The sequence below is a fragment of the Ostrea edulis genome, chromosome 6 (genome assembly GCF_947568905.1).
Source record: "Ostrea edulis chromosome 6, xbOstEdul1.1, whole genome shotgun sequence".
Lineage (NCBI taxonomy): Eukaryota > Metazoa > Mollusca > Bivalvia > Ostreida > Ostreidae > Ostrea > Ostrea edulis.
The window spans coordinates 50,290,303-50,362,391 of NC_079169.1; the positions used below are offsets into that span (position 1 = coordinate 50,290,303).

The 72,089-nt window shown below is 34.8% G+C and overlaps 3 protein-coding genes and 1 long non-coding RNA gene across 5 annotated transcripts; 3 read left to right on the forward strand and 1 right to left on the reverse strand.

Annotated features, from left to right (window-relative positions):
- The first annotated feature begins 8,896 nt into the window (after positions 1-8,896).
- LOC125683784 (uncharacterized) lies at positions 8,897-12,610 on the forward strand. Its single transcript, XM_048925245.2, has 3 exons — positions 8,897-9,665; positions 9,767-9,895; positions 10,778-12,610. The coding sequence occupies exons 1-3, from the start codon at positions 8,912-8,914 to the stop codon at positions 11,170-11,172; spliced, it is 1,278 nt and encodes a 425-aa protein (XP_048781202.2). The 5' UTR covers positions 8,897-8,911; the 3' UTR covers positions 11,173-12,610.
- A 6,740-nt stretch (positions 12,611-19,350) lies between these two features.
- On the forward strand, positions 19,351-22,022 carry LOC130046832 (uncharacterized). Its single transcript, XR_008795844.1, has 2 exons — positions 19,351-19,894; positions 20,803-22,022. It is a non-coding gene; the product is annotated as an uncharacterized LOC130046832 (long non-coding RNA).
- Positions 22,023-22,351: 329 nt separating this feature from the next.
- Positions 22,352-51,791, reverse strand: LOC125683785 (von Willebrand factor D and EGF domain-containing protein-like). 2 transcript variants are annotated; one of them, XM_056139845.1, is made up of 13 exons: positions 51,643-51,791; positions 44,954-45,175; positions 43,848-44,012; positions 41,051-41,065; positions 40,651-40,901; positions 38,090-38,179; positions 37,414-37,767; positions 32,441-32,526; positions 31,747-31,819; positions 26,732-26,920; positions 26,410-26,621; positions 22,632-22,850; positions 22,352-22,479 (listed from the first exon to the last, which is right to left on the reverse strand). In XM_056139845.1, the coding sequence occupies exons 1-13, from the start codon at positions 51,788-51,790 to the stop codon at positions 22,443-22,445; spliced, it is 2,061 nt and encodes a 686-aa protein (XP_055995820.1). In that variant the 5' UTR covers position 51,791; the 3' UTR covers positions 22,352-22,442. The 2 variants fall into 2 exon arrangements, 1 of the variants encoding a protein (XP_055995820.1); XR_008795843.1 differs by lacking the exon at positions 22,352-22,479 and adding an exon at positions 23,852-26,063 and having other exon boundaries at positions 22,723-22,850.
- Positions 51,792-64,056: 12,265 nt separating this feature from the next.
- Positions 64,057-67,174, forward strand: LOC125683783 (uncharacterized). The gene is made up of 3 exons (XM_048925244.2): positions 64,057-64,835; positions 64,961-65,089; positions 66,065-67,174. The coding sequence occupies exons 1-3, from the start codon at positions 64,082-64,084 to the stop codon at positions 66,460-66,462; spliced, it is 1,281 nt and encodes a 426-aa protein (XP_048781201.2). The 5' UTR covers positions 64,057-64,081; the 3' UTR covers positions 66,463-67,174.
- Positions 67,175-72,089: the final 4,915 nt, after the last annotated feature.

A 72,089-nucleotide genomic window follows, 5' to 3' on the forward strand; every position in this document is an offset into this window, starting at 1 on the left:
TACATTCCTCTGAGTCTTCACGTTCTATTTCAAACCGTGAATCTGGTTCAAGGTCAACTGGGTGTACTTTATAAGCAGGTCGATTGCCAACGTTAATCCGCTCTAAAGGCCAGTATTACGCTTCATTAGAATTTCGGAAAGAGAATATAGGAAAATGAAGAAGAAACCCAAGACTAGAACTTGTTTCAAAAAGAGAGAATAATTTGTTTACGTCAGAACACTGTCCAGGCGATGGATAACCATGTAGTTTACGTAAATACCATATACATGTACATGTACATATGTACGGTGTGAGAGGGAAAAGATCCTCATTATTTGGAGGGAAGGGGTCACTGTATCTATAGCCTGTGTCGTTGTTACATAGAACTCTTAAGGTACTACATGTATGCCACCCCAAGAGAGATAACTTGTGCATTTGTAATGATTATGAATTACATCATACCTATGTGCACTTTTACTGTTAAAAAAGTTATTGTAAAGGAACTTAAAAGAAGTTTATTTTTTCATCGTAAATGAACTTTTAAAATTGTAATATTCTTAAAGATTTTTTTGTAATCTTTATGAAAAATGAAAAAAGTTTGACCCTGTATTTTGAACCCAACCTTGCTTTATAGGATCACGACATAGTCACAAGATAGAATATCATGGTGTGCAATGTGAGGTCTTGCCATAAGGAATTTATATACAAAATATGAAATTTCAGAAGATATTGCCTAGATCAACTTTTCTTAAAAGTAGGTCAAAGATCAAAGTCGCAAGAATAACAACTTTGTTACAGGGGTTTTTCTCCTTCTACATGTAGGTACCTGATCTCACCTCTTGTATGTCCAAGGGTCCGTGTTCGCTCTCCTCTTAAAGACCCAATTTTAAGTTAACACCCCAATGGGTAAGTCACCTGTCATTCAACAATAGATCTCAGGTGGAGTGACAACTGCAGAGACTGTGGTCTGGAGGGACCCCATAGAAGTGGTTTGATAGCAATTACAGTCAATCAGTACAGGCATTCTTTAGATATTGAGGAAGTCCAATATATCTGAGTTTTGATAGCATTGACCTGTCCACAACTGCTATTTTCTCATAATTAAATTTTTAACAATGCAATTTTGATATAATTGTATTCTTTTCTCTTTTATATACATGTATTATAAATTAAACAATAAGAAATCAAACAATACTTTGCACATTAATTTCTAAAACTTGTAACTTACTGAAATAATCTATATGATCAATTTATGATAGCTCTTTATTTATTTATTTTTTATTAATTCAACCAATCAATGAGAGTAAGAGCGAGAGAGAGAAAAAAAAGGGGTGATGGTTGTAGATTGTGTCTTAGCTCCCGTTATCTAGAGATACAACCATTGTATAAACACTATCACCACAACTTCTCTTTATAGAATAGTCAATAATGACATTGTCAATTTTGCAAATTCGTTGACTATTGATCTTGAAAAAATTCATCAGTGGTCTAGTAAATGGGCAGTTGAATTTAACCCAATCAAAACAGTCAATATGGATTTTAGTAGGAAGAATATTTCTCATCCTAAGGTAAAATTTGGTCAGCATGGGCCATTTATTCAAAATGTTGAAACTTATACTCACTTGGGAATAATATTCCAGAAAGATGGAAGTTGGAAAAAACATGTCAACGATTAAATGTCTTAAGAATGTTAAAGTATCAACTTAAAAGGGATTCATTGATAAAAATTTATTTTTCTCGTGTTCGGCTCATGTTTGAATACTCAAATGTTGTTTGCGACAATTGTACAGAGAGAGATGCTAATTTACTCGAAGATGTTCAAGTTGCAGCAGCACGAATAATTACAGGTTTAAGGGAAATTCATCAAGATCGATACTTTATAACGAACTTGGATGGGATATCTTAGTAATAAGAAGGAAAATACATAAACTTGTGCTATTCTACAAGATAGTTCATGGATTGACTCCCCCCCCCCCCCCCCCCCCCCCTCAATATTTGCAGGACTTACTTTGGCCATGTACTTACTTTGGCCATGTATTTTACCTCCTAACTCTTATTCATTAAGAAACCAGGATACTCTAAAATTTAACATGCCAATAGCGAGAACAACTTCGTATATGAATAGCTTTATCCCTTCGACTATAAAATTATGGAATGACCTACCCTTGAGTATTCGAAGTCTTCCAACACTAATATCTTTCAAGCGTGCCATCAAAAGTATATATTGCATCAAACCTAAAAATTATTTTAACTATGGCAATCGAAAAGCAAATATACTGCACTGTCAATTGCGAAATAAAGCTAGTAATCTTAATGCTGATTTATTTAAGCACTTTCTTAGGGAAAATCCTAATTGTGACTTGTGTCAAAATAGTCCTGAAACCACACTTCACTTTTTTCTGAAGTGTCCAAAATATTGTACACAAAGGCAAATACTGATACAAAGTTTTAAGGCCTTTTTTTATTGAGTTGGTTTACAGATCCGCCGCACTGATTTTTTGGGATGTTGGAAAAAAATAAAATGGTTTTTCACTCCTTTTTATATTTCCAACACTATAATTTTTCCTTTTCACACTCTCCCAAAAAAAACCAACCAAAAAAAAAACCAAAAAAAAAAAAAAAAAAAAAAGGAAGAAAGAAAGAAAAGAAAATAGATTCCGCTGGACTGGATATTTGGACAGACGCCTCCGTCGATCGTTGAAATCTCGGGACAGTCCATAATATTAATGTGTCATGTGTGGAATATCAGTTAACTTCAGCCGGTACTAACAATTATTTTGCACCTTAGTAACAATGCTTTTTGCTTCCAATAAGTTATATGTTTATGAAACTAAATTCTAATTGGCATTAGTTATGCATTGCATACCATTTAGATATGTAAATCCCAAAATAAAAACAAACACTTGTTTTCAGATGGCATCCACGACGTACGTTGGGTTGCACTAATCACCTAAACAAGTATAACCCTACCTGACCTTACCTAGTTAGAATAATCTAACTGTGTCTCGGGACAGGCCCTCACCACATTAAATCGGGTCCGTAGGACATTGTCATTTTAACGATAGAACATTCTATCTAGACCTTACCATGCATACATTTTGCCGAGGATACACTTTTAAATTCTTATTAATGAATTTTAAAGAAATATTTATTTATAACTTTACTTGACTTCATAAATAAGACTTTAAAACTTAAAAGTAAATTTTTAGACAAAATACACATGTATAAGCTAGATAAGGTCAGTCAGGATTTTAGTACTTCCGGTGATTAGTGCGTCCCTGTATACGTCATGGATGCAATCGGAACTCCTCGAATGTCTCGCGCACTCAACATAGATCTATGTCGAGTGCGCGAGACATTCGAGGAGTTCCGATTGGTCATGGATGCCATCTTTTGAATGGAAAAACGATGTGGTTCTTTTAGTTTGGGATTTACATAACTAAACAGTAAACAATGGACATTTGATAATGATAGAAAGTTAATTTAATAAACAAATAACATTTTTGAAGGAAACAGCATTGTTGCCATGGTGCACAATAGTCGCTATATACCATCGTCTTAAGTTGACAGTGAAGAGAATATTGAAGTTGACATTGTCCTCAAATCAAGTTCATTTTTATTACTTAACATTTTGTCATTTGAACTTTTTTTTACCTCCTCCGAACGGATTTGAAAATTTTGAAATCCGTAAACCAATTTTAAAAACAAATTGGCCTAATGATCTACAATTACCTTTATCTTTAGAACTTATATTTTGTATGGTGACAATAATCTCAGTTATAACCAAATTGTTACAATTTTCAAAATTGTAAATGAATTTGTCTTGTCTACAAATAGATTTGTTTAATTTCTTAAAATCTTTCATTTTCAGACCACAGAACCAACTTGCTCTCTCTCTCTCTCTCTCTCTCTCTCTCTCTCTCTGCAAAAAAAAATATAAAAAAAATGTGGACTTTTGTGTGTACAAACGTACGCCTGGCTACGCGCCTGCCTTCACGTATTTGTCAGTCATACATCAAGCTGTAAATTATCATAGAAATGGAAACTGTTAAACATATCAATGTATTTTAAAATATTATATTGCTTCATTATCATTATATGATAACTATATCTGTATGACCTTGATCATGTATTTGTATGGAGAGGGCGCTTATATAGGCAACGCCTGTTGTTCAATCCCAATTGATAAAATATTGTTTAAATTATAACAACTCTGCAGATGCCCCTGAGACAGGTCCTGTGTACATATCAAAAGTATACATAACATCCTGATCTTTTGGCCAGGTAAATAACAATGCCCATAGATGATCTCCGCCCACATCCAGTGGCCCGTGAAGAAACCGTACGGTATTATTTTTGGGTCATATATTTCAATTTTTGTTGTTGATAGCGATGATAAACCATTTAATTTGTCAAATTACTTTATATTATTGAGTACAAATGGATAATCTTCATTTCTCACACATTATCCTCATTTGCAATTGACCATGGAGTGAACATCTTCGCTGGGTTTTTGTTGTTGTTGTTTTTTTTTTTGTAAACATATGTTCCCTCCCGTGAAACAAGAAAAAATGTTGGTATGAGTTTGCTAAATGACAATTTATGATACCTGCAAAATGGAATTTGAGTTTCACGGTGGGGGGGGGGGGTTAAAAATATTTTACTTTTTCCATTGATTCCTATAGCGAAATAAGCGATTTTAACCCAACTTGTAGAAATATTTCACTTTGTTTTGCCAAATAAATCAAATTTTATGAAAATTCATATAAATATCTATATTGACCAAAAGGTAGGCGGCAAAACAAGACTACTGTAATAGCTCCTGGTTCTCTGATAACAGGGTTGGTAACAGTTCCTGGTTCTCTGATAACAGGGTTGGTAACAGTTCCTGGTTCTCTGATAACAGGGTTGGTAACAGTTCCTGGTTCTTTGATAACAGGGTTGGTAACAGTTCCTGGTTCTCTGATAACAGGGTTGGTAACAGTTCCTAGTTCTCTGATAACAGGGTTGGTAACAGTTCCTGGTTCTTTGATAACAGGGTTGGTAACAGTTCCTGGTTCTCTGATAACAGGGTTGGTAACAGTTCCTGGTTCTCTGATAACAGGGTTGGTGTTTGAAATAGACTTCTCCCTCTTTTTGCAAATGGGCTAATTTATGTCATCACACCGCCCAGTTGTACCATTTACTTCAACAGACGGATCTGAGTGTGAAAAAAGGGCAAAATTATTTTTGATATAAGAATGTATTTAAGGGTTGGTACTCGGTACGCGACTCGAGTGCGCGATCAGCTGAACGGGTTCTCCGAATTTGACGAGGTATCTTACCTTGCTGAAACTACATACATTAAATTCGTTTACATGGGAGGTTGCTTTAGAACGGAAATTACAAAAATGCACTGTAGTGACCTTGCAATTGTCTTTTGTGGTGTCCTGCATGTTCCGATTAGGAGCTATGTCAATACGATGCCGTGATATACTTCCTCTTACAGGCACGTAGCATCGTCTTTTCAACAACATAAAAATGGAGGGGGGGGGGTTAAAATTATTGACAAGGAAATAAAAATGGAGGAGGCTGTCCGAACTTCAAGTCCTAATTCGTGAAAGGAGAGGAGTGTTCATCAATTAAAACTGCCTCAACCTGATGAATAACAAGATTAGTATAATAGTGCAACGTTTTACACGCCATAGCACAGGGGCTAAGCCCGTTTTGGGCCCGAACCCTGTGATATCATAAATAATGATTGATAAAATGAAACATCGTAGTGACTTATGAGAAAGAAAATTCAAATTCTCGATGAATCTTCTCGTGTTTATTTTGACACCATTCATTTTGCAAATCATTTTATGCGTTGGAAGATGTGCATTTTACTGGTATAACGTAATTGTATCTTAATCAAATGGTAGCATATTTACATAGTACAGTGTATCTATGTATGATTGCGCAATATGTCCCGTCTACCAATGCGCCCGAGTGTTGATAATTACATTTTCCTGCGGTTCGCTAGTAAAAGCGGGAAAAGTATGTATTCACGTTATAGTAGTGTATTTTGGTATAGTTGTATTGGTCCATTAATTACCAATAGCGGGTAGTTTACTGTCACAGGGAGTAAGCGAGTTTGTTAGGCTGGTCACTTTCTAGCCAGCGTTCATGCAGATAGGACAAATTTGCTATTTTCAGTTTTTACCTAGCATTTTGCATATTTTTTCAGTATGTTTCTCTTATTATACTTCTTAGTTTGTGAAACAACATAATGTCACAATCTGGGGGGGGGGGGGGGGGGGGGGCAAAGTCGGGGAAAAGTATGGTACCAACAGGCGCTTGTTTAATATCTTTATTAAAACTTACTGTGCAAGATATTAAGCAAGCGTCTGTTGGTATATTCATCCACAAAATCCACCGTTTTAGAATACATGTACATGATAATGCATTAGTATGAGGTATCAATATGAAATGGTGGATTCTGAGGATGACTTCCTGTTTTCTCTGTAATTTCTGCTTCCCTTGTTCATAATTTACAAAATGCTGACCTCATAACATTGCATAAAATATTTTCCGTTTTGTTCCGTCTTCCGTTCCGCGTTTTAGCAACACCCCAGGTTGGCAAATTTTATTGGGGCTAAAATTGATGGGTTGATGTCTTTTCCTCAAACATATATTTCTTTTTATTGAATCTTGAATATGTTTTTAAAATGAAATAATAATTGCATAGATCTTAACAAAAACCCGACCAGTCTTCAATAAAATTTGATGAATTAATGAAATTATAAGTAAATCCAGGCTTTCGTTTGAATCTTCTCGTGTTTCTTATAGCAGATTCATATTGCATAGATCGTTTTATTCTTTGGAAGATGTTCTGACAATGGTAAATGTAATATGAATTTAAAAACATTCATTTACTATTCTCGTTACATTTAATTTCTATTTTATATATATAATTTAAAACGTCGAGAGCTTGTGTTTTGTAAGCAGTGTGGTTTTATGCCAATGGTTACATGTACGTAATACTTCCTGTCTTCACATGTGTCCGATCCGAGTTTTGAAATACACGAGTTTTACGAGGAATTATCAGTTCGAAGCAGCATGGTTTCTTTGCAAATTCGACCTGAAACTTGGTCAAATTGAAGACGCACCCCCCCCCCCTTCCCCATCATACTAAGACTTGTTACTTATTCTTTCATTTATTTTTCATTTATTGTAAAGTCAAACTTTTTTAGAAATGCAATAAAAATTGCATGGATCCAAGCAAAAACTCAACCTTCGATGAATCAATGAATTCACTTGTGAAAAATAATGATAAAAAAAAAAAAAAAAAAAAAATTTACATACTTCACTTTGCGAATTATTTCATTTAGAATCTAATAAAATGTTAGATTTCGTGTCCGTGACCGACTTCATTTGTTTCGGTAAATTTCTCTGTAGTATGATTTCTAAGGTTGTGTAATCTGTGCTTCCGAGTTTTGAAAGGCACGGATTTGACTAGGGTATCTTTATCAACACTACAAATGACCAAATTGAAGATGTACACACATTTAAAATAAGAATGTTGTTGTGTTAACCTCGCTGGAGAATACATGTTTTTAAAAAAAATCTCTTCCGCCATTTTTTAAAAATTTGTTTGACATATATTTACATGTACATAACTTATGCAGATCACGAAATTCATGATGTAATTCATGATGGATTTTAACCCCCCCCCCCCTTCTGATGCTACTTTAAAATAAAATGACCATCTTCCTTACAATCAGTAATCTTAATAACCCTGTAGATATATGAATTCAAATAATCAAATAAAATAATCAAAACAAAACATGAATAATTCCTCTACAATACCGCGTTGGATTTTTCCGTCGGTAAACAATGGAGCTGCGTTGCAGTTGTGTATCCCCTAATCTATCTCTTTGCTACTGTTGGAACTATCAAATAAAAATGGCAAATCGCTCATTTTATCACTATTTTGTCTTACAACCCAAGAGCGGAGCTCTCCCTATAGGTAACGCGTATATTTAAGAAATAATATATCATTTTTTAATGTTATTGGGATATGACATGAATTTGGTCACGTGATCAAATCCTATAACGCCCGAAGGACCAATCACACCACACGTTATAAATTCGTACTCTGTGACCTCCTTTTTGGCTGCCAATGGGAGAGATGAAGCCCTGTCCGATCAATGCACGCAAGATTGTGTCAAATAAAAGAGATGAGGTGGGTTTTAAGTTGAAGAGACTTGTAGTATGACATCTCCCTGACCTGCCGCTCGCCAAAATTCCTTAGGTAATGCTGTAATTACTTGGAAAATGTGCCCCCAAACGGGGACTCCCTGTTTGTTAACAAATTTTTGTTTCATACCTTGTGTATTTTATTATACCGGTAGAAGGCCAATCTCTAAAGCTTACAAAAAGCGTGAAACGATTACATGAATCGAAAGAGGGATGCGATAGACCGGGAACTCACACATTTCAGAGAAACTATTGCCACCAAAAAAAAAATTATCAAAGGGGGGGGGTAGTAATATCCATACTTTAGGTGCCTGTGCCATCATATGGAATATTTCACCCTGACTAACAATCCTCTAATACACGTAGTTGACGAACGCAGACTTGTTCAGGTCACCATTTGTATCCCAGGAAGAAAAATATTAAAAATACTTGCACGTACACATGACATTTTGAAAATAATTTACATCTAGACTTCGTTGGTAATTGCCACTTGGTTTGCGTTTATTTAATCTTTTATCTGAAATACTTGCGTAATATTGACAAATTGGCACTGTATTCATCATTAACCAACAAAAGATGATGACATTCTCACTTTACGGTACTCAACACTATGTTTGAAATGAGAGCTGACACAATGAAATAAATAATAATTAAGTGTATCATATCAAGATTTTGACCCACATCTCTTAGCTTTGGTGTATAAAAGCTAGGATGTGTATCTCTGATGTCAAAATCAGAACGATGTTGCTTTGGATTGTTTTCACTTGCCTTAGTTTTCTGTGTATCACAGAGTCGAACATATTGTCTCCCCTGACTGATGGTGAAATACAGAATGTCACAAGTCTGGTGGGCGTGGACTTGGATAACAGAAACACCGACGTCTTCAGACAATTACTAAACCAGGAGACACTGATCAGAATTGCGCTGGTTAAAAATGTCCACTCGCTTATGAAAGACATGGTGGATCTAAAACAAAGTATGGGAACCACCACCAGACAACTCCTGGATGCGGAGAAAGAGATAGCGCATCTAAAACAAAACGTTATCTCACTAAAGACCGAAAACCAGAATCTGAAAGGAAAAGTTCTAAAATTTCAACAAGTATTGGAGGACATTGACCGGAATTTCACTCTGGCCGCCAAAAGCCGTATTGAATATGAGAAGGAACTAGATACGAAAATGTCAGTGTATGAGAAGAACACTTCCAAGATACTGGACGACATCAAAGTAGAAGTTCGGTATTTATCTTTAACGTTGTTAGACCTCAAGGAACACAATTTGGCTGTGGAAATATCTATTCCGAAACTCGTAGAAAAGAAGTTCACACTTTTGTCCGAAAGAATGAATGATTCGCTCGTGTGGATGAAGGGAAGTCTTCTCTCTTCCAACAATTATCATAAACAATTGTCGAAAAACTTATCTGACGTGGAAAATTATCAATCCACTATAATGAATATATTGTCAGGTATGTGAGTAATTTTACCTGCCCATTTTACGTGAAAAATGTTCAAAAAAAAATTTCTTCAGTTTTCATATATTCTACGTTTTTGAATTATCTTATTTCAGATAACATTAACAAAACCATGTATGGTATCAAAGCGGAAGTTGAACAATCCCAGAATGATCAGTTGAAGCTGTCATCTGCTGTGTCGTCCCTGGAGGTTTTTAGAATGAATATGTCATTAAATAGCTGTGGTAAGTCAATGAAATTCACAATTTTCAAAAACGTTGAAGTCTGTAGCATGAAATATTCTTTAAACAGTGCGACATTAAACTCTGAACACGTCAAAGTGCGGCTTAAAATTGTGAGAAAATCGAAGTGCATACAGTGCGAGTTTTAGTAGTATTTCATGGTCCAAGGTTAGACTCATATATCCTAGTAGAATAATAAATATCAGCTTTTAAAGGAAATAAATCCTTTAGGATATTGGCAGGATTCAAATTCAAACTCAAAAAAAAAAAAAAAAAAAAAAAAAAAAAAAATCCAAACTTAATCTTATGGGATAAAAATCCTTTAGGATAATTCATTCTATAAAAATTATTTACATGGGAAAAATTATCCTCTGTGTGTGCTACAATATGTATATAGGATGATTACTCCAACGCATTGTTAGATAGACTCAACTCCATACATGTATAACGTTATAATGGGATATCTCCGTCAGTTGGTTGAATGCCTTTTAACTAATTTCCTTTCGCCGTGGTTTACTCACATTTTGAGTATGTAGTAATTAAACATACAGTATTAACTGATAGAAAGTTAAGGAAATGGAAATGATGTTTTGTTACTCAAATACGGCTTGTCGTTGAATCGGATGCTGATCTCCCCCCCCCCCCCCCCCCTCCCCCATAGGATTGAAGAAAATAATCACGTTTTGTTTTCTTCACACTTCTTATACTCAATATTCTAACATCCTTGGAAAAAGCAATCAATGTCAAAACAGTTTCTTAGACAATGAGGTCCAAAGGCATTGTAAATATTACATGACTCATGAAACGTTCGGATTCTCTTGTTGCTAGTTAATCTTTTAAAGTCATTAGCGGGTTTTAATAATGCTTATCCTTTATATTTGATAGGCGGGAAAGCAGCTCCTGTAGGATTTACTGTGGGCGTGACGAGCTCCTCATCTTCCTGGTCTGGTAGTACCTTGGTGTTTCCTCACGTTGTTTATAATGGTGGAAATGGATACAACCCCAGCACCGGAATCTTTACCTCACCCACTGACGGGACATACGTGTTCTTTGTCAATGCTAATGTGTACGATAGTAATTATCTATACTTAGATATTGTTCTTAATGGGAACTCAAAAGTTAGATCAATGTCGCATAATTCTGCAAATTATATGACGGGAACAAACATGGCTGTACTTTTGCTAAACAAAGGGGACAGAGTTTGGGTCAGACGACACGGAGGAACAGGATACTATTCCCATTCTGTGCCCATAACAGCATTTACTGGCTTCCTTCTCTGATGACAATAGATCAAACGATAAACACTAGTCAACAGTAATTGATATGCACTGATTATCATTATTAAAGTAGAAACAAAACAGTCATATTACAGGGTATGCTATTCTGTAGTCTTAGTGACTGTTTCAGTGACAGTTTACAAAGCCAACCCACAATGGTAAATTCATTTTTCAGTATTGCACTTATAGACACGAAAAACATTAAGATGTGATATCGTGGTGTCACGTGATTCAGCAAATCTCTGTGAAAAAGTAGACCAGTCATCCATCGTTTTGTCGACATGGTTAATTTCACAGATCTAGAGTGTAATCCAATTTTCTGGCACAGGCACTTGTTTCATACATGAGTCCCCCTCCTTAATAATTATTAAGGAGTGGGGACTCATGTATGAAACAAGTGCCTGTGTTTTCTGGACTGCACTTTGGTTTTCTGATTCCGTGAAATTGATTACACCACACTGCATCAACGCTTAATTGTGTTTGTAAAAAAAAGATTAATAACCGCATCACAGACTAGGCAAGGTACAAATTAATGTCACTTTAATTAGGGAATTCTGCTAATCAGAAATTCATTTATCTTTAGATCTGTTCGTTATCTTCACCTTACATCAAAAGAGATGTGAAACCAAAGAGATGATGGCATTTGCACTGCTTTTGAAATCAAATACAAAATGGGCACTTTAAAGAAATTTTCACGAAAATTACACCCGATGCCTTGCCCTCTTTATTCCTCACGAACATATTAACAGCTGTGAAGGAGAAACTTCAAACGTACTGTGCGACTACATATGTTAGAAGTTGTGTAAATCAAATGTGGATTCTAAAAACATTCTAAAGAACTTTTAGTAAATTTGAAATCGCAAAACTTTCTTAAATCAACAAAATCAAAACCTATGACTATTCAACACTATACACGACCATTCCTCACGATAAATTAAAGACTACACTTTTGACATCATAGACAGTTGCTTCTTCAACAAAATTGGAGAACTGAAATATTCATATCTACTGTTCAATCATCCAAAAAATTACTTTGCTAAACACCACTCTGATTCCATATACAAGTACTCTGAAGTTGAAATAAAAATATGCTGGAGTTCTTCATTGACAATATCTTCGTTGTCTTTGGTGATCAGATCTTTCAACAGTCTGTTGGAATTCCAATGGGTACGAATTGTGTTACTTTGTTAGCTAACTTACGCTGTGCAGTAAACATTAGACCTACACATGTAGCCTACACATATCTTCTGTTATCAAGATTATTTGCAAACACCACCTTGTGTTTTTAAATTTGATTAGACTAAAAGTACATATGCTCCAGTTATGCAAGGAAGGTTTTATGGGTCGACGCTTCCTCAGTTTGAATCCTTGCGCGGTGCAAGTGATTTCTATTTCTCAGTGTTAGTTTACTTTTTTGTATAAAGAAGACTTGTACAGTGTAGTTTTGTCTTTTTACATTAAATTATAAGGAATGAAGCTAATTATAAAGCCCAAACTGTCCGAAGTTACATTACAGTGTGTATATCGTTTAACATTGGTCAAAATTAGCTTCATTCCTTGAATATTCCATTATCACCTGTGTATGGTTATATATATATATATATATATATATATATATATATATATATGTGTGTGTGTGTGTGTGTGTGTGTGTGTGTGTGTGTGTGTGTGTAACGAAACCGAGGGTATGGGGTAGTTACATAATCATGGACCGCTGTTTATCTTTTAATAAATTGTCATGGTAGAAATTGTTACTTTGGTTAACCACAATTTATGACGAACGATGACCAATTGAAGGTCCACTTTGAAATAATATCTTCACTTGATAGTCATATGTATAAGAATAATATTCTATATAAAGTTTATAACATTTATTGCGACGATCCTTTGGTCAAATTGTATATACACATACAATGGTAACTCGTTTGGTTGGTACAACGTTATTTAGTTAAGTATACAGTGATGAACCAATCCAGGACGTTCCTATTACTAAAAGGCTTGTAAATTACTATAAAAACGTTATGTCACTCTAATAAATATGTGGTTACATGTAACCTAAACTTGGTACTATTTGTTACCTACCACTATCTTATTTTCGACGTGTACCGAGTCTCTCTCTGCAGTTGACTGATCTTTTCTCTCCAAACAGCTGTCTTTTATTTACATCGGTTGTTGTTATGACGTAGTAACGTTTCAAACTGATAACGTCATACGTTTATCTAAGTTAGCGCGTTAAATTTGTAAATATTACTTAATAACGTTGTACCAATATAAACATAATAAACATAACATATTTTATAACAATATGTGAATCAAAACAATCAAGTTCAATAAAATCAATTGTAGTTCGTTTCTCGTTCATATTTTGCTTATAAATGACTTTAGAAGTAGTTTTAAACATCGGGTTCAGGGTTCATAATATTCTATCATAAGCGGTTAGTCTGAATGAAAATCACAACATTGTAACAAACGATATGGATTTAATTGGATAATTCTAAAGTTGCATCTACTATCAGGTCAGTTTAATGTTGTATAGGTATAAAGTAGTGTATTGATTGAGTGAAGTCCTGAACCGTAACATGTGTGTGTGTGTGTGTATGTGTTTGTATGTATGTATGTAGAGAGAGAGAGAGAGAGAGAGAGAGAGAGAGAGAGAGAGAGAGAGACTCGATACACAGGAGCTTGTTCTGCGTATGATCAGTTTTTAAATCCAGGCAGGCTACTGATAAAGAAGTCGATGGTGCAGGGGTTTCAACAGTCTCGTTTAAAACTACGGATAACTCCGTTTACCTGATCAAGATATAGGGCTCACGGCGGGTGTAACCGGTCGATAAGGGATGCTTACTCCTCCTATGTACATTGTTGAAATTCTTGGAAAATATGTTTCTATTTTTTTTTAACCTTTTATTTATTTGAATTTATAATAATAAATAACGATTTCCTATATCACATAATGGTTTATTTTATCCTTCTTAGACTACTTCCCTTAACTATCGTTCAAATATGGAAATCATTACCAAATATGGAGACAAGTCAAGGTCAGGTGATTTTCAGTTGTTACGTTTAAATAACTTACAGGTCAATGATATCCATATTTTACGTGCTTGAAAGAATCTAAATTTAAATAAAATGCAGAAAATATAAAATTTACACATGTAAACTGTTTTTCACATTTTTTCAATAAAGGTGAAGATAACGAACAGTGATCAATCTCATAACTCCTATAAGCAATACAAAATAGATAGTTAGGCAAACACAGACCCCTGGACAACCAGAGGTGGGATCAGGTGCCTAGGAGGAGTAAGCATCCCCTGTTGACCGGTCACACCCGCCGTGAGCCCTATATCCTGATCAGGTAAACGGAGTTATCCGTAGTCAAAATCAGTGTGCCAAGAACGGCCTAACAATCGGTATGAAACACGTCAGACAGCATTCGACCCAATGACGAACTAGATCGTTATAACGACCATAGAATTTGCGAAATGCTGACTTCAATCGAGACAGTTGAAACTCCTGTACCATCAACTTGTTTGTTAGTAGCTTGCCTCGATTTAAAAACTGACTATACCCCGAACAAGCTCTTGCGTATCGAATCAGTTGAGAGATATAAATATCATATGCAAGTGATAATGGAAAATTGCTACATAAATATTTTTAATGGTACATTGTAATTTGTTTTTATATAGTCCGCTATATAAATCATTATGTTGATGTGGAGTAAATGTGTCTTATACCCCTATGTTTAATTGTGATATTACAGGAAATACCGGTACATATGTTTAATTGTGATATTACAGGTAATACTGGTACATATGTTTAATTGTGATATTACAGACAATACCAGTACATATGTTTAATTGTGATATTACAGGTAATACCAGTACATATGTTTAATTGTGATATTACAGGTAATACTGGTACATATGTTTAATTGTGATATTACAGACAATACCAGTACATATGTTTAATTGTGATATTACAGGTAATACTGGTACATATGTTTATTTGTGATATTACAGGTAATACTGGTACATATGTTTAATTGTCATATTACAGGTAATACCGGTACATATGTTTAATTGTGATATTACATGTAATACCGGTACATATGCATGTAATATTTTGTATTGCTTGTAGGAGTTATGAGATTGATCACTGTTCGTTATCTTCGCCTTTCACTACAAGGTTTTTTTTTAAATGGGTAAAAATACAATTAGCTAACATTCTGCCTTTCATATGGAAGACTCCGTAAAACATCAATTCGAGAGGACCATGCAATCTGAAAGGTGGTTAAACAAAACGCTTTTCTCTATAGTTGAGTGTAAAAAAGAAAATGATTACCCCATCATTTGCTTTCAACGAGAACAGTTAGAAATCAATTTAAGCCATTTTATCATCGTACAAAAACACTCATAAAGAGACTTTTGCTTATAGAACCAAACACTTGATACACAAAATTACCAAAGGGACATTCTTGCTGCAAGTGTTTGCCACATGTTGACAATCATTTTCTCCGACCAAGGCCAGTGTTCATGGATGACAATACCAGACCACATCGTGCTCATTCTATGCAGGAAGGTTTGCTTCTATAATCAGTCGTGACCAGGCATGGGGCAGATTAATCAAAAACGTAGTCGATTCTTAATTGATTACTTGGAGGAATTTTGTGTAACCGATTGACAAGGATATTACAGATTCTACTAAAATGATATTATGATGCTTGTTAACATGTCATACAGATAGTGGAAAAGTCAGAGTTAGCAATGAACATATTTTCAACTGATCATACATTAAAGTGACCCAGTACATCCTGATGGGCATGTGAGGTGGAAAATTGTGTTACATGATTAATGGTATGGTTATCATAAAACCTGTACTTTATGTAACAGTTCCAAGACTAATTTAAAACACTTCAAATATTTAAAATCTGTACAATAATACGTCTGAATGAAATTCAGGATTAAATTTAGAATGTTAGAGAAGTGATTGATTGTTTTATGTCCCCTCGATAATTTTTCACTTATGTTGAGACTTCACCAGCTGCAGGTGAAGTACCAGAAATTTAGACCTAGATGCTAAATAAAAGTAATTTTCTAGACGGGGTCGTGAGGATACGAATGAAAGGTGAAGATAACGAACAGTGATCAATCTCATAACTCCTACAGTATAAGCAATACAAAATAGAGAGTTGAGTAAACACGGACCCCTGGATATACCAGACAACATTATTCCTGATTACCATTTTTTGAAAGTATTGCATTGGGAAAAAGCTTTTGTAAATTCACATATTTCTAATAATAAATTTAAAAATGCATCAATACATGCATATCCGTCTTTCCTATGGAAAGAAATGAATCGTTTAAAATTGTTTTCATTGAACAGGTGAAAGTAGAATTATATGTAAAAGGACATGTGGTCACGAAGCTTGTTTTCAATGGAGGGGAAAGCGACTACATGAACTGGTTTTCCATTTCTAAAGCAACTACCAAGACATGCATAGTCTCTTATACATTTTCTCATTTTTTAAATTTTGATTCCATAAAAAGAGTTTGTCAGCTTTATGATGATATGCATATTCAGGTATGAGTTTAATTATTTACTGGTCGCGGTATTCTAGTGTTACATGTAAGTGCGTTCGTTTTGCAATTTGGAGGTCCCCTTGTTTTACTACCAACTTATAGTAGTGTTTCACCACCAAGCGCCTAAACATTAAAGTAAAAATCATGGGTTTTCAAATGTGGCATTAAAAGGAGGGCATGTTATACTGTATACCTTTCCATGATAACATACTTAATGGCAAAAAGGAGTGCCAACCCCTTCTCTGAGCCCAGAAGAAGATATCACAATACATTTGAAATGGATCGTAAAAGGAAGATGCATTCTATCCGTTGTTAAAATCTTAAAGCTTTGCGTTTATTCTGTCTAATTTTATAGATTCCCAAACACACGACAAGTAACGAGTTTCATGAAATCATGTTTTCGGATTTACTTACCCTTCAAAATTAGGTCGGTATAAGTTTCATGTAATAGAGAAGCACACAGTCTAGACATCAAAATAAAGAGCAAACTCGGCCATCGAAGGATATGAATCTCGAATAGGACTTTAAACAATGGGAAAACTATTTAATGAGGTTTTAAGCTAAACAAGCGACATTTGTTTCTATCGAAAAGTTAACTCTCCGAAGAAAAATGTATGCTGATGATTGTAAATTGGATATACACATGTCCATGGAAAGCGATAAAAACAGACACCATTGTTCGATATATATGAAGCCTGTTTCATCGAAGTAGAATTAAAAATAAAAACTCGGAACACTTTTTGTTGATTTTTTTTATTACCCTTCTTCAGAACAAAATAAAATTTATATCGAAAGAAAAGCTAACTAAATGATGTTTGCCCAACTATCTATTTTGTATTGCTTATGGGATTTATGAGATTGATCACTTCGTTATCTTCATCTTTCATAAATAGAAACGGAAACTAGAACTACAACTAAACTTCACGGGATAAGACATTTGCCCTCGTCTACAGTCGCTACGACAAAACACAGTCTCCCAAATCGTGTTCAACGATCTCACCCTTGCTGTCTAAAGGGGTTCGGTAATCTTGGCAGAGAACTACTTAGTGGGGGTGGATCGTAACTTTTTATAAAGCATTCGTTCAAGAGCTGTTGATGAGTCTCTGTTAAATATTTGCCTTTGTCCATAGCAACAGAAGAATCTTTGTCATCTTTTTCAGAGTTTTCAACGCCAGTCTTTGTTGAGATTATCTCCAGTTAGATCTGGCTCTAAACGGATTTTGTCGGTTTCTTCCTTAGCCACATCAATGTCAGACTCCAAAGCTCCACATCTGCCTGGCGGTGGTTTCCAACTGTTTTCGATCTATAGAGACGGTGCTTCTCTGATACATCACTTAAATCTTTAAATAGGTGGAACTGTCATCTTTGGAGTATGCCTACAATGATCGCTAGAATGACCCAATGGCACGAACAATGGAATTCTCGGAAAAACCATTAGGCTAAAGAAGGTGTCTGCGAATTTTTATGAATGAACACACCAGCATGATTTTTAAGTCAAAAGACTAAACCGGTCGTGGTAATTCAGTGGTAGAGCGTTCGCTTCGTAACCTGGAGGACATGAGTCCATGAGCACGTCAATCCTATGACGTAAAGATAGATAGTGATTGCTCCATTGCTAAACGCTCTATGTTTGGAAGTGAGAATCACTGGTCTTTTAGATATGACCTTAGAAACGGAGGTCCCGTGTCGCGGAACACGTTGGTACGTTAAAGAACATTAACTGCTTTGGTCTTAAAGCACTAAGCATAGGCCCAAATTCATTGCACTTCACCTACAACTGGCGAGGTCTCAATATGAGTGACACATTCTCGATGGGACGTAAAACAGACAACCAACCTACCATAGTTAGTATTCATAAAACATTACATGATTGTTATTTGGATAAAAGACTGAATTCTAGAAAACAAGTCTGATCAGATAGACATACTACTTGCCAAGTAATGACCAAATGCAAGATCTAATGAAGGAGATAATCAATCAATGAAGGCCAAAGACCAGTGACATACATTCACATCTATTTGCGGTGCAAAACGTCCCATGTATTTTCTAATTACTGTGGTCATTATCTATCTCATTATCTACTTAGTAAATGTTTATTTAAGAAATTTTGTTTGATTAGATTTGGATATTATTGATTCGTACACAGGAAAGTATTTTCCGTCTGGTTAACACGACCAGTATTGATAGAATGATAATTAATTAATGATATCTAGTACGGATGAAACAAATGCTTTCTCCTCCGAAGCATCTCGTCCAGCCTCTGGAGTATCTAAAGGTCTGTGTTTGCCCTAATATTAATTTTGTATTCTTTATGAAATTAATGGGATTAATCATTGTTCGTCATTTTCACTGTTTTATTGGGGGAAACACATGCAAATTTTACCCGATAAAACAGTCGTATCTTGTGACACAGTTCCATAAACGTTTTAGTATATTTCTTTCTCTGTCAATCCCCAAGCTCCAGATTATAAGGTATGAGCCAGGGTACTGCACCCAAACAGAGAAAACCTGAAGAAATTACGAAAATGGCACTATATAGCATGCGAAGAATAACGAATTGACATGTGAATGAAAATGATTGTTAATAGATATATCTAAATGTAGAGTTGAACGCTACAGCAATGGATTTTTTTTTCTCATGTAAAGGTTTTTGAATAAATTCTGCTTCATAAGAATATAAAAACAGGTAAGCTAACAAAAGAGCACAATTCGTAAGCATGGGAATTCCAACAGACTGTTGGGAAACCTAATCACCAAAGACTACAAAGATATTGTCACTGAGGAATTCCAGTATAAGTTTTATTTCAACTTCAGAGTACTTGTGCATGGAATCAGAGTGGTGTTTAACAAAGTAATTGTTTAAGAATACGAATATTTCCTTTATCACAATTAATGTATATATTTTCCGATTATAGCCCCATAGATGTTAGGGTCTTTATCCTTTTCAGAAGTAAAAAATCTCAATGTGTTTTTATAGTATGCGAATAATTCACCAGGTATTTTTGTACATTTAAATCCTGTGCAGTTAGTTTGTGTGTAACAATTACCGGGTGCGGACTTGTTTATTCACATTGATGTTTATGTATTTCATCTAATAATAGTCATCAAGTTTTAATACCTTGTGGCCAGAGTTCACTACTTCTGAGGTAAGTTTAATTACTTATCACTTTAATAATTTTATTCCACATTTATTCCTAAATTGGCCAACGTACAAAGTTCTTTAAAATCATATTAGAATTTACTGTGATAGTTCTTGTGAGTATACAATACATTCATGTGCTATGTTGTTTTAAATGTATATGTATTTACCTATAAACGTAAATGTACGATGTATTGGTCATGTCAGAGTATAGGGAAACGCCCAGAGTACGCAGTAAAATGTTATTTAGTAAAGTGTAGTGTATATGCAGTAAAATGCAGCATGTAAAGTGTATATGCAGTCAAATATAGTGTATAATGTGTATATACGGTAAAATGCAGTGTGTAATATTTATATGCAGTTTAATGCAGTGCGTAATATGTATATGCAGTAAAACGCAGTGTGTAATATGTATATGCAGTAAAATGCATTGTGTAATATGTATATACAGTAAAATGTTATATAAAAAATATAATATAGGGAAGTATGCAGTAAAATGCAATGTTTAAAATATGCGTGCAGCAAAATGCAGTCTGTATAAAGTGAGGCAAAGTAAGTTTTGTATGTGTATTCGTTCGTCAATACAACGTATCATTAGGTCAAATGCTGTCTGACGTGTTTCATACCGATTGTTAAGCCGTTCTTGGCACACTGATTTTGACTGTGGATAGCTCCGTTTACCTGATCAGGATATAGGGCTCACGGCGGGTGTGACCGGTCGACAGGGGATGCTTACTCCTCCTAGGCACCTGATGCCACCTCTGGTGTGTCCAGGTGTCCGTGTTTGCCCAACTATCTATTTTGTATTGCTTGTAGAAGTTATGAGATTGATCACTGTTCGTTGTCTTCACCTTTCATTGTAACAGTATACATGTATCTGTATCTAAATTATTTTTACAAATTTTATCGTTACAGATCCCTTCTTCATTTGACTCCTTTTCGAAGTACAGAAAACGATGATGAACATTTGTGTATATAGCTCGAATGTATTAAAACAGTATAAACCATAAAACTCGTTTTTCTATTTTAATGCCTGGCGACCATCCTGCGACATTCTTTTTCCATTTTTGTTGAACTGTCTATGATGTCAAAAAGTCTAGTCTTTAATTACGAGGAATGGTCGTGTAAAGTGTTGAAAAGTCATACGTTTTGATGATGATTTGAGAATTGTTTTGTACAATTTCAAATTTATTAAAGTTCTTTAGAATTATTTAGAATCCACGTTTGATTTACACCACTTTTGACATATGTTGTGACACAGTACGTTTAAAAATTATCCATCACAGTTGTTAATATTTTGTCAAGGAGCAAAGATGGGTTTGGTAGATCATTTACACGATCTTGCAATGTATCTTTTTTTGTAAGGGTTTTTGTGTAGTTTAGGAATCCAGCATAGGTACAGTAACTCGTAATTATTCATTCGTCCCAAATATTTGAATTTGTGTAAAAGTGAAGCATGGTTTTGAAGTATTTCATTTTTAAAAAGAGCAGTTTGAGTATAAGTACGATTAAAAGTTTACAGGATATCTTGAGATGGAGCACATGAGGTTGGAAAAAGAATCTACAAAGATTTATCTTAAAAAAAAAACATGACATCTTTTAGCTGGTTATGTGAATTTTCATTTCTGTACCAAAGCTGATTATTTGACGTCTGTACATATGACATTTTTTATATATCGAAGAATAATCCAAAAGTACATTAACAATTGTGTAAGAGCCTGAGCTACAATACCTATACTGAATTCCAAAATTTCGCAAAAGCCCTAGCAATGCACGAAAAACAATGTCGTTTTAAGAAACGATTTTGCGCGATTAAGCACTCGGTGTGGTGAAAGATGGCGTCAGGCAGTAGTGGGTAGGTGGACGATTTAACGTTCACCTTTGAACGATAAGTCAATGAAGTCGACACCATCACCTACAGGGGTTATAAATGATCTCCCAGACTTGATCAACCATTTGTAGTAACACGAAATCAACAGACGTTCATACTGCAGCACCACTTGTGGAATATGTTTACGGTTGCAGAGACGACAGTGAGGCAAGGAATGCGGTCATGATAGGGCAAGTCACAGTAAAGCAGTCTCTCGAATATTGAAACGTCATGAGTTAGTTGATTGTGTATTGTTTAACACCCCGCTCGATAATTCTTCACTCATATGGATACGTCACCATTGCCGTTGATGGGCTGCAAAATTTAGGCCTATGCTTGCCGCTCAAGTCCTTTGAATAGGGAGGTTTATCTATCGTGGCACACCTGTTGTGAAACGGGGTATCGGTTTTCGTGATCTCATTCGAAAAGCCGCCCGTTTAGTTGCCTCTTACGACAAGGGGTACTGAGGATCTATTCTAATCCGGATTTCCACGAGATTAAACGTCATGGAATTCTCTACGGAAGACTGAACCTTTACGGAAGACCTTGAAAGGATTTTCAACTTAGATTCAATTATCAACGTTACATAGTAAAGTGGTTGGATAGTAAGTATTTTACTGCATGCTTAAAAAACCAGCCGACTTTTCCATGTACGTTCTACAAAATTGTTTTGCTTCTGACCGGTTTAAATACTCGTTTGTTGTGGAATGAACAGCAGATCTCTGTAATAGTATAAAAAGATACAAGGTTACATTCCCAAATAACAACTCTTAATAACGCAACGATCATCTAACGTTCAAATAAAAAAAAATGAAATTCAAATTATCTTTTTATCTTAGTGATAAAAATACTTGACGTTTGTAATATAGATAACCTTCGATTTGCTGGTCCGTTAGCTATCATTCTGCACGTCGTATGTACATTTGATTCCGTAATGATATTGCACTGTTCGTGTATACGATAATTGCAGACTGAAATATTGGAATATTGAAATCTTGGTTGATCCACCTCGCAAGTGCAATACAAATGTACTGTTCTCAGTCCTTGTAGTGATAAACTATTTGGTCCAATCAAATCTTCTTTTGGAAGAACTCTGGAAATTTGTTCAAAACATTAATAAAGCTTGATTTAAACCATTTGCAGATACAGTAGTACACATATTCACCCCTTTTTCTGTTTTTGATCTCTCTCTCTCTCTCTCTCTCTCTCTCTCTCCACTCTAAAGATAATGAAAATAGGTGAAATATTAAGGAATAAGGAACGATTTTAAAATGGTCATAATGATATGAGCTTGGTCAAGTGATACATTTCTGTATTAACCTTCTTCTCAGAAGATATGATGATGAGACAGCAGATTTCATATTCCAGTGAACTTTTAACATCGATATTCAATATTTTGTAAGTATCTTTAAAAAGATAATTGCATAGAGTAATTATATTAACAGTGATACATGTATAGCATGTGATAAGGTCATATTCTTTCCAATGTAAACATGCGTAATGACCAAAAATAGACCGCCTTAAAATGGCTGAAATATTGCCGAAACGGCGTAAAACCATAATCAATAAATCAAACCAAAAATAGAAAATGCGACACCCTGCGCTGGGTCTTAGGGGCTATCATAACATTTAACATAACACACGTAGTTCGAAAAGGAAAGATATATCTTATTGGTTGTTAAAATTACAAAGGTCTGCTTTTATTCTCTCCAATTCTATAGATCCTTATGTACGTGACAAACTGAAATTTCATGAAAGCATTTTCCCGGACTTACATACCCATCCAAATTGTTCTGCTTAAAGAGATTCGCACTTGAGATATATAGTAATACCAATTTTTGTAGAAGTACATTTTTTATTTCTACAATGAAGGAGAATTAGGAGATTGAAAAGAAAAACTGGGCTCACAATGTTTCTTTTTGAGCAACAGTGTTTTAAACATGACCTATTTGCACTTAAAATTTACTCAAAATTTATTTGTTTAAACATTGTTTGTTGTTGTCAAAACAACATAAGCAACACAAATCAATCCTTAAATAATATATATATATATATATATATATATATATATATATATATATATATATAGCTTACTTCTCCTAGGAACCCGATCCCACCTCTGGTGTGTCCAGGGGTCCGTGTTTGCCCAACTATCTATTTTGTATTGCTTAAAGGAGTTAAGAGATTGATCACTGTTCGTTATCATCACCTTTATTTTAACATACATATATCAAAAACGTTTAATGCACCTGTACTTGTAATGGAAATAAATAATGGTCTTTTTGCATTTGATATACGGAAAAATTCATGTTGTCGAATTTGATAGTGTAATGTGAATTTCTAAACTTTCACATAATGTTTAGTCTTGTGGAGGTTATAGAACTGTAACGGATTTGGGTAAGTAAAGGCAAATAGCGTGGGTGGGGGTTGGACTTTATATATGTATGATATATCATGACTAGTTGTGTGGTGTTTAATACTTGAACCACTAGGTAATTGCATGTGGATAATTTGAGATCCATTCATCTATTTATTATTCATTCATAATGGTCATGTTCATTTAGTTTATCTTTCCATATTTGTATACACACATATATGGCCATTCACTTTGTACATATATTTAATATGAGCCATATAGAAGGGAAGACGTCTTCTAGAGCTTCATTAATTCATATTGTCCTGTTTTACATTTCAGGAATTGCTTTGTTGATTTGTATATATTTATGTATATATTTACTATATATTGTAATAAGCTGAGATGGAATTCTTTAGCCGTTACCGTAGTCCAATGTTTACATGGTCGTGACCATCTACGAAGACGCCATTATTTGGACGAAGATGCGTCGTTGCTGTTGTCGCACGTGCGACCACTTATGTCGTTATGGGAGTCGCTCCAACTCCTATCGTTTAAGAGACAGATCTCATCCTGGACAGATCCGAGACGGACGTGTTTTAGCTGTCGGTAAGCTATCCCCCATATAAATTACTCCCAATCCCAGGGAGATGTGCCAATCCATCGCGACTTGTTTGTAAATCGTCTTTAGTTTCATTTTCACTTTCGTTTTAACCATTTCCGTTTTGGGCTACAGAATTCCCCATCTTGTCTTAAAATAGCACATTGTTTTCATTGTAAATATCATTTCTATGCTACTGAATCGTAATAATACTTGATCAAATCTGATACCGCCTTGTCTTATTTACTTGAAATTCACTCGCTACCAGAGTTTTATAACTCGATTCAATACCAGAATCGTATGCTACTCGCTACCAGAGTCTGAGATTTGTTTACCCTGACGACCACGTTACAGAACAGATTTTTAGATCATTGGCCAAAATACTGCCTTTTGATACAAAATTTTGAGTAAATCAATTCAGACTTTTTTAGGATCCGGTGTTCTGTTTAGAAAGATATATCAACCAAATTTATAAATCACAATATCTGAACTAGTTCCAAGTTTCATATACTTGCATCATACATCACAAAACTGAAATACATTGACAAGGGTATAAAAATATAAAATATATTGGATGAAACAGAAACCGTAAAGTCATGGTGATTGAGATATGTTTGATTAATAAATCCTTCCGCCACAAAATATAGTCCTTGCCAAACCCTATCAAAATTTGAATTGGCACATTTTTCAACTGAGTAGAGTTCAGTAGTAGTGTAATATGTTTGCACCAATGAGATCAGTATTGAACCATTAATACTTAACTATAGCATTCTGAGCAGTTGTGCTCAAAAGCTGATGAGCTAACCATAAAAGCACACAGATAATCCAGGCGTCAAAAGAAAGAGAAAACTCATAAAAAGGTAGCAAACAAAAGGGGAGGACTGAAGGTGAAAACAATTGCATCCTAAAATCCGAAAAAAGAACAAAAACTAAGTCTTTCGCGCATATTTCTTGTGGGTGTAACCCCTGTGCTGTGGTATCTAGACCATAAAGGACCGACCCCGATGTTCTTTCTGTAGGATGGTATGCATACTTGTCCTTGTAGAGTATACATTGGTACAGTGATTCATATTTTCAAGGATGCTTTTCAACCCACTTCCTTCAGCAGAGCATTCTTCAAAATCTCCGACTGTTGAAAGATTATAGGATCTATTGAATCTTTAACAAATCACAGAATTGGTTTGATATTTAGCAAGTTCATCGAAGTAAATTCATTTACAAAGTCGATATATAGTTTTCACATATCTTCTTGATATGTCGATGAGCGTTTACATATAATTATAGTTGACGAGCCCGATCCTCGTGATTGTCAGTACTTGTACATGCATGTCCACTGTAGGTTCTTCCAGGTACTGCGATTTCAACTCTCGTTAATGACTCATTCACGGCAAAATCATAGCCAAGAAAGAAGCATTGATGTAAATAGTGGAGCTGCCTTGTTAATCATAGTAAGATATATAAAATTCAAACAACCGTTTAAGCTAAAACTCTACATAAAGTAGTTTGAAAAGGAAATATAAATTCAAGACATTTAGTTTTCTCCTTCTCCATTCACGCTGTGTATGTTTACATCAACACTTGATACAAAATATTCATGGAAGCTTTGCAAGAATCTTTGTCTGATCATGATAGAAACTAATCAAAATTCCCTCAACAATCCTATAGGACGTAAATTTAAGTAGACTTTTCATAACCTACCTCCAAGATCTTGAAAACACGTCTGGTCTATTTTGATAAGGAGTGTGTGAATGGTCTCTGGCATATAACACACCACTGGAACCTAGTCGGCTACATAATCCCTCACTTTCATAGATGTCGTACAGGGAAGGAAATATTTCTATTTCCATCACGTTCACTGCTTCGTACAACCGAAGTCGAACGTTTAAATATGTTCCAGTTGGAAATACAAACTACAAGATTAAAGTGCGTATTTATTACATTGCTAAACTCGAAAAAGGCTGAATTACCAGTCGATGATAAAGGCAACATCTAAACAGCAAATCTGCAACAAATATCTTACCTTGTAATTCAAATCATCTATTTTCTTTATCATCAATATGTCATTGTGGCAGCTTTTGAAATTGAAATATGCCTGTGTATGAGGACATCTGTTTATGACGAAAACATCACCCGCAGCTCGAACAGCTATTGCACAGTTACAGAATATCCCAGTGTGTAAATTGTTGCACTCAGTCGTTTTGGTTTGCACCTGTACATGTGAATTAATTTGACAAAGCTGATAAAATATTTACTAGGACATGCATGTGCAGCTCAGTTAAGGCTACCTGAGAACAATACTAGTGCTGCATATAAATGTACCTCTGTGCATTTCAAGTATATAAAGTTGCAATGAAAATGTACGTAACAATGCGTAGGTTCTTCTGGTTATATCGCGGGGAAAGTGTAATAATATTTTGTCGTTATTAACTACCGTTATCAAGTGGTAAGCTGTATATACGTGAAAACATCTCGTCAAATATTTCCCAGATAATTATATATTGTTCCTTTATATCAAATCACTCTCCATTTTTATATGCCCGTCAAAAACGGTACGTATTATGATATGGCGTCGTCCATCTGTCTGTCCGTCTGTACGGACCTTGCGGGTAAAATAAAAAATGAACTGTGGGTTCAAGATTTTAATACTCAATACATTTGATAATAATGATATTAAGAAAACCTTGTAGCTAAGATACAGACCGAATTGTACACTCCAGGATCTCACAACGTACTAACTTACATCTAATCAACATGATGAGAGGAAGATGCCTGTTGTTTTATCAAGTTAAAAGGAAAATTATAGAATACAGACCGAATTATTGGGGATAGGACAGTCAAACTTGGTATACATATTTTCATGTCAAATGGAGGCCGCCTTATGTCAGAGGTCAAGTTCATGGTCTCTTAGTAAAAAAAACCAACAACGTAGGCAGGATGCAGATCGAACTATTAGAGCTAGGATTGTCAAACTTGGTATATATACATGTGCACCTTATACCAAGTGTTTATCCAAGTCAAAGGTTAAAGTTGTAGTATCATCATCATCATCATCATCATCATCAATCCCGCGACGGGTGACGTCGTTGGGGAGGTAAGAGGGATGAAGCAGCAGAGACCCTTCTCCACTCGGTTCTCTCTTGGGCCGTTGTGATGAGTACTGGCATGGGTAGTGTGTTCCACTCCTTCACATTATCTGTCCAAATTTTCCTTTGTCGGCCGCGGCAGCGTCCACCCTCTACGGTGCCCTGTCGTACGGTCTTTGCGAGGCTGTCGTGACGTACGACATGACCAAACCAGGCCTTCTTGCGTCTCTTGACCATCTGTAGGAGGGTTTTGTGGGGGCCCACCAGGCTGGTGACCATGTCTCTGACAAACTCATTGGTTTTGTGCTCCCAGTGGTGGATGCCGAGCAGTTTCCGTAGGCACTTGTTTTCAAAAGCCTGGACTTTCCTTTCGGTCTCAGCCAGCATTGTCCATGTCTCACATCCGTACAAGAGGATGGATATTACGAGTGACCTGTATAGCCTGTACTTTGTGCGGAAGGTGATGCTGCTCTTCCATATTCTATTGAGCCTCGCCATCGCTGATGTTGCTGTGGCTATCCTGAGTCGGATATCTCCAGCGCAGGTGCCATCCTTGTATGGTGTTGCCCCCAGGTATTTGAAGCTTGTCACTTCCTCTAAGGTATCTCCGTTCATAGTTATGTTTGCACTGATGTCGCTTGTGCTGTTGACCATCACTTTGGACTTTTCTGTGCTGACCTCCATGCCATAGGTCCTTGCACTGTCCACCAATCTGTTGGTGAGGTCCTGTATTCGCTGTTGCTGCCACTCATGAGGTCAATATCGTCAGCGAATCGGAGGTTGCAGAGAGGTCTTCCACCAATTGGGATCGAAGTATGGTGGTTCTGGAGCGTCTCCTGCATAATCCTCTCCAAGAACAGGTTGAATAAGACGGGGGAGAGTAAACACCCTTGCCTCACACCATCTGTCGTCTTGAAGAACTCTCCCGACTGACTATTCAAGAGGACTGCACTGCTCGAGTTCATGTAGAGGGCCTGGATCACCTATACTAGATGGTCATCAATGCCAAAGTCTCTCATGATCTTCCATAAACCATCATGTCAAACTCTATCGAATGCCTTTTTGAAATCGATAAAGTTGTGGAAGAGGTTCCGCTGGTGTTGGAGATGCTTTTCAATCAACACACTGCAATTAAAGATCTGCTTCACTGTGCTCCGGCCAGCTCTGAATCCTGCCTGTTCTTCTGCCAGCAGCTCCTCCACTTTGGTTTTCAGTCGGTTGAGGGTGACTCTGGGTATGACTTTGCTAGGGTGGCTAATGAGGCCTATTGTCCGATAGTTCTGGCATTGTCTTAGGTTGTCTTTCTTTGGTAAGGGAATGATCAGGGATTGAGTTGTAGTATCACTTAGTAGAAAAACCTTGTTTTCGTTAAAGATACAAATATTACCATGAAACTTAGGCACAAGCTTCCTCTCGAAGAAATGTAATTTCAGATTGCATTTCAGCTGGATTGATGTACCATGGCCTACTTTGGTGGTAAAAGTAGGTCAAACAGTTTTCACAATATTTTCGTTATTATGAATACATATATTACCCTGGAATTTTGTCACAACCTCCCTCTTAGAGAAATACATCATCAGTTGGATATACTGATTCACTGGTGCACGGTGATCTACTTCAATTACTAAAAATAGGTCATATAGTTTTCTTTACTATTTCCTCACCATAGATACGGATATTGCACTGAAGGTCTAATGTGCGTATGTTGTACTGTTTTTGGTACTCTTGTTTATATATACATGTAGTATGCTCGAAGGTGATAGTCATATTATATTACCTTTAAATCGGCACTAATTTGAATGACTGATTCGTTTTAAAATTCACTTATTTACATAAATAATTTCATTGTACATAAACTATGGCAAACTTTGGATGCATCTGCTATAGCCAGTAATATGAATGTTTTAAAGTATATGTATGCGCTTGAAAAAGGTTGGGATCAACTTCTGTCTGATATATTGATGATATGGTATCTATCAGAATGTGAACAACCCCTGTAATTCGCTGATGAATGTTGATATGTTGTTAAATTATAGCATGCTTTGTTTGAGTATGCATTCTATCCTAGAACTTTTCATGTAAATGCTTTTTATTTATTTCTGAGAATATCGATAAAAATTCAGCTGGAAACTCGCTTACACCCGAATTTTTGTTTATAAAAATAAAGTGTTATGCGATATTTAACTGACGTCACGGGAAAGTACTATGAGGGGAATTTATAGTAGCTCACTCACAGTCAACAAATGGGTAGTATGGTTTCAGCGTTTAACCGTAACAATTGTGATTATACTTGTGAATTTGAGGTGTAATTTCACACCAAAATTATAGTGTATTTCACTACATGGAAGCCCAGTTGCGCGCTGCATTGATTACTGCGCTGCACCTTTTCCTCAAGAAGAAAACAACTTTCTTTGTTAGAGTCCATAGAAGATGTATAGAAACAGTAGATTTCAGTCAGCAGTTTTTGAAATATTTTACATACATATTTATGATATACCGGTGAATCGGTTAACGAACGTTAAAGAAATTATAAAATTGGTCACTGTTCATTATCTTTACCTTTCCCTATAAATTATACAAAATTAAGAGTAGGGCAACCACGGATCTCTCGGCACACCAGATATGTGATCAGGTGTTGAAGACGAGTAAGCATCTGGTGTTGACCGTTTACACGGCAAAAATAACAAACAGTTATCAATCTCAGAACTCCTATAAGCAATACAAAATAAGTTGGGCAAACACGAACCCCTGCATGTACCAGAGGTGGGATCAGGTGCCTAGGAGGAGTAAGCATCCCCTGTAGACCGGACACACCCGCCGTGAGCCATATATCGTGATAAGGTAAAGGAGTAATTCAAAATTAAAATTAACATGTAAAGAACGATATAACAATTTGTATGAAACACGTCTGGCAGCATTTCACCTAATGACAGACTGTGTTTACAAATTATATCATAAATGTTTTGTTACTCTTCATTTTATATTTTTAGGTATGCGGATATAAAATGACTCGATAATTTCAGGTGAGTTTAAAATGACCATCTGGGAATGAGCAGTGTGAAGAAAAGAATAGTTCATCAAGAATTAACGGATTCAGATGAGAAAAGAATAGTTTAAACTTCGATGTTTAGTGTGGAGACGGCTAGAACGATTTATAGTGGGAAGGGAACGATTCTTAACGAAACTATTCTTTGTTGAAATAGAACATTACAATGTCCTAAGCAACAGGAAAGTTTATGTGTGCACATTGACGGGCCAGAATAATTTGAAAACCGGATTCTGAAAATTCAGGACATGCTCATGAAAGTGAATTTCTCCGTGACAGGACATCAGCAAAGTAACAGAATAACACGCACCTAAAACAGTCCTATCCATCCAAGTACTTGATTTCTCTTAACGTTTATCTTATCCTGTAGCAAACTGGCCAAGTCTTCCGATTGGCGATTAGATATTTGTTCAACTAAAAAGCTTGTTTATTCAAAGTACTCCTTTCCAACATGTTCAGTAATGCAGTAACAATCAAGGAAATAATAGACTATTCTTTGGTAAAAATTCTCTGACAGACCTTTGTCAATACTTTCTCTATCGGAGAGTATATACAAAATGTTACTTCTAAATCAGACCGGTACCAGAACACGACTTATTTACGATGATTGAATATATGTTTAATTATCATAGCCTTCAAGGTACTGCTTTATCTGACCCACATGGTTCCAGCAGACGAAAACATTCATTGCATCATGAAAAGTGAATATAACAAACAGTGATCAATCTCATAACTCCTATAAGAAATACAAAATAGAGGGTTGGGCAGACACGATCCCCCGGATATACCAGAGGTGGGATCAGGTGCCTAGTTAGAGTAAGTATCCCCTGTCGATCAGTTACACACACCGTGAGCCCTATATCTTGATCATACAAATGGCCTATTTGTAAAGGGCATTGAATATACCTCCATTATGTTTCCACTGCCATCTTGCGATCTATACATGATAAAGGTTCCGTCATTTTGGTTGTCGTATTTTCTGAAACAAAATATTGAATATCAAATATCGAAATCACACTACATTCTAAAATTTTAAACACTGAAAACCCGATACATTGCACATGTTATCAAAATTGTTTTTTACTTCAGCGGAAGTATGCTCATTATTCAAGGGAAATTCTGACCGTAGATGTAAATTATAGCGTTATGTGCATGTAAATTAATTTGATCTAGATCTGTGATATATGTAAAAGTGAAGATAACGAACATTGATTGATTTCATAATGTCTATAAAGAATACAACATTTAGCGTATCACAGATTCCTAGACACGACAAATATGGGATCAGATGTCCCAGGGCTACTCCTCCTAGGCACCGGATTCCACCTTTAATGTGTCCAGGGGTCCGCATTAGCCTTTCTCTTAATTTGGTATTCTTTATGGAAGTGATGGGATTGCCGCTGCCCGCAGTCCTCACTTTTTCACATTGTTAACATGCCGTGAGAAAACTATGCCATTGTTGCTTGAAAAATTTCTAAGCAATTCCAAATAATCATTGGATGGAAATAAAGTTGTACATTATTTTAAATCAAAGAAGAATGAAAATTATTCCCCAAATTACACATTTACATCTTTAAGCAATATAAATCCCGAAACTTACATGCCATCAAAAGTTTTCATATGTGATGTAGTGTGAGCATAACAGCTCCGTCCCTGCCAGACAGTCGATGCCTCTGTAATAGTCACCTGTGGAAGGTAAACGTTTTATTTCTATAGTGTCATAATTACGCAGAATTTCATTTTTGATTTGGTTTGCCGTTACGAAATTCTGCTGCGTTCCACATTGTCAGAATATATTAAAAATGTCGGAGGAATATTAAAATCCCATATTAGACAAATCTAAACAAAAGTGCGTAGCATCTATCCTTCTGTGTTTAGTAAACCAGAAGTGATAAAAGAATTAGATAGGTTACATGAGGAATATGTTTTGGTTCCAGCTGACGAAGCTTGTAACAACCTTGTCTTTGTAAGGCTCATTATTACAACTGTATTTTAAACGAGCTTGGCATTAATTCAACATTTGATAATTGTACTTACACTCCAACTGCCTTTTCAAAAGTTGAAATTCTACATAATCATGCTTCAATTTTAGACGCTAAACATTTATATGACGTGTTCCATACCAATTGTTAGGTTGTTGTTGGCATTCTGATTTTGACTATAGATTACTCCGCTTACCTGATCAAGACAGACCTCACGGCGGATGTGACCGGTCGACATGGTATGCTTACTCCTCCTCGGCATCTGGTCCCACCTCTGGTATATCCATGGGTGTATATTTGCCTTACATTTCAATTTGTATTCCGTATCGGATTTACGAGATTGATCACTGTTCGTTATCTTCACCTTTTCATGAGGAATACATATATATTTTGGTTTCAGTTGACGAAGATTGTAGCAATAATGACTTTTTGTAACATTAATGCCACATTTATCAGTTTTGCATATATTCCATTTGCTTTTTTCAAAGATGAATTTTTTTTAGAATCAACATTCAGTTTTAAACATATTTAATATTCCAGTTATCGGGACGAATGAATATGAATTACCGTACCTATTCTGGATTCCTTCACCAACTCTGTGCAAATAAAGATGCATTGATTGATGTAGTAATGTAAAACTTATACGGTACCAATTTTAATGCACTAGATGCGCATTTCGACAAATAATGTCTCTTCAGTGATGCTCAGCTGAAATGTTTGAAATCCGAAATAACAGTAAACTTGCTAGAGCTATTTTTAGGGGAAAAAACAGAGTGCCAAGAAGTGGAGTCAAATTCGTCTAAGGATAAGAGCTATGCATGAGGGAGATAATCCTTAATTTTGAAATTAATTTCTAAATTTTATCACAGCAATTAAATATACATCCGTATTTTCAAGCTAGTAAGGAAATACTTAGATACTGGGCTGTGGAGACCCTTGGGGACTAACAGTCCACCAGCAGAGACCTCGACCCAGGGGTCATAATGTAAAACTTATACGGTACCTAAATGTTTTACCAAGTCTCTGTCTTTGCTCCCCTGTAGAGCCTTACAACGACATGGTTATTACAAGCTTTGTGGCCTAGAACCAAATCACATTCCTCATGTAACCTATCTAATTATGTGATCCCTCCCGGTTTACGAAACACAGATGTATTGGTGGTATGCACTTTTGTTTTTATGTGACTAACACAGAATTGTAATTTCCTCTTATACTTTTAACACATTCTGACAAGATATCAAGTTCATCTTCTATATATTTAGCCCTAATTCGTCTGACACAATCTTCAACAGAATTCCTATAAGTTATGTCACCAATGGAACGACCAAGATTATCTGAATTTACGACATTTTAAAATTAAAGATTTCAAGTTTTCATTTTCAACTATATCAACATCACCACTAATGACATGTCCAGCTGGACTATAGTTGATAGAAAACGAAGAACAAGAACAAATAGGTGGATTAAGTATAATATGGTCTATATCTAGGCACTGCAAAATTGTGATTAAAAAGTTTAGATGCAGTAGTAGAAGTAAATTTGTAGAAAATACAAATTGTAGACTTGAACTTGAAATATGTTGGAATGCAAGACTGGACGTTTTAATGACGAAGGATGTTACTTATGTTGACGGCATATATTCCTTTGTTAGTAAATTTAAGTTTAACAAACTGGCGATATGATTTGGAAGGAATTACATCCATAACCCGCGGTGGTTTAAATAGTTTGTGATCGACAACATCCATAATCATATTGTTCAGTCTCTATTCTAGTGTTGAAAAATCAAAGTATGCTTTGCTTTCTTTAAATAACGTACAAAATGTATTCAAAACTCTCAATGTAATATAATATTCCTCTTTTATCCATTATGACAAGATACATGTATCAAGTTCTTTATCATACTTAGCCTATCATTTGTCACAATCTTTGACGGAAATCATACTAGAGATGGGGCTAAGTCGCCAATACTAAATTAAAACTAGAAAATTCTAGGACTCTTCAGAAAAAGAAGTTATGAAATTATGTGTCACTTAGGGAACTCTTGTATACAAATTAGTGATGGCTAAAGACGACTTATTTCTGATAAAAAAATCTTGACTGATTTGAAGATTATTTTTTAGAATGTTGCAAATGAATGCCATAGTACCAAAAAACATGAGTTATTGGATTGAATTTTTGATATTTGGTAGGGGAGATAAAACAAATAATAATAATTTAAAAAAAAAAGCAACGTTTATTCCAATACCGCATATTTACGTAATAAATTTTCTCGAGTCATTAAAACAAACAGCCACTATGAAATGATATAGATAATCACAATTTATGCATCAATCTCCGGTCACCCCCACCCCTATTTTCATGACATCGCGTTATTATCACACACAAGATATTTTTATTAGTACATGCAAAGATCGATTTATTAAATATTAGCTAATCACTTGATTTATTAGCGGTGAATGGTAGTGGAAATGCAAGGTTGAACCGATGAATTGATTGATTGAATATTGTTTAATGTCCTTCTCGAGAATATTTCACTCATATGGAGACGTCACCACTGCCGGTGAAGGGCTGCAAAATTTAGGCCTATGCTCGGCGCTTATGGCCATTGAGCTAGGGAGGGATCTTTATCGTGCCACACCTGGTGTGAAACGGGACCTCGGTGTTTACGGTCTCATCCGAAGGACCGCCCCATTTAGTCGCCTCATACGACAAGCAAGGGGGTACTGAGGACCTATTCTAACCCGGATCCCCACGGGACACGGTGATATTAAATCATGTCATGTACTCTAGGATACCCACCTCCCTCTTTATGATTTAGGGATTTGGACAGCACTGCTTTTTTGCTAAGATTTTTCATATTTATATAACCTCATTTTCTCCGGACAATTGTTCCCCATACCTCAACTTTAGAAAATGACGCTAAACTGTGCCTGAACTCACTATATCTGATAGTAGTAAGTCAGTAACATTTGTGCTTATTTGATGAAGAGTTGCCTAAGTTAACGCAACAAACGTGATCTCGTTGGGCATACTTAATATTAAAATCTCGACGGAATCAGAGACGAAATAAAGGTTCCGATATTCCGTATTGAATGACAGGACTTCTTTGAATTTAGAGCCTTTAAATCTTAGTCAAAAGATTTCATTCGGAGTTCATCTGCACTAAGCACGCGGAACTCCTTTTCTATACAATGCGTCTTCCGCTTTCTAATTTTGGCGCTATCTATCCTACGGTAATTTCCACACAAGCATTATAAACGCAATGCATTCGTTTGATTTTTGTTTTTTATTGCCATCAAAAATAAGCAAAAACAAAGATATGAATAAAATACAAATTAATTTAAAGAAACAACATACATTGGCCTAGTAATGACGTGGCAGAATAGTCAACTTAATGACGTAGGACTGGTAGAAGTAAACGATTTACACGTGTCCACGGTTTGTATCGTCTGCATGACGAAGCAAGTGACGACTTTTGATCTTAGAGATATTAATGAAATTGAACTGCGTTATATGAGGTTCAGTCAACTAGGGCGATTTAAATGAAGAGGTGTTGAACTTGTTACTTGATATTGAAATGGAGCCGAATCGCATTCCACCGTTCCTACAACACAATCAGTGTTCAACGTCTCCTCCAACACAATGCAGCATACATCTAGTCATCACTTGTTCTCTTCCTTTATATCTAATTCAGCTTTTAACCATTGCACCTTTAATTTGGCGTACAAATCTATTTAATTCTGCACAATAACTGTACCAAACCTGAACGCACAACCATGTCGTTTTGTTGTTTTAATTGTTACATATAAGTATTCCTACTCACCCTTTCAAAACGTTAATTCAAGCTTTTTAATGGGAGAAAATATTTGGTTTTCTATTTGAAAAACATAATTGAATGATAAGAAATAAATCTTATAATTTTTTGATGCATGTATCAAACGAATAATTGGACGGTAAACTTTATCATCAATGCGCGTATTGCATTGATAAAGTTTGCCGTCCAATTTTTCTTTTGATACATGCATCAAACAGAATTATAAGTTTCATTTCTTAAATATATGAAATTGATCAATGTTCGTTATCTTTACTTGTTTATTATACAGCTTTACTGTTTGGAAATTTTCGATAACATAGTGTAAGGAATATAGTAACATTTTAATCAAATATTCAGCTTTTGAAAAGTAGTTATATTGTTGTACCGTACAGCAATTCCCCCGGAGTAACAATCATAAATTGATTTAGCCGTTCACCACCATGATGTCAGATTTTTTTTTAAAGCGATATATGCTTCCAATTGTGTTTGCAATCCGATTACATAGTTTCGCAATGGGTCAATTTCTTTTCACTCACATGTTATCTCCCTTATTCTTACCTGCAGTCCTTGGTAGAATATCATTCACGAATAAATATTCACGTTTCCTTTTCATTTTTATGATATGGAACGCAATGTCTGCCAAAATATATTCCGCTAAAAGTATTGTTATACAGTTTAGGAAGCAAATCGCCTATAATGTACATTTGCAGACAATCCGTTTTAGGTTACGCGATGTAACTTGATGAATGTGTTATGATTGCAAAAAATAATGCATACCTTAATGGGAGGTAAAATAATACCGCGCCACATTTTGGCACCAATTAGCGGAACTGTTCTGAGATGTATTTCATAGTAATGGTAAAGTTTGTAAAGGGCATCGTCGTCATGGCGGACAACCAACCCATTTGATTTATTCCAGTCGTCTTTGCGAATGGAAACTGCACATCGTCCTTGACTGTTGATTTTAGGAGTACATGTATCAAAGGATGGAAGGTATACTTCTAAATCAAGATGACAATTTTCAGGTTTACTGTCTTGTATATTTCTGAAGCTGCAAGGAATTGGAACCGTCAAGGATAAATCAACTTGTCCTGTGTGTCCTCTGGGAATTATAATTGATTGTGGACTGACCTATGTGATACATGAAAACAAATACTAGAATTTAACAAACAAACAAAAATGAAGAAATGAACAAGAAAAATCAAAGACTTCGGAAAGAATGAAAATATAAGCAAATGTACATATAGACTAAGTGATTAGGATACCAAATCATAATATAACCTAAAATAATCGAAATCAGCAGCTAAAAGTTAAAACGTGTAACACGTTATAAGCAATATTATGTCACCAAAGACAGACATGGAAGTAAGAATATCAAACCACTATGATAATAAAAATAGCTTGAATCAACAACTAACTAGTAAGTCAAATGGTTGTAATTATTTTTACTCACTTTGATCCCTGCGAAAAACTCATCACTTCGCGATGACATGGGACCTGCCTTTTGATCCTGACCGTACATTAATGATACCGCGCAGGAAACCTTTATCAAATGGAATGAAATGTAACATATATAATATTCAAATATTTTTATTGCAATAGGATAAAATTATATCTGAACCAACGCATGGTCAGTTTTTCTAATAACAAAACTCGGCGAAGTCTTTCTAAGTCTTCCAATGCATGGGCATTGTTTTATGAAATTTGAATATAACAAAAAGTGATCAAACTCAAAACTCCAAGGAATACATAAAAAAGAGTTCCACAAACATGGACCCTGGGTATGCCAGAGGTGGGATCAAGTGCCTAGGAGGAGTAAGCATCCCTGTTGACCTGTCACAACCACCTATCCTGAGCAGGTAAACGAACTGATCTATAGTCAAAATCACTGTGTAAAAAACGATCTAAGAAAGTGGAAAACATTCGAAATCTAAGATGAATATTAATTATTCTTAGATCAAAATTTCTGAAATGATATTCCCTGATTATCAGTAGCCAGAGCCAATTTTGCATCAAGAACGTATCTTAAAACAATACCTATTTCAGATGTTAGTTCCATGTTCTGTGTATGATGCAAAGTGAAGATAACGAACACAGTGATCAATCTCATAACTCCTATAAGCAATACAAAATAGAGAGATGGACAAACACGGACCCCTGGACACACCAGAGGTGGGATCAGGTGCCTAGGAGGAGTAAACATCCCCTGTTGACCGGTCACACCCGCCGCGAGCCCTTTATCTTGATCAGGTAAACGGAGTTATCAGTCAAAATCAGAATGCCAAGAACGGCTTAACGATCGGTATGAAACACGTCAGACAGCATTTGACCCAATGCGAGGTTGTATTGACGAACCAGATCGTTATAACGACCATAGAATTTGAGAAATGCTGACTTAAATGATCAGTCTTTAAACAGGGACAGGCTACTGTAAAAAAAAAAGTTGATGTTTCAGGGATTTCAACAGTTTTGTTTAAAGTCAACATTTCGCAAAGCCTATGGTCGTTATGACGATCTAATTTACGAATACCATTCGGCTGCATACGTGATTATTCCTATCAATAGATCGTTCCTTACATACTAATTTTGACTACGGATAACTCTGTTTACCTGATCAAAATATAGGGCTCACGGTGGGTGTGACCGGTCAACATGTGGTGCTTACTTCTTATGGAAATCTAGCCCAACATATAGTTCTCTTGGAGTCCATTTTTGTCGTATTTTCAATTAGTGTTATTCATAGGAATCACTGTTCGTTAACTTGACTTTTCCAATATAATTGACAACAATTAGCATGGAACTTTGAATGGGTGGGGTATTTGTTTAGATTTCAAAACGATTACTACCTTCTTGTAATAAGTATTGATATTTTTTATTTAATTTAAGAGATTTATTACTTTGTTAACCCAAGAGACACTAGAGGTTGGGCTAGATACTCCTCTTCACCGTAAATTCGTATGGTCATTATAATGATCTAACTTGCCAATACAACCTATCATTGGGTCAAATGCTGTCTGAATTGATTCATTGTTAGGCCGTCCCGGCACATGGGATTATTTCGTTTACCTTATCAAGACATAGACCTCAAGTTGCGTGTGATCAGTCGACAAGGATGCTTACTCCTTCTGGGCACCTGATCCCACCTCTGGTATGTTCAAAAGTCCGCCTTTTCCCAACTTTCTATTTTGTATTTCTTATAGGAGTTATAAAATTGATCATTGTTCGTTATCTTCACCTTTTATTTATAGACGAAACCCTTCAAAATTTATTAACAAATCATTTTCAAAGCATTTGTTGATTACAATTTACTGTATTTAATATTCTCAGAAAAGCCACTCTATTACAGTAGTTTACGAATACATCATACAAAAAAATGTACATGTATATGGAATATAGTTTTGTAGCTATTAGCAACAATAAATGAATAAACGGAAAATGTATAATACCTGCTGAAAGCATCACGCATAACAAAGATTTGCGGAACTCCTAAAAAAAGCTGGTGATAAGAGAAACTACCGGATGTTGGAATATTCATGAAACGAAGGGAAAATGTAAATACCCCTAAATAAAATGTACTCTTGAAAGATATGACCACTGTGATAATAGGCAGTACAACAGTAACAATGGAATGGTTATAATAATGATAAAAATAGTAAATAAAGATTTTGATTTCATTTCTCAATCACTAGATTATCACACTGAAATATTAAAAATAAAGTAAAAGATCGATAGGCTTAGTTGTTCATATCTAAATTTTAATTTAGTTTTCAAAATCAATTATTTACCCCGTCTGTGCTTAATATACGTGGAGTTAAAGAAATTTTCAAAAATCAAAAATGTACATTAGGGCATGTTACACCCGAAATTGGGATCAGATATTTCCTTTTGGGTCCTATGACACAAAAAAGCATATATATGGATCACAACGCACAACTAAATCGATTCTGAAAATATCACCCAATTCGATCAAAGAAAACCGATATTTACATTCCCATTACATATTAATTCTCTTACATTGACATTAAAAGTAGGTAAATCCGTATCCAGCGTCCATCTGCTTTGTGCGATATGTCCCCTTTTAACCGGTTGCATAACCCGTATATTTTGTCCGTTTGCAAACCAATGTATTTGATAAAAATATGCGTCATCTTGTAAAGTTTGGAATGAACACTCAAAATAAAATGATTCAAATGCATATCGTTCGATTATCTTTTCAAATCCATATCTTATAGTTGGTTTCTCTGTAGTATTCGTTGGAACACGACCTATAATGATGATGATAATAACAATGATACTAATAATCATAATAATAATTATAGAAACAATAATAAAATGACATTAATGATAGAACTATAATTGTCATTACAATCAATCCAATTTCTTCTTTGAAAGTCGTTAGTATTTTAAATGTTACCTGACTTTCCATATCCTAAAATGAAATGAATTATTTCTTATGATTTTCAACCACAAAATTGCACTCTAATCTTTTCGATTCGTCACAAGAAATAAATAACACATTTAAAGGACTTATCGCATAATTGTGTTTGCCCAACACTTCGTTTTGTATTCCTTATAGGAGTTATAAGATTGATCGCTGTTCGTTATCACATTTTCATATAGAAAATCAAATTATAACAAATTATAATGATTTTTAACTTTACTGTACTTATAATGATTAACTTGGCCAGTATTGATACCAATAAGTCGTGAATATGTAGCAATAAATTTGCTCTAATAGTAACCATTCGCCCGATAGTAGGTAGGAAGTCATGTGGTATCGTGGCGTCATAGGAGCCCTTTCGATCAGCTAATGCAAAACTAAGAAAGCAATGCCATGTCGATCTTAATTACATGAAATATAGGTTGGCATTGATATAATTCCTTGTACTATTCAGCCCTATATGTTTGAGTCAGCACCACATTCGACCCCCCGTCACGTGGGGATCCAGGTTAGAATAGGTCCTCAGTATCCCTTGCGATTAAATGGGGTGGTCCTTCGGATGAGACCGTAAAAACCGAGGTCCCGTGTCACAGCAGGTGTGGCACGATAAAGATCACTCTCTGCTAAAAGGCCATAAGCGCCGAGCATAGGCCTAAATTTTGCAGACCTTCACCGGCAGTGGTGACGTCTCCATATGAGTGAAATATTCAATCAATCAATCAACATTCGAACCCCAATGTATATGTTCAGGAAGGCAGGGAGGAAATTGATGATCACGGTCAACGGCATCGCCGAATGAACCCTCTGATATATAGGTGCCTTTGTTTGATTCATCTTCTGTTTTCACAAAAAAACGGTGCATTGATTTGTTGTAGTCATTGTATTAAAATACTAAAAGAAAAAAGAATAGTTTACTTTTTATTACTAAATATACAGAGAAAAAGGATTCGAGCTAAAACATTTGCATTGTTCAATTGAGCGTTAGCTACAGATTGATGAATAGAAAATAATTAAACCATTACAAAGGCATGTTCCAATGGATCACTCAAGTTTGGATGATGTTCTGGTGTGAAGGTACAAATGGTGCAATTTGCAATCATTATTGATGTTTGACTATCCAACTTCCAGGTTAGAGTAGGTCCTCAGTACCCCCTTGCTTGTCGTAAGAGGCAACTAAATGGGGTGGTCCTTTGGATGAGATCGCAACAACCGAGGTCCCATGTCAAAACAGATGTGGTACGATAAATATCTGTCCCTGCTCAAAGGCCATAAGCGCCGAACATAGGCCTATAGATCCTATAAATACGAAACTCGCATATCGCTCAAATCCACATTACATGATCCCAGTTTTCTTTTTTAAACTAACGCATACTAGTTTTGAATACAGAAAGCAATTGTTACTATTTTATCTGTTTTTAATTATGGCGTTTTCATGAAATAAAGCAATCTTTATATTCAATATTTTGCAATTTGCCAGTGATTTATTTATACTTTCTTAAGTTCATCAAATAAAAATAACCCACCATAGGAATTTTCAAATTCAGTTTACTGTTTGATTTATTTCACCTAGAAAGTCTATGGGAGGAGCATGTTTTATTAAAATATTTTGATTTTTTTTTTATATATTCATACAATTTCTTGGTAGAACGTTACATACACTTTCTCTTTATGACATTATGAAATAAAATCAATCATTTACCGAACACATGTTTAGAAAATTAGATTTTTTCGGGTATTACGAGAATTGGATAATTATATAACTCTTCAAAAAATTTCAAGTGGAAAAAGGTCAGCTTCATTTATTAGTAATGTGGATTTCATCTACTTCACTTTCATCATTATTTAACAATAAACATTTTTATTGATTTAAATCCTTCAAATTTGTTCATTATCCTTCGTTATACATTGAATACCTTAATATTTAGATTAGATTTGAGGGTATCAAAATGGATTAATTGTTACATTACATGTGATGCCAAGTATTTACTTGTAATTTCGAACAAAATTCATTGAAATGAGAAAAAAAATATAGCCTTTTGCAGAAAAACTGCAACATTTCATTTTATTGTTTATTTTTCACGCGAGTATGAATCATGTCAAACAATAGCGACAGAATCCGAGAACGTGTCTGTTGCGTAGAAGTCCCAGTAATATGCAACATTCAGAAATTGAGTGACCTAGAATGCATCACGCATTAGCAGAGTTTCATAGAGAATTGTTTAAATGTCCAAGTCATCGAGGTTATCCACACCAGTCTCAATAGAGTAATAAAACATGACAACCTTTAAAAGCAACACTCGTTTTTCCCCCGTGTTTTGGAAGCCACTAAAACTTATGGGAGATATCTAAAGTAGGTCTATGGGACAACACCAGTCCGCAGGCGGATTCGGGCTCTAAAGTATGCGTTCTCCATATTTGTTTTTGCGTGGCTATCTTACTGGTCTTTCGCAAAGTGGAGAGAACACAATTAGTTGGTCTCGGTAGAGAATAAAGACCTCACGGCGAAAGAAAATTCCCAGGTCTTTCTGGTTATTTTCACCTCGATTGAAAGAACTCATATGACTTTAGGTGAAATGACTTGAAAATTGGAAGAAAAAATACATATTGCAAAATTTGAATTTCGCTGTCCTCAAACCCGTGAAATGGCTTTTGAAAATATGTCCTACTCGTTATTTAATATATGAAGACTAATTTCATGTAGAGTTTCGAAATTATTCAAATATGCGATAAGTCCTTTCATTAATCTGTAAACTGTGATTAAACACAGTACCAAAACAGTAAGCCTCGTTACAGCGCGAAGGTGGTGGCAGAAAATACATTCGATACACTCCACAGTTCTCCACCATTATGTTGTATGTAAAATCACAAGTCGTGAAAAGTCCTGGGACGCAAGTCGTCCTGTTAACTATCCCATCACCTCTTTCAGGAATAGTTCCTGATAAAAACAATTAGCAGAATTAACATTTACATCAGTAATTTATTTGACTACTAAAACTGTTAATTAAAGCTATATATTATACACCAGCCAACATTTCTGAAAAACACGTAGTCCTCTATTATATGCACATTCGAGTTTTTATAGAAATTTAATCTTCAAAAGCCTTATGTGACTTATAACGCTATAGTGAATATGATTTAAAGATAAGCCATATATTTTCAAATGGCTTCTCTTTTAATCATATTGCGTTAAAAAGTCATGAGCACTTATTATGGTTAATAGTTAAAAAGAAACTTAAATAAACTCAAATAGAAACTTCCTCTCAATATTAGACCCACCAAACAATAATGAACCATGTCAACTCCTTCAGGCTTAGACCGATGCTTCCGGAAATTTGCTGACGTAGCAAACAAGAAATATCTTAGTGATGAAGGAAAGAAAAATTGAAATAAAATATTCCAATGTCATTTATTTGTTTAATTTTAAATTCAAATTCAAAGATCATTACATATTTTCGGTTTGATAAAGTACATGGATGATATAGGAGGGTTATTGTTCTTTTAGTATTGTTTGTGTCGGAGTAAAACTTCAAAGTTAAACATTTGAGGATGAAAGATAATGCAACGTTTTAGCTTTTCTTTTCGAGATATGATTGTAAACATTCCTATGGCCATGATTTCATGAATTATTGCTTTGGAATTTCATTCAATTTATTCACCGATAGACGTACACTTATAATTCATGTCGCACTATACCTCATAGTCTGAAAGCCAAAAAGGCAATTAAAGGACCCCCCCCCCCCCCCTTAAAAAAACCAACCCATCAACAACAAAGAAAAGAAAAACAATGAAACGAAAGTACAAAAGAAAAAATGCTTTTCAACTACTTTCTAATCATAGTAACACCTACAATTTGTAGATCTTTATACAAGTGAATACCATTCATCCATATTCCATTTTCCGTTCCACAGCGATATGGAAGAGTCTCGTTTGTCACAATATTCTCTTCTATCTTGTACCATGACCCCCCGTTGGGAATTAGAGCTCTATCACATATTGGCTGTTCAGTTCGACCCAGCAGAAAATTGGCTTTCCTCAATGGCAGGTATGGGATTTCTTTGGCATTCAAATTACATTTCGTCCGTTTTCCCGCATAGGTCTCTGTTGAATGAAAAATGTGAACTGATAGTTGTTTTTTCTAAATTTCTTCAAATATATCGAATTCTACAATATTCATTGTTTCACAACCACTAGTATAATTTGTAACATTTTATCTTTGCAATTTCGAACGAAGGGGGATTTTTGAGAGAGAGAGAGAGAGAGAGAGAGAGAGAGAGAGAGAGAGAGAGAGAGTAACAAAAACCAACTCGTTTATACTTAATGACACCGGTGATAGCAATAATGATTCTTTATGATATCAACCCTCACAGTAACACATACGGTAATAACGAACAGAGATCAATGAGAGGTGAAGATAATGAACAGTGATGAATCTCATAACTTCTATAAGCAATACAAGATAGATAGTTGGGCAAACACGGACCCCTGGACACACCAGAGTTGGGATCAGGCGCCTAGTAGGAGTAAGCATTCCCTGTCGACTGGTCACACCCGCGGTGAGCCCTATATCTTGATCAGGTAAACGGAGATATCCGTAGTCAAAACCAGTGTGACAAGAACGGTCTAACAAATGATATGAAACACATAAGACAGCATCTGACCCAATGATACGTTGTATTAGCAAACTAGATCGGTTTAACGACCATAAAATTTGCCAATGAAGACCTAAAAGACCTTAAATCACTTATTCTTAAAAATCCTGAAGTCAAAGAACTTTTCTCTTTAAATTGACGACAGAACTTCATTTTGTCAAATATCATGTCGGACGAACCTTGTCAAAATGAACAAAAAGTATGAAAGGAATATTACAAATCCCTATTAGACATATAAAAATTAGTACCATCTATTCTTTTGTGTTTAGTAAACTAGAAGTGATGAAAGACTTAGATAGGATACATGAGACATATATATTTGATTCCAGCTGAAAAAGCGTGTAACAACATTGTCGTATGTAAGGCTCATTATTACAACTGTATTTTAAACAAACTTGATATTAATTTCTGAAAAGAGTCACGTGACGAAAAGGTAGAGGACGTACTGTTTACCTGCTCCGAAAATTGGCCGAAAATTGCTCTGCATACCGACAACAAAAAACTTAGAACAATCTACACATAATTAGCATCCAAATACGCCAGAAAATTCAGAAACGCATCTCTTCCACGGAAAGGGATGGAAAGTGAAAATCAATCAAACATTGAAGTATTTCTTAAGGATATGAAAGAGGCTGGCAAGAAGAATAGCAAAGGTGATGTGGATAAGTAAGTAAACGCCCTGCCAAACTCAATATTACATGGACAATACTGTTACTACTTTAAAACTTTACTCTCTAAATGTAAGAAGATTAAATACTTATAAAAAGAGAACAGTGCTATTTGATTGGTTGAGAGATGTTAAATACGATTTTTAAGGACCATGAAGCTGTTTATAATTCAGGATGGTTTGGAAAAATAATACACTGCTTTTCAGATTGAGGATGTAGCACAGGTGTATTAATTTTGTTTAGAAAAAATAGTAAAATAGAAATATTAAATCAGGCCGAAGACTGTTGATCAATATTAGATACGATAATAAGGTTTTAACTTTAGTGAATATTTATGCACCAAATAACGAAAGAGACAGAATTGATTTTTTCAAGAGAGTGAATACTTGGATAATATAATTTGATGTGGGGATTTTAACCGTCAATTATATTGTAATAACAATGACAAAAGTGCATGTATTTTAAATGTTGTTTTTGTTGTTGTTGGTTTTTTGGTTTTTTTTTTGAAAACCGTAGTTTGAAAGACGGTTTGGTATATATTGGAAAACACTACAAACAAGGTTAAACATGGTGTTACGGGAATAATATTCCCCAAAGCAGAATAGGTTGTGTATTTGCTTCAGAACAACTAGATTTTCTCCTTAATGATATTTCTTTAAGAAAAGCACCAAAGGTTGATAATGCGATATTTTCAGATCATTTAGGTATTTTTGTCTCTTGTACGGAACAAGTGAAAACTCAAGAAGTGCTGGTTACTGGAAGCTAAATACATCACTTTTACAAGACAAATCATTTTGTAAAAAACTGAAACTGTATACATGTATACATGAATAAATTCATACACTCGAAATAGATATGTAAATGGGAACACGCAAAAATCAGGATAAAAATTTCTGTGTAAATTACTCAAAACAGATATCTAAACACAAGAAAAATCGAATAAATTTCATTGAATTAGAAATAAAACAATTAAAATCAAAAGACTTTTCTGAAAAAATATGAATCATAAACGATTGCTAGAAAAAGAAATTGACGATTATTATGCTGAGAAATGTACCAGAGCTTATATACATGTACGATCAAGATCGATATGGATAGAAAAAGGAGAAAAAAATTCATCACATATTTTAAACCTTGAAAGAAAGCAACAATCTAAAAATACTATAAAGTAAAATATGAAAATCAATTTGAATATACAGAAAATAAATGAAATCATGGATTGTCTCATAAACTTCTACAAAACACTCTATTCAAGCAAAGCTAAGTGTGAATAAGATATTCAATCAAACCTTAGTAATATTAATTGTAAGAAAATTGCTGAAATTATGGGATTTATGAGATTGATTACTGTTCGTTATCTTCACCTTTCATTGAAAAGAAAGAATGTGAAGAAATACCTACAATGCAAGAATGTCAAATGACTTTTGAACATATGAAAAATAATAAACCTCCTGGACACGATGGACACGATTGTTTAACGGCTGAATTATATAAAGTGTTCTGGCACGATTTAAAAGACTTATATTATGCATCTCTTCTTAAAAGCATTCAAATTGGAATACTACCATTTTCACAACGAAATGCATGATCTCTTTAATTCATAAAAAGGAGAAAAGGACAACTTAAAAAACTACAGGCTTTTAAGTCTAACCAAGGTGGATTATAAAATATTAGCAAATGTTTTGGCCAGTCGCTTACAAAAGATTGCAGTTAAAATTATCGGATGTGAACAAAGTGCATACATTAAAGGTAATGGCGAAAACGCTCTATTGATTCTGAATATCTTCGTATACTATTCACAAAAAGATATAGATGGAATATTACTCTTCCTTGATTTTGAAAAAGCTTTCGATTCAGTTGAATATAATTTTATGTTTAAAACTTCAGAAAAAATTAACTTTGGACCAAAATTCATAGGAATGATAAAAACACTTTACAATAAACCTGTTTAAAATAAAAAATAATGGACGAATCTCTAAACCATATACAATGCAAAAAGGAATTCCCCAAGGAATATCCTGTATGAGAAACGACAATAATATCAAAGGGCTTTCATTTCAGAAACAATGATAGCTTAAGGATTGTTCAACACGCAGGCGACTGCATGAACTTGTTTCGAGATATAAACTCTTTGTCAAAAATAATGAAAACAATTTCAGCGGTTTGAAAGTTGCTGAATCGAAACTTAATTTAGAAAAAAAACCCAGAATGTTTATTAAAGGGTTCATTTGTAAATACGTATACCAATGAACAATACATAAATGGCGTCAAAATCACGAAAACCTGTATAAAATCTCTAGGTATCTACCTAGGGCATGATAAAATTGAATGTTACGGGGGGAAAATGGATAAGTAAACTTGAAAACCTGGGGAAAAAATAAATACTTAGTGTGTGGAAAAGACGAAATCTGACAATGTTCAGGAAATGCACAATAGTAAATACTTGAGCTATTTCTAATTTGCCAATGCAACCTATCATTGGGTCAAATGATGTCTGTCGCTTTTCATACCGATTGTTAGGCCGTTCTTGGGACACTGATTTTGAGTATGGATAACTCCGTTTACCTCATCACGGCTGGTGTGACCGGTCGACAGGGGTTACTCCTCCTAGGCACCTGATCCCACCTCTGGTGTGTCCAGGGTTCCGTGTTTGCCCAACTATCTATTTTGTATTGCTTGTAGGAGTTATGAGATTGATCACTGTTCGTTATCTTCACCTTGCATGTATGCATTATCAAATGAGCACTTTATAAAAGATAAAAAGAAACCTTAATATTAATTCTACATTTGGTAAACATCGTGGTGAAAGATTCATCTCGTTTGTCATAAAGCTGATTTGTTAGTTTGCCGTTATCATCTATGTTTAATAAAATAGTGCAAAGCAGATGTGGAAAACTCTGTGGTATCTTTTAATCAATCTCATGATTTCTTTTAGGAATACAAAATTAAGAGTTGGGCAAACACGGACCCCTTGATATATAGCAGAGGTGATATTAGGATTAAGCATCCCCTGTCGACCGGTCACACCCACTGTGAGTCCTATATCGATTCCCTTGACTGATATCTAGATATGAATATTTCATCGTGAGGAATGGTTGTGAGGTTTCGTATAGTTTCGTAAAGTCATACGTTTTGTTGTTGTTGTTGATTTGAGAAACGTCTTGAGATTCCAAATTTACTAAAATTAAAATAGACACAAAACTTTCAAACCATTAAATCATTTTTGTCTTTAATTTGTTTTAATGGACTAATTGCCGAGGTTTTACATCCTTCCATATTTATTGCAGGCACGTAGATTCAGATGGGGGTTGCCTCCCATTATATTTTACGACTATCATTTTGTAAATATCAAAGATCTATCTCCTGTTTTTGATACTATCAGTGAATGAGTGTAAGACAGATGTAAACGTAATATTTAAGCTTGAAAGTTATGAATTCAAACCATCTAGTGACCCATCCACCCCACTTAATAAAATCTTCAATGTTAATGAACTAATATTAGCACAAACTATTTGCATGTTCCAGTAAAGGTTATTTTCTTTGTTGCCAATTTTATGTATGGTGAAAAGAAAATTATTACCAGTTGCATGTAAAGTTTTTCATATAAAAATATGTACAAAAAAAAAAGCTGTTGTAGGGTTAAGGTAGTTTGAGTTGATGAAGACTGTACACAATTTAGGGTTTTGAAGATCGAACAAAATGTATAAAGTTTATATATATATATATATATATATATATATATATATAAAGCACTAAATAATCACAACTAGGTACCGAAAATTTTCGCCCCAGCCTGGGGTCGACGAACCAGCGACGTACGGCACCCACCGCCTAGCAAGATTGTCAAACCAGTGCGTAAGTCCACTCGGCCACAACGACTTCCCTATATAAGTCTCTGGTTTGGAAGTATATATATATATATATATATATATATATATATATATATAGATTGTCAAATTTTCGGGACGACCTATCATTACTATTGCATTGTAGATCAGCCCTTTGGATGAATAGGAAGTATCCTAATTCGCCCCTTTCTGATTTGGATTGTAAGTACGTTTGAAGATTTTGTGTAGTTTTAGTGCTAGTATTTTTTGCATATAATCATCCATCTTGTGTAACCTGTTTGTTTGTCCTGAAGAAGGGACAGGTCGTCCCGAAAATTAGAGAATCTAATTGTTCGTGTCGTTGGTCATTTTAGTGCTTTATATACGTAGTACTCCAAGGTGCGATGGTCACGCCAAAGTGCGATGGTCTGTGCCACGCCAAAGTGTGATGGTTCACACTCATGCGCCAAAGTGTGATGGTGTGGCACTGAAAAGTGCGATTGTGAGAGCTGAAAGTGCGATAGTGTGACACGTTAAAGTCAGATGATACACGTTAATGCGCCAAAGTGCGATTGGGTGACACGCCAAATGGACACGGTGTTTTGGTATGGACTGTACCAACCGTGTGTTGTTTCGCAAAAAAATCAATGCAAAATCCATGTAAAAAAACTTATTTCATTACCCTTTAGTTGTCGGGTTATTAAACACATAATTTTTTCAACGCGAAATCATATCGGATGTTTTGCATTATAGCATACCCCCAGGAATTTACAACATATACATCACAAGTAATAAATGATCACGAATTAAACATGTTTGGGAGAAGTATATATTTCGACAATACATGTACTTTGCCGTTCTCACGATCCTCTACACCGTAAATCTTGCTCTTGCTATCGTCCATGTCAATCTTTATCACCCGTGCCTTCCTCCAATATCCCGAAGACGTAGTTAGTGCCAGCAGAAAGAACCTTCGTTGGGAGGCAACTGGCGTTGGATTTCTTCGGTTTGACTTTGAAAGACGTTACGAATGACGTCATAATAACGTGAGGTCACAAACGTTACTGAACTCCCTCACCATCGGACTTTTGCGCGTCAGATCATCGCACTTTGGCGTTGTGCACATACAAATGACGGACCATCACATTTTAGCGTACGTGCTTACATGATCTCTCTCTCTCTCTCTCTCTCTCTCTCTCTCTCTCTCTATATATATATATATATATATATATATATATATATATATATATATTCAATTTGCAACATCATAAAGTATGAAAAATGCATTGATTATATGTGCATTACATGTACATGTATCTGAAACAACAGGAGTAAAATGGTTAGAATATTTTTCTACGATACACGCAAAGCTACGTAGTTAGATAACCCACACCTTGCTTTTCACTTAATTCAATGCTTACCCGGTCCATGCTCTCCTCCTGGATTGTTTCCCTCTATCAAAAAACCCATTGTATTCCCAATAACTAACGTGTACAAAATGAACACTTTCATTTTGTGTGTACGATATTTATCATCAAATATTAGAATGAGTGTTGTTGCGTAATTCATATGTAACTAAAGACAGTTCTTATCTTATCATTTTGGAAAGGAAACAGAATACAATGGACGAAGTACTGTAGGTTAGAATGCACTATATGGCATATAATACCACTTTCTGTTAAATTACTGATATACGTTTATTCCGAGTTCCTTTATTGTAGACTATTGTCTATTTATTGATCTGACATTGTGAAAGATGGAGGCAATGACATTAGTATAAAGTTTCTATCGGGGGAAACTAAGGGGTTATTCAATAAATAATTAAGGTAAAAAAAGTTTATCTAAACATTTCAATTCCCCAGATCATTCCATTTAGCCCATGAGAGTCAGAATTCTAGAAAAGAATTATCATCATTACTAACAACCCAACTGTAAGTATCCATTTTTGTAGAGAACGAAGATATCAAAGAAGAGGTTACTGGATCAAGACGCTGGATACTTCATTTATATGGATACATTAACAACGTATACAATGTAGGAAATTTGACTAGTCCACAAGGAAAGAACGTGAATGTGATGGTATTATGAACAATAAAAACAATGTGTAACAATATACCACTATACATGCAAAATGGTAGTTGATAGTATGAAAAATAATGTTTCCAGCACAAGACAATATACCAGCATATCTCTACAACGTGTTTTGGGGTAATATCAAAGATATTTGTCATAATGCTTATAATGTTTTGTTACAATGCTTAACAGGAATGTTACCATCTACCAAAGAAAGGCAGTCATTTCATTAATTTTCAAAAAGGGAGAAAAAGATAATCCGAGAAACTATAGACCTATAAGTTTAACTAATGCTGATTACAAGATATCTGTTAGCTAATCGTTTGCAAAAGATTGCAAAGAATTATAAAAATAAAACCCCAAAACCCAAACAATTAAACACAAACAAAGTGCTTATGTTAAAAGGTTGATATATTGTAGAAAATGCAAGGCAAATCCTACATATTTTGAACATCAAACGCACAATGACTCATATGAAATACTACTTTTACTTTATTTCGAAAACAAACCTTTTGATTCAATGAATACAATTCCATGTACAAAAGGGGCATGGGCTGAACATTTTCAAATTTTATTTTCAATGCTTGACTAAAGTATTTTCTAATAGTCAACGAAAATTTGAATATCAGTTCTTGAGTTACAACTGAGATATAGCAATCACAATTCTTTGTTATGTAAACAAGGTCCTTGCCATGTTTTTGTTTACATATAGATTGTTTAATAGAAAATAACATGTTTAAAACAAAATGAGACTTGCCAAACACTGAATACTATTCAATTGTGTTCAGAATTAACTGGTAAATTGAAAAAAATCTGCTTTAAATGAAACATTTCCTACTACAGTTAACCTATGTAAACAAAAGCATTGCACGAGCCCTGTTTACATAACAAAGAATTGTGAGCTCTTTATATCTCGTTTAACTCGAAACTGACTTTCAAATTTTTGCTGACCATTAAAAATACCTAAGTTAAGCATTCTAAACATTACAAATAGAAAAATAAGATTTCAAAAATTTCAACTCAAATCGTGTCCCTGTCCCTTTAAGAGAAGTTTAACTTTGGATATCAATTCATCAGAATAATAAAAACGCTTTCCAATAGTCCTATCTTTGAAATTGAAATTAATGGATTGATTTTAAAATCATGTGTAATGCAAAAATGAATTCCACAAGGATGTCCAGTATTTGCTCTACTATTCATATTTGTGATTGAAATATTAGCAATATAAATAAACGATAATAAAGATTTGAAATGACTGACATTGCAAAAATCGACAATCCTTGATGATGATGATGATAATACTAGCAACATTAAAATTGCCCAACATACTGTGCCACAACATATATTAGAAGTCGTGTAAATCAAATGTGGATTCTAAAACATTGTAAAGAACTTTTAGGAAATTTAAAATCGCAAACCTTTTCTCAAAAAAATCTTAAATCGTATGACGTATCAGCACTTTACAAGACCATTCTTCACGATAAATTTAACACTAGCCTTTTTTACATCATAGATACTTGCTTTTTCAACAATGGAAAAAGGAACATTGGTATCTAGTGATCAGTCATCCCAAAAATTACTTTGTTAAACACCACTCTGATTCCAAGCACAAGTACTCTAAAGTTGAAATACAAATATGCTGGAGTTCCTCATTGACAATATCTACGTAATCTTTGGTGATCAAGTTTTCCAACAGTCTGTTGGAATATCTATAGTCAAGAATTGTCCTCTTTTGTTAGCTGATCTGTTTTATATTCTGATGAAGCAGATTTTATTGAAAAGCTTCTACATAAGAAGAGATCTCTTGCTGCAGCCTTCAACTTGACATTTACATACATTAACGACGTTTTATCCCTTAACAATAATTATTTCCATTCATATGTCGATTCAATATACCACTCTGAACTCGAGACAAAAGACACCACGGATTCCTCCACATCTGCTTCGTGTTTAGTTATTTCATTTAAAAATGAATATTAAAGCTGACATGAATTAATAAATATAGTATTATTCTATATGTCCGCCATATTTCTCTGCTAATCCGCCATATTAGTTGGAATTTCTATTGTTATATGTATCAGGGTTCGCATGGTATATAAGGGGACGAGCTTTGCTACGCTTCACTTCACATCAGTGTCTTCGATTTACCTGTGCGGGTAGCTTCGACAGGTAACACGTACATCTCCGATACTAATTTATAGGACATCAAGAAGAAATGAAATCACGTTTTGGAACACCACGCAGTGCTCAAAATTATAATAAACATATCGTACAGTAGTAAATCATTCTAAATATATATATTTGGATAAATATATATAGAATGCCTTTTCTTTACATGAACGTGCGTACATTTGCAGTAAATATGTCAAAACTATACAAAAATGCGGAGAAATATTTCATCTTTTATATATTGATAAAATGGAATAAGCAAAGAGTATACAATCTATACCATTCACAATTACTTCAAGTAAAAGGTAAAGACATAAATACTACTGTACTTATAAAAATGGCATGTATGCTCGCCATGAAAACGCATCGAATGCGGACGACTATTTACCTGGGCCTACTCGTAATATCTGTAAAGGACCGCAGATGTACGTGTACACTTGTCGAAAATACTCTAAGTAGTAGTAAAACTCCCTTTATTTGCATAATCCATGAAACAAAACGATAAACTCCATTTGCATTCCAACAACATTGTCCATTGTACAGACTGCGACACACTTAGCCCGTGTCGATCAGCTATCTTCAATCAGGGGAAGTATCAGAGTATAATATTTACCCTGTATTGTGCATGAATCCTTATACCATATGATTTACTGGTCAGAGTATTGCAGATTTATAAATCAGGAAATCGTGCTCTTATTAAGACAAATGATATCGTTAATTCAATAAAAAGAGAACAGTACTAGTAACTCAATACTGCTCTCATTAATTGATAATACAGATTTATTTGATTCATTTAAAGTACGCAATAATTAAAAATTAAACATATTTTTAAATAATGTTATTTTCAATTACTTCATTTTATGCTAATTTGGCGCTCAATAGATCCTATATATCTATGCCATTTTGCGTTATTACATTCTGCGTCGAACTCGACGCAAATTGTACTAATGCAAAATGTAATAATGGAGTTTATCATATTATGCGTCGTTATCAAACATCAAGGGGAGAGGACAAGAGTGTCTGTCACCCACCTTTAATAACAATATCCATTTTTTGCTAGTTTGTAATGCAAATAAAAGATACATTGAGTGACAACCCCTCCCCCACTTACCCCAGCTTGAAAGTTCTGAGATAATAGTAGAAGACATACACCACCACCAATTAAGAAAATGAAGATATTAGGCACTCATAGTAGAGGACTCTAACCACCCCATACGACCCCCAACGATTGAAGAAAATGACGTGTAGGGGGAAATTATTGAGGTAGTCAAAGTAAAAGACTCTTTAACCCTTCACCCCCACATTAGGACTTTGAACATCGGACAAAACATCTTGGTTTGTTTGAGTGTTTTGTTTTATTTTATTTCTGTTTTCGTTCATCTTTTTGAATTATTATTTTGAATGGCAAGAAATTTTGAAGCATTCAATTTTCCATTTTCCCCCTGTTGTACCCCCCCCCCCATGAAAAATGACGATACATGCCTGGTTATTACATGTACATTTTGCTTTGCAACATATGCATGTATACTAATTGTATGGTGCATGTAGAATTGCACCCTTTACCAAGTTTTTCTTCATTTACACAGTGTAAGGAATGGTAAACCAAAATCACAAAACAAAATGCATAAAGACCAAGATATTTTCAAGCGTAGGAACTTCATTCATGAATACATAAATACATGTATTCAGAAAAATCGCATGCATGTATTGCAGGACTATAGCATTTGTGTGTTTTAACGTTTCTGTCACATGCCATAATGATTACTTTGAGGCTTGAGTGTAATTTATTCATAAATATTTTCATTTCGTAGATCTGATGCAATGGCCATACCGCTGTACGTAGAAATTTCATATTCAAGTGAATTCGATAAGATGTTAGTATGCATAAATCAGTAAAATTTGTGTTGAGGTTTTATTTGATATGATACAATGTCAATATACTGTAATGCATTAGTAGGATATGCAGAAGGCAAGAGTATAAACATTTTCTTTTTTCATTATCAGTATCAATATCTATATGATCACGAAAAAACATTATATAATTTATATCCGGATCCATTTATACCGATTTAGATATCAATAAAAACAAAGCTGCATAGTTTGGGAGAGGGGTTTCTAATGAGTCTGATGAAATTAAAAGAAGGAACCCAACATTTGCATTCAAACTAGATGTACTTCAAAATGAATTCATTTCTGCTCTGACTGAAAGCATGATTCTAAATTCGGGAACGAATCTTGCATACAAAATAATTAAATGGGGAACACATAAATTCGAGCTCCTTTGGAATTTAATGAAATGTAGATATGCATCTTTCTTTCAACACGAATTGATATGTTGTTTCAGGCACGAAAACAGGGGGTTGGGGTGGGCAGGAAGGCTGGTCTTCTTTCTCCACTTTTTTTGACAATTTACTTTCCCCCCGTTATTCTAACATACAAAGTCAGTATTTTCTACATGCACAGTTCAAACTAATATTTTTTTTAATTTGTAATGAATTCAATTATAAGCATCAACTCCTGTAAGTTTCCAATATATTGTCAATCACAAATTTTTAAATAGTTGAAAATTTTTAATGCTTGTAAGCTTACATTTATATAAGTGATCAATTTTCTTTCCTTCTGTGAAATGATATATTTTAAATCAAAGTAGGGCGGTCTCTCTCTCTATATATATATATTTTCGATCATTATTCCCTTATTTGTATATCCAAGTTTGTATATGATCATCGATAAATTTTGAATTGTGCACGCAATATATCCAACCAGATATTAGATTTCCGATTTCTACAAACTGCAAAACCTCGACCAGACAGGCATTCAATACAGGAAAAATTTTCGACTCTGACATCTCCCCTGATTGAAGACACCCTGTCTGGCACGGGTGAAGTGTGTCACAGTCTGTATAATGGAATGGCAACGTTTTGTAAAGTTCTAACGAGATACAAATGGAGTTTATCATTTTGTTTCGTGGATTTATCAGAATAAAGAGAATCTAATATTTTCGGTAAGTGCACATCTCCGATACCTGTTGAATAGACACCCGTATTTGATACTTTTTTTGGCGATTATACCTTGTGCATTGCATATTATGCATATGGTATGCACCTTTATTTTGCAAGAATTGATAAAAATAATATATTTTATGCTCATTGCCTATTCCATTCTATCAGTATGTAATTGGCAAATGATTTATCCGCATTTATTTTATTAGAAAATGCAAATACTTGCATACACTTGCAACTATGCAAGAAAAACTTCTTTTTTTTCTTTTTTTGCATTTTTGTCTAACTTATCGAAACTTCCAGAATGTTGCATTAGTATACAATCAATATTTTGTAATTTTGAGCAAAGCATAATGTTTTAAAATGTTATTTTATTTGTTTCTCATTCCCTATATATTACTATCGGAGATGTGCACTGGTCGAGTCCACCTAGAAAAATCACTCAGGTGTGACAATCACATTTGGGGTATATACGGGTAGAGTAAATTAGGCTACCTGAGAGAAATATGGCGGATAAGTTGAGAAAGGTGTACATATTTATTAATTCATGTCAGCTTTAACGACAATCTAAGAACTCGACTGTATTTGACTTTAAGATACTAGCAGCATGATTCGGAAGGAATATCATCAATTGATTGTGCAAGGGTTTCAATTCTCTCGTTTAAAACTCAGCATTTCGGAAATTCTATGGTCGTTATAACGATCTGGTTTGCCAATACAACCTATCATTGGGTCAAATGCTATCTGACGTGTTTCATACCGATTGTTAAGCCGTTCTTGGCACACTGGTTTTGACTACAGATAACACCGTTTACCTGATCAAAATATAGGACTTACGGCGAGTGTGACCCGTCTACAAGGAATGCTTACTCCTCCTAGGCACCTGATCCCACCTCTGATGTGCACAGGACTCCGTATTTGCCCAATTCTCTATTTTGTATTGCTTATAGGAGTTATAAAATTGATCACTGTTGGTTATCTTCACATTTCATCCATACGCCACGGTGGCTTAAAGAGTCCATAATCATAGAGTTTAGTCTCTATATTTTGCTGTTGAAAAATCCAAGCATGGACTGACTTTGGATTCTTCAAATAGTGTATTCAAAACTCGCAATGGAATAGAGTAAAGATTTGTGCGAATATGATGTGGACCTAATTGCCTGTTGACTTAAGGTAAAAGTGAACCAATCGTGACAATATGAGAGATGTCAATGACTGCGTTGACTTCTTTGTATATTTGGAAAAAGTCACATCAGATTCACGTTATTTCATTCTGGACTTGTCAAATTTTCTACATATCATACATCACCATTGCATCCGTATGGAAATGCAGTAATTAGAGTCCACATCCAAAGATCTACTTGTCTATGGAAAGTGGTAGAGTTGGAATATTTGTATGATAGCAATGTTTTTCCAGAAACCTGACCCTCATGGACAAGATAGAGTGGTCAGGGGAATTGAAATGTTTATAGAGAAGTTGGTTACTACCATTATTTATTTGAAATTTGTCCCGGTATTCCTTTATTAAGTGAACCATTAGTTTTCCTTACACAAATTGAGCCACAGAGGTTACACCCAATAGCATAGACAACGTTAAAAGATTTACAGGTCAATTCCCCTGGGGTTTTGGTATAGAATCTACGTTCGGTGAGATTACTAGTAAATGGATTTTTAGTGATCAATACATCAAAAGTTTTACGATTTTGTACAGAATATTTTGAGATCGAGCACATCAGATCGGAAAAGGAATCATAAAAAATATCTCTTGATAAAACGTGGCAATCTTTAATTTGGGTATACAGATTTTCATTTCTGTACCAAAGCTAAGTATTTGACGAACGTACATATGACAAATGTTTGATATATCGAAGATTAATCCGAGGGAAACCAACAGTTCTGTTAGAGTATGTGCCCTTTCTACACTCTGCGACTTTGACACCAAGATATTTAGTTCCATAATAGCTGTCGATGAAAAATATGAAATTGGTGTCTTCTGGCCATATGAGATCATTAATGAAAATATGTTTGATAAGACTGATTGATTGATTGTATATTGTTTAACGTTCCTCTCGATAATATTTCACTCATATGGAGACGTCAACATTACCGGTGAAGGGCTGCAAAATTTAGGCGCTTAAGGCCTTTGAGCAGGGAGGGATCTTGATCGTGCTACATCTGCTCTGACAGTTTTTGCGGTCTCATCCGAAGGACCACCCCATTTATTCGCCTCTTATGACAAACAAAGGATACTGAGGACCTATTCTAACCCGAATCCCCACGGGACTTGATAAGAACGGATGAAATATCAATCAACCCAAAGATTCCGATTATAAGGCTATGTTTTAAGAACATGTATTTCATTTCAAAACATTCTCATTAGTGGACAACACTAGGAAAACGGAAAGCGAAAACCCCGAAGGAAGAACTATAACATCAGAAATGAATGAGGATGGACACAGCTGGCTGGAGTGATATTAAACGCATAACCAAGTGCAATGGTAATTGGCGGCAACTTGTGACGACCTCCTGTCTCACACAGAGTGAGAACTAGTACTTAAAATGCTGATCAAATGCTAACAAGGCCTATCCTGGCTGAATTCAAATGTTGACAGTGGTCTAATGAATTTCAATGTACTCCTGAGTTATCTTATAGAAGATAGATATGTTAATTTCAATATGGCCAGTAGAAATAATTCAATAGTTAGAACGTTTGCTTCGTGACCAGGTGGTCGTAGGTTCAATTCCTCGTATCTTCGTTGCCTAAGAAGTAAAATTTGATAGTGAAAACTACTTTGCAAACGCTCGGTACATGTATTTACAAGTAAAAGGCGCGAATGTTTCGAAGAAGATAGTAACAACCAAGGTCATGACAGGTGTTGGTACGAAAAAGGGCCCTGAGCGCCACTCATAGGTGAAAGGTGAAGATAACGAACAGTGATTAACCTCATAACTCTTATATTAAGGAGTTTTACATACGTTATTTCAAAAAGTCACAGCTAGTCTATACTTGGATTTTTCAATACCTGAATATAGACTGAACTCTATGATTATGGATCTTGCCAATTACAGGCTCTTTAAACCACTACGAATCATGGATGATATTCCTTCCAAATCGTGCCGCCAGTTCCTTAAGCTCAAATTTACAAACAAATGAATAGATGCCGTCAACAAATTCAGAAGTCTTCGTCATAAAAAAGTTCAGTCGTGTATTCCCACTTATTTCAAGTTCAAGTCAACACCAAGTATTTCTTAAAAATATAATTCTACTATTGCACCCAAACGTTTCAATTATAAACAAACGTTGCAGTGCATAGATATAGATCATCTTATACTTAATCCACCTACGGGTTCTTGTTCTTCATCTTCTTTCAACTATAGAATCATCACTAGTGATGTTGATAAAGTTGAAAAAGGGACCTCAAATCACGTATTCTAAAGGGTCCTAACTACAGAGAACCTCGGCCTTTCAATTCGCGACAGAACTTCATTCCTATTATGAATTGTGTCAAGGATTATGCCAGACGATGGGCTAAATTTGAAAAAGAACTTGATAGATTGTCAGAATGAGTTAAAAGCATAAGAGGAATATTAAAATCCTGCATTAGACATATTAAAACAAATGTTCGTACCATCTATCCTTCTGTGTTTAGTAAACCAGAAGTGATAAAAGAATTAGATAGGTTACATAAGGAATATGTTTTGGTTCCAGCTGACAAAGCTAGTAACAACCTTGTCTTTGTTTGTAAGGCTCATTATTACAACTGTATTTTAAACGAACTTGGCATTACTTCCACTTTTGGTAATCGTTCCTATACTCCAACTGCCATTTCAAAAGACGGTGTTCTTCAGGTCCATGATTCGGTTTTGGACACATTTAAGGTCCCAGTCAATGGGTCTGATGAATGTGGGTTACCGTGCAGGTGCTGGATTCCTAGGCTTCATGAAAACCCTTACAAATAAAGATAAATTCCTGGCTCCAGTAAATGTTCTACCAAGCACTTATCTTTCCTCCTCACGAAAATATTAACAGCTGCTAAGGAGAAACTTCAAAGGTATTGTGCGACTACATATGTCAGAAGTGGTGTAAATCAAACATGGATTATATAAAATTCGAAAAAACTTTAAGTAAACTTGAAATCACAAAACATTTTTCAAATCAACAACATCAAAACGTATGACTTTTCAACTCTTTGCACGACTATTCTTCACGATAAATTAAAGACGAGACTTTTTGACATCAAAGACAGTTGCTTCTTCAGCAAAACTGGAAAACGCAAATAGTCCTATCTAGTGATCAGTCATCCAAAAAATTATTTTGTTAAACACTCTGATTCCACGCACAAGTACTCTAAAGTTGAAATAAAAATATGCTGTTCCTCATTGACAATATGTCCGTGGTCTTTGGTGATCTGATCAGGTCTTCCAACAGTCTGTTGGAATCCCCATGGGCACGAATTGTGCTCCTTTGTTAGCTGAATTGTTTTGTATTCGTATGAAGCAGAATTTATTCAAACACTTCTACGTGAGAAGAAAAAATCTCTTGCTGTGCCCTTCAATTCAACAATTACATATATCGACGATGTATTATCTATTAACAATGATAATTTTCATTCATATATCGATTCAATATATCCCCGTGAACTCAAAATAATAGACACCACAGAGTCCAGACTTCTGCTTTTAAGATATTTCATTGAAAGAAGATATTAACGGCAAACTAACAACTCAACTTTATGACAAACTTTATGATTTAACTTTTTATGACATGCAAGAAAACAGCGTAATTAATATTTTATGATCACGTGAAAATAGTTCAAATTTAATTCGCATGATAATAATACATGACGTAATTATGGCGTGGGAATTATTTCGCTTTTTTTCGATAGTTTGAAAGTTTAACGCTCTAAATTTTGGAGCGGTTTCCTTTAAAATATATATAAATTCTATGCGCTTTTAGTTCGACAATGGGTTTTTGCATTTCCAGCACGCCAAACTTACCTGATATACCTAACATACACTTTCAGTTCAGTTAAGGCTTCCCGAGAACAATTACAGTGCTGTGTATAAATGTACCTCAGTGCACTTTCCACTAAATGACGTCACAATAAAAACGAGGTCACGACGTACAAGTTCTTACAGTTGTATAGCGGGGAAAATATCATAATAATATGTTGTTATCTACTACCGTTATCAAGTGATAAGCAGTATACATGAAATTTTTTTTGTCAAATACTTATCATATAATCATATATTATTTCTTTTTCATATCAAATCACTCAGCATTTATTATATCTAATTTGCACGATGGTAATGTTCATTTTATATTGTTACCTTGAAATCGCCCCCATATATTCTCCTGATTCTGATTAGCACTGCGTTTGATTTACATAATTATTTCGACCAGCTAAAGTAAATGTAAAAGTTTAACGATGTATAGTGTATGGTGGTGCTTGATGTTTATATATTTATGTACTTAATACATTACTATATAGGAAAAGTGTTGAGAGCAGCTTCTGACACAAAAAGAAACCCCTTTCCGCATCTGATAATCTCTTGCATACTCCCGAAAATTAAGAAATATGCTGCATTAGATGCATTTAAAACTTCTTTCCTTCTATCGGAGAACTTGATCCGAAGATTTTTCAGTTAATGTGAAGTAGGCTGTTTTTCAATATTAAAAGGGTCGGCCTGCATGTAACCGATATCGTTGCACTTTTGCAATTATCACAATATTTTTTGTTGGATCTAAATATATAATTTCACGTGATAGTCTTGTGATGATAAACACATGCCTCGATTAAAATATATGGAAGCTTATTGGGTATCGGTTTAAACAACGTTTCGTTCTCGGATATTTTTCATTAAATATTATCCATATAAAACACTAAAGACCATTTTATGCATCTATTTTACTTTATTTTTTTGTATGGGACGCCTTAATTCAATTGAGCTTTTAGAGTCTGATACGTGAAAAAACCTGGGAATATACGGTAGTGTGCACCTTACAAATATAAAGGAAGTCTTTTCATGATAATGATACAGTAACTTGAATGTATCAAGGCTATAGCTCAGCTGGTTAGGTCTTATACTATATAGAATGAGAAAACATGCTAAGTCTGTTGCCTTTTGATTTTATGGTTAGACACGGTCAGTAGTCCACGCGGATCGGACCACCATTTTATGGAATATTTCACCCTTATTAATAATCCTCTCCTGCACATAGTTGACATACGCATATTTGTTTCGGTCACCATGTGTATACAAAAGCAAATTAACGAGATTGTCTCGGACATATATATAATATACTTACACATATACACCGCTTTTTGAAAATGACTTACGTCAGGACGTCGTGGGTATCTTGACAAATGTAATGTCCACTTGATTTGTGTTTGTTTAGTCTTTGATCTGAAAAGCTTGCGTAATATTTCACAAACTGGTGCTGCACTTGACGATATTCATCCAACAAAAGATGATGAGCTCTCACTTTGAGGTACTTAACATTTGTTTGAAGTAAGAGATGTCAGAGTGAAAGAAAAATAGAATTTGTTATTAGGTGTAGTGTATCATAATGATTTTGACCCACATATCTCAGCTTTGGTGTATAAAAGCTTGGATGCGTATCTCTGATGTCAAAATCAGAACGATGTTGCTTTGGATTGTTTTCACTTGCCTTAGTTTTCTGTGTATCACAGAGTCGAACATATTGTCTCCCCTGACTGATGGTGAAATACAGAATGTCACAAGTCTGGCGGGCGTGGACTTGGATAACAGAAACATCGACGTCTTCAGACAATTACTAAACCAGGAGACACTGATCAGAATTGCGCTGGTTAAAAATGTCCACTCGCTTATGAAAGACATGGTGGATCTAAAACAAAATATGGGGACCACCACCAGACAACTCCGGAATGCGGAGAAAGAGATAGCACATCTAAAACAAGACGTTATCTCACTAAAGACCGAGAACCAGAATCTGAAGGGAAAAGTTTTAAAATTTCAACAAGGATTGGAGGTCATTGACCGCAATTTCACCCAGGCCGCCAAAAGCCGTATTGAATATGAGAAGGAACTAGATACGAAAATGTTAGTATATGAGAAGAACACTTCCAAGATACTGGACGACATCAAAGTAGAAGTTCGGTATTTATCTTTAACGTTGTTAGACCTCAAGGAACACAATTCGGCTGTGGAAAAATCTATCCCGAAACTCGTAGAAAATAAGTTCACACTTTTGTCCGAAAGAATGAATGATTCGCTCGTGTGGATGAAGGGCAGTCTTCTCTCTTCCAACAAAAATCATAAACAATTGTCGAAAAACTTATCTGACGTGGAAAATTATCAGTCCAGTATAATGAATATATTGTCAGGTATGTGAGTAATTTTACCAGCCTATTTTAGGTGAAAAATGAAAAAAAAACAAAACATATTTACGTCAGTTTTATGGGTTTTTTTTTTTTGTTTTTTTTTACGTTTTTAAATTATCAAATTTCAGATGACATTAACAAAACCATGTATGGTATCAAAGCGGAAGTTGAACAATCCAAGAATGATCAGTTAAAACTGTCGTCTGCTGTGTCGTCATTGGAGGTTTTTAGACTGAATATGTCTTTAAATAGCTGTGGTAAGTTAATTAAATTTAAGATTTTCAAAAACGTTGAAGTTTAGTACAATCATGAAAATTCTTTGAACAGTATGAGAATAAACTCCGGACACGACAAAGTCCGACTTTTTGCTACCCCTTATGATAAACATTTGAAAAAAAAATCGTTGAACATATGGTGGGATATTTAGAAGTATTACATAGTCCAAGACTGGGATCACACATTCTTGTAAAATAATCTATTCTGGCTTCCAAAGACAAAAATCCCATCAGATAATGGCATGATTTTAATTTTAACTCTTACCACAATTCTATTAAAATCTTGTTGGATAGAAAATTCTTTAGGATGATTTATACTTTAAAATTCCTTTCATGAGAGAAATTACCCTCTGTGTTTTGTATAAAATGATAACTCCAACACGCTAGTCCCATGAAACATTACAATGATTGAAATGAAATTATCTCCGTTATTTGGTTACCTTTCGACTAAATATAGTAGTTGTTGATCGAGAGTTGAAACCCAATACATGGGAATAATATTTTATTACTAAGATGCGGCCTGTCGTTGACCCAGATGCTGTCTGACATGTCTCATACTAATTTGCAGACCATTCTTTTTATACTGATTTTGACTACGGATTACTCCGTTTATCTGATTAAGATATAGGACTCATGGCAGAAATGCTTACTACTCCTTGACACATAATTGGACTTCTGTTGGTTCCAGGGGTTCGTATTTGCCCTACTTTCAATTTTGATTTTTTTTCTCGTAAGATCTGAGATTAACCACTTTTTGTTATCTTCACACTTCTTAGATTCAATATTCTAACATCTTTGGAAAATAGCAATCAATGTCAAAACATTTTCTTAGGCAATTAGATCCAAAAGCATTTTAAATATCACATGATTCGTGAAACGTTCGGATTCTCTTGTTGCTAGCTAATCTTTTAAAGTCATTAAAGGGGTCAAATAATGCTTATCCTTTATATTTGATAGGCGGGAAAGCAGCTCCTGTAGGATTTACTGTGGGCGTGACGAGCTCCTCATCTTCCTGGACTGGTAGTACCTTGGTGTTTCCTCACGTTGTTTATAATGGTGGAAATGGATATAATCCCAGCACCGGGATATTTACCTCACCCACGGACGGGACATACGTGTTCTTTGTCAAAGTTAATGTGTATGGTAGTAATTATCTATACTTAGATATTGTTCTTAATGGGAACTCAAAAGTTAGATCAATGTCACATAATTCTGCACAGTACATGACGGGAACAAACCTGGCCGTGCTTAGGTTAAACAAAGGGGACAGAGTTTGGGTCAAACGATACAGCGGAACAGGATACTATTCCGACTCTGTGCCCATAACAACATTTTCTGGTTTCCTTCTCTGGTGACAATAGACACAAATATACAGTAATCAACATACATTCATAATCATTATCAACGTGGAAACAAAACAGTCATATTGCAGAGTCTAACATTTTGTCATCATATTTAGTGTTTCCTTGACAGTTTACAAAGTCAACCCACAATGGTAAATTCATTTATCAGCACTCTATGTATATACTAGTCTAATATGAAATAAGTGTTTTAAACAAATATCCACGAAAGAGACACCCGATGATTGAACTTCTTAAAATGTATAACCATGACAGAACGCCAAGAATACGAACAAGAAATGTGGACAATGCCAACTCGGCTGGGCAGCAGTACATCTGTGGAATGACTTTTCAGATGAGACCAAACTAAAAGAATTAAAACCTCCTGATAAAACTAAAACTCATTTTTATGGATGGGCTATTTGGATTGTTACATGTACAACGCACCGCTGTTTTATTGTCATCCATTGGGCTCTTCTCTGACTATGTTTATATTCACTGTGTGCTCTGCTTCATTTCTGTTGAAACAAGTTGCTTGTTATTTGTAAATATGAAGAAACATTTTATTTCAATCTACTCGGATTCTGTTTTAGTGCCGTCTTTCCGAGAGTGAAATTTACACATTCCACGAACTCGGCGATCTATTTCGCGGCATTGATGCAATCGTAGAAAAATATGTTTTCTGTTTATTTGAATTCGGAATAATAAACAACGCTGACCTATATCATATGATGGTTTATTTTATGATTTTATTCTTCTTGGACTACTTCCCTTTACCATCGTTCAAATATAGATATTATTACCAAATATGGAGACAATTCAAGCTCAGGTGATTTTCAGCTGTTACGTTTAAATAGTATACAGGTCAATGCTATTTATATTTTACGTACTTGAAAGTATTCATACTTCTAAAAATGCAGAAAATATAAATACAAATGCCAAATGTCTTTCTTTCGTTTGTTAAACAGTAGATGAATGCTGCAAACATTACAGAAAAATGCATAACGCGGTTGATGCATATTTATGCAGTGTTGCGATCTTCATATCCTGTTTAACAAATCAAAGAAAACGTTTTATTATTTAAATAATTTACAACTTTTTATTTTCTATTACGTACATCAATGTCTTATAGCTATATCATGTTATTCATATGGTCCTAAATTCATAGTATTTTTATGTTACAACAGAATGTGATGTAATTGTATTTTACCGATATAAAGCACCATACAGTACCTTGCAATTTGTTTTATTATCCTTAGCTCAAATCCACTTGCCAAATGCACTGAGCTCATTTTTGCTCAAGGCAGGCATAATAAAGCAAGTTTGAGGATAGAAAATGTCATTTATTTAGTAAATGTATTTACAGAACAGAGGGTCATTAAAAACTAAATATAAAATAAGAGATGTTTGTAAAACATATATGCCCCTATGGTGCAAAATTGAAAAGGGTTATACACATGCATCATTTGATTGATAGTAGTATCACCAATTCAAAATATTAGGCAGACAATATCTTCCTATGTCAGGAGGGGATTAATCATGACATAAAAATCAATAGGGGTCATTTACTCCTTATGCTGTAGAAGTGTACCGAGTTTGGTGTCAATCAAGCAAATACTTCTTAAAATATAAGAGACAATATAGTACTATGTCCAGTTTAACCCTTGACCTTTGACCATGTGACCTCAAAATCAATAGATGTTATCTTCCCCTTAAGATGTACCCGTGTACCAAATTTGATGTCTGTTAAGCAAAGCGCTCTCAGGGTATTAAGCGGACAGTATATTCCTATGTCCAGTTTGACCCTTGACCTTTTAACATGCGACCTCAAAATCAATAGGGGTCATCTTTTCCTGAAGATGTACCACGTTTGATGTCTGTCGAGCAAAGGGTTCTCAAGATATTGAGTGGTCAGTATATTTCTATGTCCAGTTTGACCCTTGACCATGTGATCTGAATATTAATAGGCATCATTTACTTTTTGGGATGTACCAGTGTACCAAGTTCAATATCTGTCAAGCAAAGGGTTCCCAAGATATTAAGCAGACAGTGTTTTCCTATATCCAGAGTAGATTGACCTTTGACCTTTTGACCTGAAAACAATAGGGGTTCTCTTCTACTCATAACCAACTTACATATGAAATACTACGATCAAGTGAATGGTTCTCCAGATATTGAGCGGACAACATGTGGTCTACCTACCGACGGACATACCGACCGACAGGTGCTAAGCAATATGCCCTTCTTCTTTGAAGGGGGCATAATAAAATCCTATGCTGCAAACAGGAAGTCATTTTACCCCCTGTTACATGTACATACATCTATAAAAGTCATCATAGACAATGAATGCATGTTTCTTGCAAGCTAGTTCGATCCGGATTTTTAGTGCCACTTGTCTTCGTAATCATAACCAAATATGTATATATAATGTGTATTAGTTGTTTGGGTTAAAGTAACGAATGGGTCAACGATATGACATTCTTGCACGTAAATCTAGTTTGTATTATCAAAGATACATAAAAATATATAAATAAACAATAAAATGTATTTTCTTGTTGTTTTATCAGGTGGTGAAGGTAGCAATTATTGCAAAAAAAAAAAAAAAAAAAAAAAAAAAAAACCTGATGAAACATCACAAAAGAGCATTTTATTTTTTTAATTTCATGAAACTAATTCTTTACAAAAATATACGTGTCTGTGAAAAATAAAGGAAATTTATCACATAATTGACTTGATAAAGAAATCAATGAAAACAGAGTTATTATCCATGGATTATATTATGAAACAATTATGGATTATTCATATATAACTTTGATGTTTGAAATATTTTGTTTCACAAGAGTTTTACAATACCTCTCGGAAAAGAGACCCAAACAAAATTTATGTTCTTAAATAAATCTTTGATTTGCAAAATCTTAAGACTTCACATGAGTGTGGCATTACTTTAATACAATATAGAAAAACCGAAAAGCATACAAGAACTATTCATATCGAGATGAAAAAATAGATTTATAAAAAGAAGTGGCAAAAAACATTGCGCATGACCTTGAAGTTTCTGTCACTGGTATATCATATGATATTGTTTTGTATTGGTAGCAAAAAGAAGCAACATCAATGATTAACTTTGATTTTCAAACTTGATAAAATTCCAAAGTATGCACATGCATGTTTACATTTTTTTTGATAACTGTGTAAATTCGATTAATCATTTCGTTGTTTAATCATCATGAAGGAAAATTGAAAATTGATAGAAGGTGGGTTGACATACCCTGTCTAGAGAGAACCTGTGTTCATTTAATGGAAGACAAAAGACGAAATACATTTGTTATGTATTTGGTTTATTAATTAGAAAACATAGTTCTGTTTTTTTCATGGTACATCCCCTGTACGTCTTCTGCTAGCTGTTTATTCATTTAGACATGCTGGTTTCTGGAAATAGATAAAAATCTGAATGCAGCATAGTTAGTGTTTAAGAAACATTGCAATGGTTATTCAGCAATGGATACATGCTGGTGTAGATTTATCGGACCTCTGCGGCAATTTATTTCTTCACTATGCTTGAAAGTTGACATGAATGGAAGTAAATCGACAAAGTGAAAGAAAGCTGAATCTAAACGTATCTTATTATGCGTAGCATAATATAATTTATGCTTATTCATGCTGCACAATCTCATCGCAGCTGCTTTTGCTGAGTAGGATCAATTAATTCTACTAATGTAGTGATGAAAAATGTCATTTATTGAAAATGACGAAAATCATGAAAAATATATAAACCATAATAGGGACTCAGACTAACAACTAATCACACAATGCAAACTGGTATTTCAAAATTACATATCTACAATATATATGCATAAAAATACAAACTACGTAAACTATACAGCAAAAAGTTTGGCACATCAAAAAATAAAAGTGCCATATTATGTGTAGCATAATATAATTGGGCAGCAGGCAGAACCTCTAAAAAAAACCTTCTACTTTAAGATACAAAGCCATCACAGATACATATCGGTATTATAAATACTCTTGCTGGATGTAATTATCAAATCATAACAGAAACAGTGCGATGAATATGTTAAGATAATAAACAGTGATCAATCGCATAACTCCTATAACGAATACAAAATTGAGAGTAGGGCAAACACGGACCCCTAGATATACCAGAGATGGGAGCAGATACATAAGAGGAGTAAGCATCCCCAGTTGACCGGTCACACCTACCGTGAGCCGTATGTCTTTATTAGGTAAACGGAGTAATCCGTAGTTAAAATCAGTGTGCCAAGAACGGCCTAACAATCGGTATAAAATGCACCAGACAGCATTTGACCAATGATAGGTTGTATTGGCAAACTAGATCAGACAGCATTTGACCAATGATAGTTTGTATTGGCAAACTAGATCATTATAACAACCATAGAATTGCGAAATACTCACTTTAAACGAAAATGTTGAAACTTCTGTTGCATCAACTTGTTTGTCACTATGTCCTTTCCTGGTGTTTTGCCACATGGACAGGTCTTCTAGATTTTATTGGGTCTATCAGAATTTTGTTTAACATCATACATGTATTTTGGTACTTTCTGTATGATTTCAAATAAGAAATTTTACTGTATGCAATGTTTGGAAAAGACTATATCTTGCAGCAGGAAATAGTATTTTATTTTTTTCTCTTTATTTGTTTATTCTTTCTATAAAAAGAAATAAAAGGAAATTGAAGTAGAAGTCTCTCTATATAGAACTTTTAATTTTAATTACTATTTTTTTTCAATCACAGAGTGAATAATTGATATCAAGAATTTTAGGATTAAGCATTAATTGATAAGTATAAAATGGGCAATATTTCGACAAAAGGTTTACTACAATATCATGAATTGAATATAGTTTTTTATGGTTAGGTAAGACTCACGTACAATTTCACCCAAAAAAGCACATTTGCAGAACACTATATCAACAATTTTATCATCGAACGCCATAATTTCCGTTTTGATTTTAAAGTTTATGATAGAAATATGTTAATTTCATGAATTTTAAAAACAAATGTTTGGCTTTGGACGTTTGTGCTGTAAGTTGATGTCAAAAAATGTATTAACATGTTAGGTGCAAAAATGTCACAATTGGTGTAAAAAGAGATGGGGGATGCTTACTCCTCCTAGGCACCTGATCCCACCTCTGGTGTGTCCTGGGGTCCGTTTTTGACCAACTATCTATTTTGTATTGCTTATAGGCGTTATGAGATTGATCACTGTTCGGTATCTTCACCTTTCATTATGAAGGCCTAGAGTGTTCAACTTTATTTCATTGTATTGGTACCGTATAAGTTTTGCATATGTATATTTACATTTATAACGAGTATATCTTGTTTAGCAAAATATTGACTTTTAAGTGCAACAAGAGCCCAGAGGCCTTATCGATCACCTGAGTACTAGTGAAGAAGTATATGTATCACGACTCCCAAGGGCTATGGAATCTAGAAAACAATTCCTGCTCTGAATATCTAACCTAAATTCTAATGTTTACCAACAGTATAAAAAAAGATGTGTTCTTAAAACTTCACTGTCCTCAAATGTGCATATACTGATAAAAGGCTTTACATAATATAATAGGTGTATTAACATTAAAACATTAAAAGATAACTAAAGATT

What these genes read in the sequence shown, in the direction of transcription:
- LOC125683784 (XM_048925245.2), top strand. Translation starts at nt 8,912, where the DNA reads ATGTGTATCTCTGATGTCAAAATCAGAACGATGTTGCTTTGGATTGTT. An exon ending in TATAATGAATATATTGTCAG is followed by an intron (nt 9,666 to 9,766) that starts GTATGTGAGTAA and finishes ATCTTATTTCAG; the next exon opens with ATAACATTAACAAAACCATG. An exon ending in TATGTCATTAAATAGCTGTG is followed by an intron (nt 9,896 to 10,777) that starts GTAAGTCAATGA and finishes TATATTTGATAG; the next exon opens with GCGGGAAAGCAGCTCCTGTA.
- LOC125683785 (XM_056139845.1), bottom strand. Translation starts at nt 51,790, where the DNA reads ATGAATTACGCAACAACACTCATTCTAATATTTGATGATAAATATCGT. An exon ending in AAATGGAATATGGATGAATG is followed by an intron (nt 44,013 to 44,953) that starts GTATTCACTTGT and finishes TGTTTTTATCAG; the next exon opens with GAACTATTCCTGAAAGAGGT. An exon ending in TTATTTTACCTCCCATTAAG is followed by an intron (nt 32,527 to 37,413) that starts GTATGCATTATT and finishes TACCTTCCACAG; the next exon opens with GTGACTATTACAGAGGCATC.
- LOC125683783 (XM_048925244.2), top strand. Translation starts at nt 64,082, where the DNA reads ATGCGTATCTCTGATGTCAAAATCAGAACGATGTTGCTTTGGATTGTT. An exon ending in TATAATGAATATATTGTCAG is followed by an intron (nt 64,836 to 64,960) that starts GTATGTGAGTAA and finishes ATCAAATTTCAG; the next exon opens with ATGACATTAACAAAACCATG. An exon ending in TATGTCTTTAAATAGCTGTG is followed by an intron (nt 65,090 to 66,064) that starts GTAAGTTAATTA and finishes TATATTTGATAG; the next exon opens with GCGGGAAAGCAGCTCCTGTA.